Source organism: Lagenorhynchus albirostris, chromosome 7 (genome assembly GCF_949774975.1).
Source record: "Lagenorhynchus albirostris chromosome 7, mLagAlb1.1, whole genome shotgun sequence".
Classification (NCBI taxonomy): Eukaryota; Metazoa; Chordata; class Mammalia; order Artiodactyla; family Delphinidae; genus Lagenorhynchus; species Lagenorhynchus albirostris.
Genome location: NC_083101.1, coordinates 53,180,438 through 53,252,526, shown reverse-complemented (window position 1 = coordinate 53,252,526; position 72,089 = coordinate 53,180,438). Strand labels below are relative to the sequence as shown.

Sequence of the window (72,089 nt, the reverse complement as noted above, 5' to 3'; positions counted from 1 at the left end):
GAAATAATGCCATTTACAGCAACCTCTGGGTTTAAATTCAAAATCAACATAATCATAATCATGCAGATTATTTTGCATGGACTAAATAGTTATATTTGGGTCAATAGTTTAAACACTTCTTTGTGATATAGTGCAACACCAGTATCCACATATCCTAGCTTCACAGTTTACTGACTGCAGTCCTTCCAACTGGTATCCTTGTTTGTAAAATGGGCACGATGGATGCTACTATCTACCCCATAGGGTTGATGGGAGGATTAAATGAGTCAATACATATAAAATGCCTGGTATGTTGGTAAATGCTCCATAACTCTTAGCTCTCATGACACTATATACAAATTTAAAAATAGTAGATGGTAGTCTCTCTTCATAAGCAGGCTTTAAATCAGTGATTCTCAACCAGGAGTGATTTCCCCACCCTGTTCCCCAGGGGACATTTGGCAGTACCTAGAAATGTTTTGTTTGTCCTCACTGGTGGAGGTGGTGGTCGAGGGGATGCTACTGAATAGGGGCCAGGGATGCTGTTCAACATCCTACATCGCAGAGGAAAGCCCCCTGCGGTAAAGGATTATCTTGCCCCAAAACATCAATAGTGCTGAGGTTGAGGAGCCCTGCTTTAAACAAATGTACATGCTGTACTGTCATAGATGGAGGGGGAATTGGCCATCACACTTTTACAATTAGGGAGTAAGCTCTCTGATCATCAATTTACATGTCTGGAAAAGAGGTTAATAGCACCCAATTCACCTGGTTTTTGTGGACATTAAACGGAAGACTTTAATGCTTTTATAAACTGATGTACTATGCAAGTATAGGTTAGTTCTAAATTGTTTTCCTCAACCTTTAAAATTTTTTTCATTATTTCCCTACTATGGTGCCTCTGTAGATAGTTTTCTTCCCTGATTGCTGTCTCCCACCGTGAAATTTTAATACTACAAGTGTGCTGTGTGTCTATTGATCTAGTTAGATAGGTTCAAGGTTTGGAGGGCCACAAACCACTGTGATATCTAAGTTTGCCCCACATGAACCAATTTTCATCCTCTTGGGGCAATATCACCATCACTGAGAAGGCATGTTCTAAATAAAAGAGGAATGAATTATAAAAGTAAAAAATATTTTTTATGATGTTTTCATTACTTATTAAACTAAAAGTCATTTAATATCACTTGTTCTGCATTTGGGATCGTATGAGATAGCAATAGAAAACTCAAAAACAATTCTGCTGATTTAAAGTGCCTATAGGCTATATAAGGATCAAATGTCTATAGCACTTTAAATGGACAGCAATGCTCATGCAAATGAATGGCGATTTAGTGAAGTCTGAAAAGGCAAAAATAAAATGATAGAGGGCAAAAATACGAGAAACTGAAGAGAAGATGAAAGCTTTCTAGAGAGGCAGCTAATTTGAATTTAAGCTTCTCATTAAAAGGAAACATAAAAGAAAGGTTTGAGAGGCAATAGGAGGGAAGGGAAATTGGGCTGGATAAGGAAGCTGAAGGAAATAATAGTAACGTTTCTTTTTTTTTTTTTCTTGCGGTACGCGGGCCTCTCACTGTTGTGGCCTCTCCCGTTGCGGAGCACAGGCTCCGGACGCGCAGGCTCAGCGGCCATGGCTCACGGGCCCAGCCGCTCCGCGGCATGTGGGATATTCCCAGACCGGGGCACGAACCCGTGTCCCCTGCATCGGCAGGCGGACTCTCAACCACTGTGGCACCAGGGAAGCTCGTAACATTTATTTTTGTAGGTGAAAGTTACTAATTAACTAGGGAGCTTCCCCCCCACCCCCCGCCCCCCATTTGTTTGAAAAGGAAAGACTAAGCACAACTAAATCTGCAAAGAGAGGGGCATGTCACGTGAGGGAAAATTGGAAGCTTAGGGCCTATAGGTTAGCTGGTCATCAGGCCATAGGTCTGGAAGGAATCTTTATGTGGCCTGGCCCATTTTTATCTACTCCCTTAGTTCCTCACTCCTCAGCAAAAGGGTCCTGTCTGAGGTTTCAGCCTACATCGTACCACAGCATCTCTACAGACCCTCTCTTCTCCTCAGGTCAGCCTCCCAACCTCCCAGTAGTTCTTGTGGGTTCCTGCTTCCTTACTTCTGTTTGTAGCCGATACTTCTATTTGGATTGCCTTCTCAGTGCTTCATTTTCTACTTGCTTACTCTTCCTTTTAGTTCTTACATCTGCATGCTGACATTGTTAGGGAGGTAAGAGCCTCACTTTACAGGTAAAACTACAGGGTGTATGGCCCTCTGGGGTCACACAGCTAGTATAATGAGACTCCAGGTCTTCTGGCTCAGAATCTTATTGCTCTCTACTCTTGTGTCTGGGCCTATCTAGCAACTTGACTGACATGTTGTAGATCTTCAGTTAGCATTTTTTTTTCCTACTGGTGAACATATAGCCATATACCTTTTTCCCTTGAAGATGTATGAATGATGGTAAATAGAAATACCAGTTATCTGCATTATAAATTTTATATTTTATTCTGCTCGTTTGTTAGCATCTGACAGCAACTGGAAATAAAACTTTAACTGTTTGTTTTCTGTCTGCAAATGTTTTGTTCTTGTCCAAGATGAGAGCTGAACGTTGACTCCACAGAATGACTATCTTGCATGTTGGGTCTATATATAGTGCACTGAGTTTTTAGCTATTTGCTATAGGTTTGTGACCATATGTGGAGGCCAGGGTGTTCACAGGAAGTGTGGGGTGTTACACTCCTTGAAGGTGGAATTTGCTGCACTTATTTTTGTGTCCATGAGCCTAGCCTGGCCCGGGTACATGATTGGCGCTTAACACATGTTTACTAAAGTAAAGGAGCTATTGTTTCCCTCCTTCTCCATATGGGGTATCTGCCAAGTTCGTAACAATTCTCCCTTCTCTGGGAACTCAGAATTGGTGTTGGCTATTTCTTCCCTGAACTCCTGCACCCACCCACATCCCGTCATAGTCAACTGACCAGGGCTGATCACCTGACTACATCAGGGCCACATTCCCCTCCTTGAAATTTGGAATAGAGACACTGAGGGGCTGAGGGTCAGCCTCTGTGGATAAACCCAGAACATAAAAATACAGGAGCTGTAACAGAGCCGTATTATAGATTGAATGTTGGAGAAAGCTAGACTTCTAAGGTAAGAGGCTGAAACCAGCATACAGAGAGGAGCAGACAGGATACTGAGTGAAATTCCCAAGGGATTCTAGCCCATTCTGGAATGGGCAGTCTCTTAGTTGCACTTCTGCATTTGATCCGTGAGACACCGTCATGTTCTTTGAATAAATTCTCTTTTGTATTTGAGTTGGTTCAAGTTTGGTTCCCATTATTTGTAACTCAAGATCTTCTACCACTATATCAAAATTCAGTTTTCTCATTTCAATGAAGGAAATTATACTAAACGGAATAAATACATAAGGAGGAAAGACTAAACTTAGTTTAAAAATTATAACAGAAATCAATTGGGAATTATATGTATTAAAATTGATTTGGGGGATTGGTAGAATAATGCTGAAGGGCCGTATACACTGTTAATTTTTAAGTAGTAGGAATTTTTTCCTTCAAGATGAAGTAAGAATGTGAAGAAAGAAAAATAATAAGTCTAAAAACCATAGAGGGGTAGTCAATGATTAAGCGAAGGACCAAATAGTTAAACTGGGATACCTAAGAAACCTGTGAGTCATTCCTCGATACTTTCTGAACATTGGCCATCATATCTAACCCATCTCTAAATGTAGTAGGTATATGAGGTTATCAATAGCTAAAGTATAATTATTGTTAGTAGGATGCCTAGAATAGCTCACAAAGGCCTGTTGAACCCATAGTGTCTCTAAAGCAGTAATTGAAAATTTTAAAATTATTCTTTATTGGTTTATAACATTATATAACTTCCATGTTTACAATTTTGACTTCTGTATACACTACAGCATGCTCACCACCAAAAGTTTAGTTTCCATTTGTCACCATGCTATGGACACCCTTTACCCATTTTGCCCTTCCCCTAATTCCCTTCCCCTCTGGTAGCCACTACTGTGTTCTCTGTATCTATGTGTTTGTTTTTGTTTTGTTTGTTTATTTTATATTTCACATATGAGTGAAATCATACAGTACAGTATTTGCCTTTCTCCGTCTGACTTGTTTCACTTAGCATAATACCCTCAAGGTCCATTCATGTTGTTGCAAATGGCAAGATTTCATTTTTTTTATGACTGACTTGTTTTCCATTGTGTGTGTGTATCACATCTTTTTTTAAAATTAATTAATTAATTTATTTTTGGCTGTGTTGGTTCTTCGTTGCCACGCGCGGGCTTTCTCTAGTTGCAGTGAGCGGGGGCTACTCTTCGTTGCGGTGCACGGGCTTCTTATTGCGGTGGCTTCTCTTGTTGTGGAGCACGGGCTCTAGGCACGTGGGCTTCAGTAGTTGTGGCTCACAGGCTCTAGAGCACAGGCTCAGTAGTTGTGGCACACAGGCTTAATTGCTCTGCAGCATGTGGAATCTTCCCGGACCAGGGCTCAAACCCATGTCCTCTGCATTGGCAGGCAGGTTCTTAACCACTGCGCCACCAGGGAAGCCCCTATATCGCATCTTCTTTATCCTTTAATTTGTTGATAGGCTTTTAGTTGTTTCCATATCATTGCTATTGTAATAATTCTGCCGTGAACATGGGGGTGCATATCTTTTTGATTAGTATTTTCATATTCTTTGGATAAATACCCAGAAGTGAAATAGCTAGATTATATGGTAGATCCTGAATAGCCAAAGCAATCCTGAGAAAAAAGAACAAATCTTGAAGGTATCAAACACCCTGATTTCAGGGAATTATATTACAAAGCTATGGTAATCAAAATAGCATGGTATGGGCAGAAAAAACAGACACATAAGTCAGTGGAACAGAACTGAGAGCCCAGAAATAAAACCACACATAAATGGACAATTAATTTATTACAGAGGAGCAATGAACGGACAACGGAGAAAAGACAGTCTCTTTAATAAATGGTGTTGGGAAAACTAGACACCACATGCACAAGAATGAAACTAGACTACTACTTCACACATAAAAATCTACTTGAAATGAATTAAGGACTTGAATGTAAGACCTGAAACCATAAAATTCCTGGAAGAAAACCTAGGCAGTACGCACCTTGACATTGGTCTTAGCAATACCTTTCTGGATCTGTCTCCTCAAGCAAGGGGAAAAAAGTAAAAATAAACAAGTGGGACTACATCAAACTAAAAAGCTTCTGCACAGCAAAGGAAACCATCAACAAAATGAAAAGACAACCTACTGAATGGGAGAAGATAATTGCAAATCATATATCTGATAAGGGGTTAATATCCAAAATATATAAAGAACTCATACAACCCAACAACAAAAAACAAACAACCTGATTTAAAAAATGGGCAGAGCGGGGCTTCCCTGGTGGCGCAGTGGTTGAGAGTCCGCCTGCTGATGCAGGGGACATGGGTTCGTTCCCCGGTCCGGGAAGATCCCACATGCTGCGGAGCGGCTGGGCCCGTGAGCCATGGCCACTGAGCCTGCACGTCCAGAGCCTGTGCTCCACAACTGGAGAGGCCACAACAGTGAGAGGCCCGTGTACCGCAAAAAAAAAAAAAAAAAAAAAATGGGCAGAGGAACTGAATAGACATTTTTCCAAAGAAGACACACAGATAGCCAGCAGGCACATGAAAAAATGTTCAACATCACTAATTATTAGAGAAATGCAAATGAGAACCACGATGAGATATCACCTCATGCCTGTTAGAATGGATATTATCAAAAAGTCAAGAAATAACAAGTGTTGGAGAGAATGTGGAGAAAGGGAACAGCTCATACAATGTTGGTGGGAATGTAAATTGGTGCAGTCACTGTGGAAAACAGTATGGAGATTCCTCCAAATATTAAGAATAGAACTAAAACCATAATTTCAAGCCTTGAAATCTACTAAGACCCTGTGGGCCTTGAGAGGGACTTAGGGGATGTGGAGGGAAAGAGGACTCCAATTACTAGAAACTCCCAGAACTCCATAGGGGAAGGCTTCTCTGACAGGTGTGTCCTGAGGTCTGCCATTCTAGTAGTGAGCATGGGACTGGGCAGATGGCATTGGAGAGGAGCCTTGGGGACCATTCAGGGGAAGAATAACCTCGTAAGCCAGCTGATAGGACTGGCTAGCATAAGTCCCTTTTCCTTTATTCTGTGTATGTCCCTTTTGAAAGTGTGTGAATTTAAGTAGAAGATACAGCTGCTCCTCTAGAGGAAGACCTTTCATGCATCTAGACTATAGAAGTAACTGTACTTTGAGCTAGACTTTCTGTCTAAATATTGCACTCTAAGAGGAAGAAGAGGAAAGGTGTTTCCAAAGTTAGAAAGATTGGTATAGAAGCCCTCTGAACAGGGGAGCGAAGTCAACTTATGGAGGTGATGATAGACATTGCTGGAGAGAAGGGTGAAAGGCACTCAGAGAATGAAAAGAAAGAAAAAACACAGGCTACTTGCCTGAGAATGAGGGACATGAACTTTGTGCGAGTTCAATGACCAGATTTTCTGACAAATATTCCCAGAGCCCGTAGCTCAGTAGAAGGGCCAGTAACTTTTCTAGAAAATATGTTTTGTTTTAGAAAGAATAATACGGTTGCAAAGTTAAGGAAACCCTGAAGTCCTGAAGATATCAAATTATTTAAACAATTACTTGGCAGTGAGTTGTTTTTACGAAATTAGACAGTACACACACAGTGCTCTGAGAAAAGCATTTTTGTTAAAATTCCAACAAAGAGGATTGTCTGAAAGTAAACCCCAGTGTACTTTCCAAAGATTTTTACAAACACCACCCATGTAGTATGAAACACACGAATTCTGATGAGAACGTATTTTTCAGGAATTCATCACCCCCTTCCCTTTCACTGGGAAGGTGGCCTCTTATCCGTGGCTGTTGGATGTAACCAGTGAACCGAAACACTTGAAACCAATTTGCTGGTTTGAGAAGAGGTTATTGATTCTCACAGCATGTATCTCCTGGGAGAATGTTATTGTTTAACTCTACATGTGGATGATTCTAGCCTCACGCTACTTTAAGTCAGGCAGACTGGGTGAAGTATGTGGATTCTGCTTCTTTAGTGAAGTTTTCAGGGGCTTTGAAAAATGTTTCACAGGTCTGAGTGCTGCCTTGAGTTTAAAACACCATCGTATGTGTTCTCAGAAAATGTCTGGTTAGGTAAGAGAGATTTTTTGTAAGCATGTGCTTTATTTTTGAGGCGGGGAGTATGTGGGGAGAGAAATTGCCTGTGCACTTCTCCCAGTGCCAAGAAGACAATGGAAGTGATTGGTAAAACACCAAATTAAACAAATATATTTCAGGGTCTTGGTTAAACGATCACTGCTTGAGCTGTTGGTGATTTGTTCTCAGAATTGCAAAGCCCAATCAATGTTTTATTCATATCTTCTAGCATTATTGGTCACATGTCTTAAATTTCTGTTCTTGAAGTGAAAAGCTTCTTTCATCCCTGGTGGAAGGGAGGAACAGAGGGCGTATGGTATCAGCCGTACAACATACTCCCTGAATGATCTTGTGCATTTGTATTATTTTTCACTAGATAATAAAAGTTCAGTTGAATAGTTAATGTTCAACTCTGAGTGGGTGAAAAAACTCAGCATATCTGAGGTCGATATCTCCTCTGGGTGTTGTTTTAGAACAGATGTACGGTGGTGAAGCCACAAGCTGCTGAATGTTCCCTTTCAGATCCTGCACGTGTGTGTCTCACTCTACTGCAGCCACCATCCTATCCACTTTTTCCCTAGAGATATTATTATTGGCCCAGAGAAGGTTCATTCCAGCAGGAAGTCTGCCATTTTGAACCAGATCGAGCAGCCTTTGTAACAAGAAATGATTTATTGTTCCCAGCTGTCGTTCATAAGGTGCCCATTATGAGCAAGTCTGCTGATGAATCCACAGCCATAAGGGAGGATTTAATTTGTGACAAGGAAAATTTCTTTCTGCTGAAGGCGGAGGAGCATCTCTGATTTTTATCTGTGTGGGTTTATGGTGGGAGACCCTATGGGTATTTATTAACTTGAACTGAGGGGTCTTTCTCATATATAGTTATGTTTCAGAACTAAAACTCTCTAGGTCCTCATTTGGGGTGTGCAACTGGTGAATAAAAGCATCAAGTTCATCTTTTTCTCAAACATCTGCATTTTTGACTTAGATTTTTTTCAGCTGACAAGTTACTTCTCTTTGAGGCCCCATAGTTGATACAGAAGACTGTCATATGAACCAGAAAGGGTAACTGAAACCAAAGGAAGGACCATAGTGTCTAGCCAAAGACATGCCACAAGGGGTGACAGGGAGCAGATGTCTCAACGAACAGGGCACGAGACCAGCTGTGCGTGGCCAGGTAGGAGGATGAGAAATATTTAATTTTCTGTGGTGGCACAGAAAGCTCGAGAAGCACATCGCCCCAACTTAAGGATCTTGTGTTATAATAATTTTTCGAAGACTGTATAGCGGGCACACCAGCCATACAACTAAGATAGTTATGTTTCGAGTCATTTACACACCTTGGTGATTAGCAGCTTGGGGACCTGTCTGCTGAATTTCTTGAGAAAACCTCCAGAGAGTCAGAAGTTACTCTAAGACTGAGGCAACTTTCGAGGTGTGAGATGCGTCATTCTTAGGTTTTAGACTTCCCTTGGGATTCAATCTGCAGCCAGTCTAGAGCAGGTCACCTGGAACTGAAATTCTTCTGAGACACAAGAACAGGGAGGGGTAATTATTATCAGGGAGGATGCACCGTGCACTTTGCCCTCTGCTCAAGGGATGAACCAAGTTTGAAGGGTGGTGAGGACACTGGAAGAGTGATGTTTTTAATATATGAACAGATTTCCCCCTCTGGCAGCTCCTGTTGCCTTGACCTCTCCCCCTAACCTCATTCAGGCATCATTTATTGTATCAGGGGAAAAAGGAGTTTCACCAAAGCACAGGAAAAAAAAAAAAGCTTTTGATTTCCAAAAGTCAAGACTCTAAAGGCACTTGGCATAGAAATTATAAGATGAGTTGGACCAAGGCTTCTTACCTCTGAGAGAACATGCAGTTTTCCGGGTGTGCTGGTAAGGAGGAGGGAAGGGTAGGTGGAAAGGGAGAGGGGAGCAGAGAGAGCTCTCAGAAGCTGGTGGCCCCTCTCCCTTCTGAGAAAGAGGCTTTGGCCCTGCTTCTCGGGGGAAAGGTGGTAAATGCAGAAACCCCACATGACTTGGGGTGTCATGACTTCCCAAGTAGAACCCAAGGAGACTGCAAAACCTCAGGATAGAAATGGCTGAGTGGTATCTAAGGTACAGAGAGTCTGAGCTAGCTTCCTGGAGTTGAGTGCACACAGCACATGGCTGTGAGTCTTCTGTGTTCAAAAGTGCCACCTGAGTTATGACAAAGGACCCACAACCTTCGATTGGCATCTAAACTAGGGACAGGGACTTCCCTGGTGGCGCAGTGGTTAAGAATCCGCCTGCCAATGCAGGGGACACGGGTTTGAGCCCTGGTCTGGGAAGATCCCACATGCCGCGGAGCAACTAAGCCCGTGCGCCACAACTACTGAGCCTGTGTGCCACAACTACTGAAGCCCGTGTGCCACAACTACTGAAGCCTGCGTGCCTAGAGCCCATGCTCCACAACAAGAGAAGCCACCGCAATGAGAAGCCCGCGCGCCGCAACGTAGAGTAGCCCCCGCTCGACGCAACTAGAGAAAGCCTGCGCGCAGCAACGAAGACCCAAAGCAGCCAAAATTAAAATAAATAAGTAAACTGGGGGCAGTCTTGGGGGGACTGAGCCCTTAGCTTATGGGATCTGACTCTACCTCCAGCAGGTAGTATCAAAATTGAATTGCATTGTAGGACACTCAGGTGGTATCAGAGGATTGGTTGGTGTGGGGAAAAAACCCACGTGTTTGGGTTAGAAGAGTTTTGAGTAAAAACAGTTCAGACCTTTTGACGTCTTCCCTGTTTTCCAAGGCACAATTCACATTTCACCTGTTCCCAGGCATCTTCCCAGGCCTGTCAGTTATTAGTGTATCTGTCCTCGTGTTTCTGTAGCTCTTCACCCATTCATTACAGCCCTTTATCAAAGTCAGCCTCGTACTGCAGGTTAAGTTAGGGTGAGCTTCTGGGTTTGAACCCCAGAAGTGTTCTGTTGTGTGTGCTTACAGCACCTGCCATGAATTTAGCACCCTAGGCTGGCAGGTGTTTTGGCGCCTGGTACACAATAAAGCCTCAATACACAGTTGTCAAATTAAGTTGAATTTAAAATTCTAAAATACATAGTGAAACATGAGACAGATCCTTGAAAGAATGCTTCATTGGCTATAGCTTTGATTCCCTCACTCCCTTTCTTTTCCCCAACACTTGGTTTCAAATTTTTTCCAACATACGAAACTTTTTTTTTTAACATCTTTATTGGAGTATAATTGCTTTACAATGGTGTGTTAGTTTCTGCTGTATAACAAAGTGAATCAGCTATACGTATACATATATCCCCATATCCCCTCCCTCTTGCGTCTCCCTCCCACCCTCCCTATCCCATCCCTCTAGGTGGTCACAAAGCACGGAGCTGATCTCCCTGTGCTATGCGGCTGCTTCCCACTAGCTATCTATTTTACATTTGGTAGTGCATATATGTCAGTGCTACTCTTTCTCTTAGAATCTTTCAGAGAACACCCATATAACTACCACCTAGGTTCTGTAATGTATGTTCTGTTATATGTATGTATCTATATATTTATGTAGTATTACTTGTTTATCTGTCCATCTAGCCATCAATCCAAATTAGGTTTTCCTCACTGCTTTTCACATACAACCGATGTTTGACAGACCTTCAACTCTGGAATCAGATCTGGGATTCATTCCTGGATTCGGCCCTTACTCATTGCATAGCTTTGGGAGTGTTGCTTAACCTGCATCTGCTTCCCGCTCTGTAGAACAGGAGGCCCCTGAAACCTATTTCACAGGTTGTGGTGAGGAGATAATGTAGATAAAGGGCCAGGCACAGAGTGTGTGTTCACTACATAGTAGCCAGAGACAAAGTACAATGTAAATACTTACTTCAGCCACCGGCACTGGATTTGCATGGTTTGTGCTTCTAGAGTTCTTGCTTGCAGCCTCTGCTGTAGGCCCAAAAGGAAAAGAAATTCGTAAGAGACAGTGAATCTCAGACTCTTCCTTGGTTATGAGCATGAGGTCCCTGGCTCCAAGAGGTAAGCAAGAGGAATCTGGGCTTTGGTGTGGAAACTGCATTCTGAACTCCCCGGCACAATGAAAAGGCCAGCAGTCGAATCACCAGTTATCTACTTACACCACAGAAGGTGGGGGATCTTCATGCTTGCCTGAAATGCAGAAGAACCTTTTCTAAAAATGGAGAGGATGACAAAAAAAAAAAAAAAATGGAGAGGATGAGTAGAGAACATCGGGACTCTCCTGCAGCCCTGAACACCACTTCCCGAGTGCATGTTTCCTGAGTGTAGGCCCTCGCTAGTACAGCCTTCCACTCTCAGGTGAGAGAATAGCCTCAGATCAGGGAATCAGAATTATGCCCAGATCATTTTGTTCCTGAAATGGCCCTGGAAAGCTGTAGCAAGAGTGTGGAGGATGAGATTTCCTTCCCCATGGCCTCAGACCAGTCAACATTGGGGATTGTTGCAAGACTGGAAAAAGGAAATCTCATTCTTTGTTTCCAGCATGTGCCCCCACCGTGCCCATCCCCATGCCCAATCATTACGATCGCCTTCACACCCCTTAGTTTAAACATGTTGAAAACAGGATGGTATGAATACTGTGGTTTGAATGAATAAAATTGTGACCTGTCCATATGAATTGTTTTTTTTGCTGCACACGTAGAGTTGGGGCTCTTGGTTTCAAATTTGTGTTGGTGTTTGCCAGTAGAATTATCCCTGCATGAACGGGAAAATGCCTAATGTCCTACTAATGGTTTACAACGTAGGTGGCGTACCACGTTACTCCGTTAAAAAATACAAGTGCCTGCTTCCTCCCGATTCCACTCCCAACCCTGGGAGTCTGAGTCAGTAGGACTTGGGATAGCCCACTGGAATCTACATTTTAAAAATCTCTACAAATTATTTTACTTCACAGCCAGAGCTAAGAACTACCTCTTTACCATAAAGCTGTATAGCGCTTCTTATTAAAAACAGTGAGAGATGAAGCATGTCTTCTTTTGAGATTCAGAATCTTGCTTGACGTTTTCATTTTTGCTTTGTGTTCTACCAGTTGATGGGCATATAATGGAAAAGTAGCTAAAACGGAAAGATTGGAAATACTTCCAAAGTAGACAAAGTTGGGCATAAAATAGAAAGGACAACCCAGGAGAGCACTTGAGGAGACTCTCAGCTAAAGAAAGAGGAGCTAGGAGAGGTTCTCACAGCCAATAAGGAAAGCAGGCAGGGGATTAGCAGGCGAAGGGCATAACCTAGGACCACAAAGCAGATAGGGAGATGGAGGTACTGTCTGTTATCAATTCTCAAACATCCGTATTTCACATTTTAGCATCCCAGGCATCTGTTTGCTGGGTGCCAATTGGGATGGAGCTGTCATTGTCAATGTAGAGCTAATTTTATTGTTATTCTTGGTGACATAACTGGACGACTTCACTTCCTCAATGTTTCAGTCAGCAAACAATTTAAGGACTGTTTGAAGAAAGAATCAAATCCTGGTTGTTGTCTGAAAACTTACTCTTGTCCTTTGCTGGTTAGATCAAAAAAGCAACAACATCAAAACCTTTAGATCAAGTGTTAGTTGCTTGGGGGAAAATTCTGGAGATAATAGTGGAATGCTTTTAAAGGGAATACTGCATTTTTAATGGTCTCGATGACACAGATACTAATATCACGTGAAAAACCGAAACAAATGTGACAGTTTTGAGTTGGCCCAGGAAGGGTTAGAATCTAAATGTGAAGTTCGGAGTATAGTTCATTGGCAGCATTTTTTTCTCTCTTAAATGCCCCACAGTAGTTATGCATCTTATAATCAGTGGTGTCTTAGATTCAGTGTAATATGGTATTTGTGTTGGTCTTTACAACTGAGAATATTGAAGAAAGTTCTCCTCTAAATTATCTCCTGCAGAAAGTATATATAAACCTATAGAGGAGGACCAGGGAATCACAGACCCGTGTGTGTCTATTTCCATAAAGGATGTTCTCTTTGAAAAAAAGAGAGAAGAACCACCATATATTTAAACAATAGTCATATTTTCAAAGAAAAGAAGCTGGATTTCATTAACAAGGAATTATTCCTATTTTATTGGAATTTTTTTGGAGAACTAAGTAAGCACATGAACAGGAATTGATGGATGTACCCAGGTAGGCTTCCGAAATGTTTTTTTTATAGCTGGAGGTCAGTTGTTCATTACCCCCTCTTGGGTGGGAGTACCCCTGAGAAGCAGTCATTTTCTCATAGCAGAATCCCTCAAGACCCATAATCACAAGTCCCGCACCTCTTCCATATGCTGCCCTTTGAATATCCCAAGATAGCTTTCATATAAACCTCTCTCGGCTCTTCCTCAGGCGAAACATTTCTCTTCAAAGATGTACCGTAATCTCTTTTTTTAATTAATTCATTTATGTTTATTTATTTGGCTGTACCGGCTCTTAGTTGCAGCTCGCGGGATCGTTGTTACCACGTGTGGGATCTTTAGTTGCGGCATGCACAATCTAATTCCCTGACCAGGGATTGAACCCAGGCCCCCTGCATTGGGAGCGTGGAGTCTTAGCCACCAGACCACCAGGGAAGTCCCCATAATCTCTTTTTTTGAGACCTGCCGATCCTGCAGTTTCTCCTCTGAATCCCCTCCAATCTGTCTATATCCCTTATAACTAGGTAACATTGGTCCCAGTTTATCCAGGAGTCTTAGTTTTTGCCTATTTTCCAGACTTAATTATCACCTGCAAACCCTTTTATTCTAAAAACTGTCCTGATTAGAATATTATCATATGTGGTCAACCTACTTACAACCGGCAACCGACTGCACTATCTAAGGGTGGGCTGAGAAGTAAAAACAAGATCAGGGCTTTCACTGTCCTCCATCTCGGTAGTTGACACGTGCAGTCAAGCAGATGCGTTAGTGACTTGAGTCACACATCCCACCATTGCCTCATGTGAAGCTGGTGGCTGATGGCATCCCGCAGAGCCATGCCCTCCCCGTACAGCACTGGTTCTGGTGGTTCTGTGGCATTTGTTCCTACACAATTTCATGGTGTTTGAATTCAGCCCACTGTCCAGTCTGTCAAGAACTTTGTCATCCAAAATGCTGTTTTATTCCTTCCAACGTGCAGCTATTGGAAGATGTAATCACGCTTTTCTGTGTCATTATCTAGGTTCTTGATGAAAAATATCGCATAGGATAATATTGTGGTACATCACCTCTTTCCAGTCTGACCTCCCTTCACATCCTAGTGTCATTTAACATCACAAACTCACTTAATTGTAGTGTCACGCAGGCCATGTATTTCTTCCATTTGCATGATAATATTTTGGGAAGCCTTAGCGAATGTGAATATCTATTTTATATTAGACTCAGATGTCTAATATAAAATGTCTTTCCTAATCTATGCATCTAGGTCTTGGACCAGAAAATGGGATAACAAAAACAGAGTTAAATCTAATGTGACTTCTCAGTGAGTGCACGTCTTTTTAGCTCCCATGGGACCTTGGAAATGTTGACTGACACATAGACGAGGTCAGTGCTCCATGAATATTTGTTGATCCAGGCACCATTTTTCATTGAAAAATAAGCAGAAGATCCTGTTCATGGCTCTTGCTGTGAAAAAAAGCCTATTTCTTTACACCTGTCAAGGACATCTGCTTTGGGAAGTCCCACACACAGCTTAAGTCCACACCAGAGTATGAATTGACTATTTGCTAATCATGTAAATATTATTGCTGAAATGAAAACATGATTGAGGCTGGAAGTGTGACCCGAATGCAGAAAGTGCCAGCTCTTTAATGCAAGCAATTAATTAAGCATCATCTTTAAGTCTGGTGATAGGTCCCAGGGTGTCAATCAAATCAAATATCACCAGCTGCTGAGAGAACAGGCTTTCAGGAAGCGTTTCCTATACCAAGGAGGAGAGGGAGGTGGCACTGAAATGGATTTTCTGAGGCTCCAATAGCTAAGGACACCTATGGAGGGATGGTGGTAAACTGCTTTGTGGATACATCTGTAACACAGGATCACACAGGCACTGTGTTGAGTCAGCTGAAATGGTGGAAACGGCCCAGATTTGGAAGCCAGATAGGGCTGGGGTCAACTCTTGGTGCTGCTTCTTTTCTTAACCTTGGAAAATCATATGATCTATCTCAGCCTTAGTTTCTTTAGCTTTAAAATGGAGATGACAACACCTGTCCTGTAGGACTTTTGTGTGGGTAAGAAAGATGGCAGTGCCCGGCTTGCAGGGAGGATTCTGTATGGTGCTTGTTAATGACTAAATGATTTCTGGTCCCCACTCTGCTGCTGATGTCTCCACTTTGACCTTGGACATACCCTCAGCTTTTTAGAGCTTGCTCTTCTCCAGCTCTGAAGAGGTAGAAGTGGACTAGACAGTGTTCCAAGGATAAAAGCCCATCATTCTGTGACAGGGATGGAAATTAGGGCAATTTTGTGACAAGTACAGTGAGCCGTGGGGAAAGTGCACTGATACATGGGAGGGTGGTCTGGTCACCAAGGGTGACGTCCCACAGGGCCTTCATTTTCCCAACTCCGATCACCTCCTTCCCCCCAGAGCAGGCTGGAGGCCACTTGAAATGAGCTGTCATCTCATCTCGGGTCCTTACCACCCCACCTGCCTGGCTGGAGCTCACGGTAGAACATGTTTTTGCAGGGCAGAGAGACACTCAGCTCCACGACAAGGACACCTTGAAGGAAAAAGTGATTTTATAAAGTGGGGAAGGCCTGTCTTGAGCTACTGGGGTATTTAAAGTAACATTTCTTTTTCCTTTTTTTTTTTTCTTACTGCAAATAAGAAAACCAGTACATGGTTGATGCTGAAAACTATGAACATACAGTAGTTTAAAACAACTACCATTAACATTCTATGTACATCCTTCTAGTCATTTATATACAAGACACAAATGACCTCACAGTATCACCCTGTCTTTTTTTTTTTTAATTAATTTATTTTTGGTTGCGTTGGGTCTTCGTTGCCGCACGCAGGCTTTCTCTAGTTGTGGCGAGCGGGGGCTACTCTTCATTGCGGTGCGCAGGCTTCTCATTGCTGTGGCTTCTCTTGTTGCGGAGCACAGGCTCCAGGTGCACAGGCCTCAGTAGTTGTGGCTCATGGGCTCAGTCGTTGTGGCTCGTGGGCTCAGTAGTTGTGGCTCGTGGGCTCAGTAGTTGTGGCTTATGGGCTCTAGAGCGCAGGCTCAGTAGCTGTGGCGCACGGGCCCAGCTACTCCACGGCATGTGGGATCTTCCCGGACCAGGGCTCGAACCCATATCCCCTGCATTGGCAGGTGGATTCCCAACCACTGCTGCCACCAGGGAAGCCCACCCTGTCTTATAGTATACTTTCCTGGGTATACTTCCCCCCTCCTTATCACTGCTGTTTTAAGTTTTGCTGATTTCTGTTAATATAATAGTGCCTTGGTTGTTTAGCAGAGGTCTCCAAAATGGGATGCTTGCCCCTTGGGCACATGCAAGATAATCTATCGGGAAGCAGGAAGAAAATTTTAGAATTCCTGTTTATACTTTCACCTCTCCTTTTAAAAATTGTGTGTGTGTGTGTGTGTGTGTGTGTGTGTGTGTATTTCATAACGTGTAAAAATGTGTCTGCAGGTAGACAATCCAGAGCTGGGACGGTGGCTCAAGGGTGCCGCCAGGGACTGAAGCTCTTTCCAACTTTCTGCCCTTCTACCTTACATACAGGCCTTCACTCTCAGGCTGGCAGCCTCATGTTTGCAAGATGGCTGCTGCACATCTAACCTTTATATCCACATTCCAGACAGGAATAACGGGAAAAAGTAAAGGGGAAGGGATTTTCTCCTAGTGAAGCTTTGCTTTTTATTCAGAAAGGCATGTTTTCCTTCTCATTGGTCAAATGAGAAGAGTCGAGAAATTGAAATTTTTAGCTTTTTGGCCTCTTTGACAAAGGAAGTCAAGGGCATAGGAAATGGTGAATTGTGCGGGGGTAAACCGTCCATAGGGTCTGCCACAGTCCTCTCGCCAGAAAAATGCATCCACAGGTACACACACATCCAACTTTGCCAGGCAGTTCCAGGGGGTTTCTCTAAGCGGGGGTTGGAGGGGAGCCACTCCATAGGGCCAAACTAAGAGAGAGCCGCTCAAATGGATTCTCCGCTCAGCCCAAAGCCAGGGAGCACGAGAGAAGCAATAGGGGGAGAAGACAGAAGTCAAAAGAGAAAGTGAAAATATATGAGTGGGAGGGGAAGGAAGAGAGAACAGAGTGGCCATGAAGGTTGTAAGTAGCAGATATGATACTAACAGTAAACAAAAGAAATACAGTGGCGAAGAGAGGGGGAAAAAGGATAAAGCAACACCACAGTGGGGAAAAGAGGAAGTCTTTTAGGTTTAAGGGAAGATGCTACTCTAAAGGATCAGAAGTCGCTCGCCAGCGGGGTCTGCGGGTGGCAAAGGTGGTGATGGAGGGTGCCAGTTAGTGAAAAGTTGGACCAAGTGCTGTTAACTTCTGTGGAGTCACAGGACATTCGTTAGAAATTCAAGGGTGCTCTCCGGAAGGGTTTGGTGACTTGGAGATTTGAAGTCTGATAGGGAACAGTCCAGCAAGATAAGGTCAGTTCTGGAGAATTCTGAAACATGGTGTTAAATCAGGTTTTGTAAATCATTTCTGGTGGAGTTTATGATGGCAGCTTGCAGTCAGTTCCCTGATCGTAATCTTTGAGATTATACACGTTGCCAATAGTATACACACAAGCAGCAAAATAATTAGCAGTGTCCCCTAAACCATCCTACAGGACCTATGGCAAACTTTCTCCAGCTGGAAAAAGTATAGATCCCTCCAGCATCTTTGGGCCATTATAAATTGCAGAAGCAAAAGGTTTTTAAGAACACAGGTGTTGGAGCCGTGTGTATTTTCTCTCGGGGGTCTTAATGAATCAGAGGAGGATATCACGTTGGAAAATAAGTTTAAAAAAAAAAAAAAGGGAAATCATGTAGCTGAAAAAGAATTCACTGACTTTTCCAGGGGAAGAAAGACCTGATTTCTGAACACAGTCTGTATCCTGAACAGTTTCCTAGAAATGACGGAACTGATTAATTTTTATAAAGCACTCCAAGTGTCACACAGCAAGTTTTGATGCTTCCAAGTGCCCAAAGAGGTAAGCAATTTAAAGGAGTTTAAGATTTTTACCTGTATCTAACTTGGAGACCCACCTAGTGAAACTGCAAATTTTGGGTTCAGGGTAAAGAGTGGTTTTAAAGACTGAGCTTCTGGAGTCAGACCGCGCAGTTTGGGATCCCAGCTTCATCATTTGTCAGTTGTGTGATTTGGAAGAAAGTTACTTCACTTCTCTGCCTTCACTTCCTCATCCGTAAAGTGGGGATAACCACTTCATAGGATGGTTTAGCGGATTAAATGAGATAATCTACATGAAGCTCAACACAGGGCATGGCATATCCCGGACACTCCAGAAACACATGGATGGATAAACAACATTTTTTTTCTGATTAGTTCCATGATTTTTCCTTTTAATTTTTACATCAGTACCATGAGTTTACCTGAAGATAAGAAACCATTTTTATTGTCAGCTCATTGCGAAAAATAGCGTTAATTCCTATTAAGGTGTTCACCATCTTTTTTGCAGGCATCAAAATGATGTAATATTTAAAAGTGATCACACTTCTGGGTTTGAATCCCCACTTCTTGGCTCCAAGACTTTGAAAAGTTGCTTAACCTCTTTGGGCCTCAGTGGCCTTAGTTGTAAAAAGGGGATTCTGTGTAGTTTGAGTTAATAGATACAAAGTGCTCACGTCAGTGCCAAGTACATAAAAGTGCTCAAGGCTGCTATTAACCAAGCATTTTCCAGAAAAGAAAATGGAGTTGAGAGGTGAAACCCCCAAATGGTTTTCTTCAACTTGTAAGTAACATACTGAACTTCCTGCCTCATAATATTCAAGATGAAATTTTGAAAGATGCCTACATCAGGAATTTTTTCATAGCCAAACACTAAAAGCAAAGTGAAGGTCTATACAGACAGAGATGGCAAACATATGGCCTACCCCACCTGACACCCAGGGCCATGACAGACATTACTAATCCATTATGGCACTTTTACCTACTGAGTTCATGTTCGCCTTTGCATTGTTCTCAACGGGACACTCTGCACCACCATTGTCAATTTGATTGGTGTTATGTGAAATCAAACTTATTTTCCATCCTTGTTCTGGTATTATGTCTTCAGAACTGTTATTTTCCCCAGAGGATGAAGAATTGATGTTTGCAAGCAAACTCCTTCCACTGAAATTCCATTCAAATTCTTAAATGATGAGAGAGAATCCTCCTTCAAACCCTTGAGTAAGCAGAGTGAGTTATATAAAAGAGAGCTGGCAGTACGCATGATCTGTTGTTTGTGCTGCTTTGGAAGATGCTGCTAAGACAGATGACACTGATACCTGCAATTAAAAAAAAAGATTTGCTGGGGTCTGAGGAAATCATTTGGAATATGGCTACTTTTGCTCTTGACTTGGTAAATAATTTTCCGGAAAGAGCCAGGTATAGCACACAGCTGGGCATCTTTCATCTTATCTTAAGAGGAAGACGCAAATGACTAAATGTAAAGATGTTTCCTATATGTTGATTGGTGTATTTGTCTGCTAGGGCTGCCGTAACAAAATACCACAGACTGGGTGGCTTAGATAACAGAACTTTATTTTCTTTCAGTTCTAGAAGCTAGAAGTCTGAGATCAAGGTGTTGTCATGTTTGGTTTCTCCCGAGGCCTCTCTCCTCAGTGTGCAAATGGCTGCCTTCTTACTATGTCATCACATGACCTTTTTCTGTGTGTGCCCCACCTGCTTGGTGTCTCTCTCTCGACTTATAGGGTCACAGCCACCTTGGAGTAGGACCCCCATACACTTGTGACCTCATTTAATTTTAATTACCTTCTTAAAGACCACAGCTCCAAATATAGTCACATGCGAGGTTAGGGCTTCAGCATATGCATTTAGTGGGGGGCATGATTCAATCCATAACAATTGGTGTGTACCCAAATAACTCTAGATTCTATAGCATCTTATAGCCCCAGCATTGTTACTTATACTCATCATCATGTGACTCTAGTTCTGCCAGAAAAGATAGTCATGCTAGTTACACGCTATGGAGACAAAGAAGTGTGTGCTCACTTTAGAAAAATTTCTGTCGCAAATCAACAAAACGGATACATCAATGGAAAATGGGCAAAGGTAGAGTCAAAATGCACAGAAAGAAAAAATACAAAAAGGTAAGAATATGAAGAAATGCTCAAACTCATTAGTTGACAGAAAAATACAAGATAACTTGAGATATCACTTTGCATGTACTAGACTGGCAAGGTTAGGATAATGCCAAGTGTTGGCAGGGGTGTGTGACCACGGGAACCCTTATGCACTGCTGATGGGAAGGACAACTGGTGTAGAAGTTCTGCAGAGGATTCTGGTGGTAATAGCAAGTTAGCTCTAGGTATACTTCCTGACCCAGCAAATCCACCCCGGGTACATATCCAGAAGGAATTCTCACAGAGTTTATTAAGGTCCTGTATGAGTAAGGTGACAAGGCATTTTAGCTTGTCTGGGGCAGTTATAGTGTACATATGCTGTCTCGGTGGAATTATGAATAGCACCCTTTTGTTCCTCACAAGTGCTCACCCTGTGTGTAAGGGTTGTCTTCACAGTGTTTCTGGGGTGGTAGGGGATTGGAGGCACTTTGGGGAGTAGAGAGGCAGAATGTGTTAGGTTCATGCTATTCAGCAGAAAGAAGTAAGAGACTAGATGTACCCATAGTAAAATATATGGATCTTTAAAACATAGTGCTGGATGAAAAAAGAAGAGAGATCGAGGTTTACAACAACAATATTTACACACTGTTACGATCCATGCATATAAAACTATATGTTTTATAAGACACATATTAACAAAAGGGCTTGCGTTGAGCACATTGAAATGGTTGCCTTGGGCTAGGTGAGGAATAGCAGTGGGATATAGGGGAAAAAAAGATGTGAGGGGTCTTAAGCCAAAGATGATAATGAACCATTGAGAAGATGATTAACTTAGCCGTAGTATCTGAAGTTGAAAAGGGAGTGTTCTGTCAAAATAGATTAAATTGAAGAATTTTTTAAAGTGTTTAAAATATTATACATTTCTTGAGAAATTGGCACTTATTTGTTTGCTGGTTTATTCTCTGAAGCTCTGAAGGGCATTTAAGTCTGTTTATATAAGTATCTTAAGTAGGACCAAAAAAATAAAAAAAGTAATTGAATGAGGGAAGCAGAATAGAGAGTATATAGAACTAGAAAAGATAAGGCAAAGTCAGGTGTGAGGTTAATATCTAAAATTCACACCCAAAGTCCTATAGATTTCCTAGAAATGGGTCTCAGATTAGGCGCGACACCAAGGAGATGCCCTCATATGCCTGATCTACATTATCTGTAGTAACAGCCACCACAAAACCACTCCAAGTACTAAGAAGCAGCCCAACTATTTCCCATTCTGAGATCAGAGAGAAATTTCTCCCTTGGGCTCTCCTAAGGAGGGCACCGTGTAATGGAATAGCAGCCTAGAAAACTAATTTCGACTGAAAGACTCATCCCAAAGCCGTGTCGAATACCTGAATGCTAATTTACTCTCACAGGGTTCGAGCTCCGTGAATTTCTGCAAAATAACTTGGTTTCAGTTCCGGTAGAGTTGAGGAAATGTCCCTGTGTATGCAGGAAACCTGTGGTCCACAGATGTTTGGGCTCTTCCACTGCATTATGAACCATAGGGCCAGAAATTCCCAGTCATTACAGCAATAGCTAATGAAAGCAAAAAGAAAAGGATTCTCCTTCCAGATTCCGGAGTGCTGTTGCCTTGGTACCCCTGAGGAGGGGGTGGGAGATGAAGAATGTTTTCCTCTATCTTTTCCTGCATCAACTTTAGCAGCAATTAAATTTTTATCGACTGAAAACCTAAAATAGTGATTATTGTGGAGACTACAGAAAGTAAATCTAGTATGTGAAAACAGGTGTCACCAGAAGAGTGAAACCAACAAAGAACAATGCAGAATGGAAGGGTTTAGTGGCAGGCATCTGCAGAAAGAGTCCAGTCTGAGAGAGAATCTCCAAGTAGACATTTGGGGCGTGTGGGGGTGGCAGGAGAGGGAGAGGGACAATCTGGCGTTTCGGTACATTTTGGGTTTGAAGCAAGTATAGTTGATCAAGTTCTTTTGAAGCTTGGTTGAAATAACCCCGGAGCACTGTCCAACTAGATTTGATTTTGTATTTATCAAGTGACCTCTGCTTATTAATTCAGATTCTAAGAACCTGAGAAAGGGAGGTATGGAAGATTGGTGCTAAAATAGCTGTAATGATTTCCTTTCCTATATCATGTATGTGACTTTGTGACTCACCCCATTAATAGGTAGAGACTATTTCTTCACCCCTTGAACCTAGGCTGGCTTTATGACTTGTTTTGGCTGTAAAATTGGATGGAAGTGATGGTGTGCCAGTTCTAAGCTTAGGTCTCATGAGCTCTTGAATACTCCTCCGTATCTCTGAACCTTGCACAGCCATCACGGGAACACGCCCAGGCCAACTTGCCCAGTGATGAGAAACAAGGCCCATTCACTCATATTGCAATGGCTGATTGCCACGTAACACTAGACATGTGTGTGAGGCCATCTTAGATCAACCGCCTATGGCCCAACCACCAGCTCACCACAAGTGCCTGTGTGAGACCAGGAGAGATCAGCTGAGCCTGGCCCAGAACGGCGCTGCTGGATTTAGATGTGTGAGAAAAAACAAATGCTTGTTGTTTTACGTCTCTAAGTTTTGACATGGTTGTTACACAGCGGTAGCTGGCTGGTACAAGAGGGTTCCCTGATATTAGTATTATAACTAATGAAAAATTTTGTCCACTATTTTAAATTTAAAAAATAGAAACAAAAATATTATAAGTGAAAAGAAACCTCACACCTTTGGCATTCTGTTTTGTGTTTTAGGATCTTATAAGTCAGTGAGCAGGAAAGTCCCTGAGAACCTGAGTAGCTTTGAATATGTGGACAACATTGAATTTCTGGACTTGCAAAATGGAAGATCAGACCCTAGACGAGTGGCTTTCAAAACACTCCCACCTGAGATTCTCAGCATGAGTGTGGGGAGACAGCCCTATTTCTCTCTTGGGAATAAAATCTCTAAAAGTTAACAGTTACCATTTCCGCATCTCAGCCTAGTTGACATGACAGAGGGTTGTTTTCTCTTAGAGTATCTTTAATTACTCCTAATTAATTTGCTTTGCACCCACTACTGTAAATTCTGTAAGTTCCTTTCTTAGAGCAGTGTTTCCTACTCTTGGTTTATATTTCACCACCTCTCCTTGGGGAAACGAGAGGGGAATGTTCACAAAAATACCTGTCACAGGGAAGCTGGAAAATCCCCACTTTTAATTGGGTTCTACAGTGGTTTCTGTGACCACCTCTGACCCCCTGACATTTTCCCTTCTGTGAGTTTCATCATCAGTTTTACTGTGAAGAATTTGGTTGGGCTTAATGTTTGCAACAAGAGGGAGATGCATCGCTAGACCTGGCCCCTCTCTCCCATGAGTCACTGGCGTCTGTTACGCCATGGCCAGCTCTCATTAGTGCCACTACTGCTGGGCTGGCAGATCTTTTGAAAGCAGGAATGGAGGGCTCTGGGATTCACTAATGACTACTGGGGAGATGCAAGAGGAGGGTTACTGTCTTAGGGAGGTCATTGTGAAAATGCACCAGTCCGTATCTTACAAGAAATGAAAGGTGATTTCTTTCCTTTCAGAACTGCTAAAGGAATTCTTAGGCTATCCATACAAGAAAATAAGCAGAATTTAGGATTGAGTTTATAAAATATCTAGGAACGTTGGCAGTATTTTTGGGAAATTAAATTTTCCACGCTCTTTCCCCTTTTCAGAAATTAAAGAGTTAGAGCTTTATGGTACAATGATTTTGAGATGGGACTAGACAGCTTGGATTTGAGGCACACTTGGCTTCCTGTCTCTGCCATGTGAACCATATGTGGCAAGTTACTTAGGCTTTCTGAGTCCTCAGTTCTCATCTATAAAGTGAGAACGGCATAAATATGTCATGAGGATTAAATAATTTAAACGTGTGTAATTCCTAGCGTGCCTGGAGCATAAAGACTTGATAAATGCAGTTCTTTTCTTTTTCCCTCTTTTCACCTTTTCTGGCTTTTAGTTCTGTTGTCGCTTGCTTGCTTGCCTGTATATGGGTCCAGAAATTTAAAAGTACAAAGGTGTCATCATAAAAAGGTCCATTGTTGCTTCAAAAAAATGTTCTTCCTGGTCATTTTCCTGTTTGCCTTGTTAAAAAAAAACAAAAACACATCACTTTCTTCGCCCCCCCTTTTTTTAATCATATGTGCTATTTGCTACTTATTATTGTTTCCATGAAGTTAGTAAATTCTCACCCCCTCCCCTAATAGTTAAAAAATAGACCAGTATTAACTTCCTGTGGATTCAACATGAATCACTTCCTTCTAAAAAAGATTGTCAAATAGGCTTACTTCTTTATTCTAGGTAGCCAGTTGCCAAGAGAAGCAAAACTCTAGATTATAACCCATCTTGCATGTTTATACATCTATTGGGAGATATTTCCTAATAATAACTATGCCAGTCCTTCATAATGTTTGGAATAAAATGGTCAAAGAGTACACCATGAAAACAGTCAAGAAAGCATTTAAAATGGAGAAAAGGGAACTCATTTTGACTGGTCATTTGTTACATGCTCATCCCTATGCTGGGGTATTCCAAACTGTTGCTTTTACCAAAACCCTGCCAGTAAGTTTTTTATTTTATTTTATTTTATTTTTTATTGAGGTATAGTTGATTTACAGTATTATATTAGTTTCAGGTATACAACATAGTGATTCAAAATTTTTATAGATTATACTCTATTTATAGTTATTATAAGATGTTGCCTATATTCCCTGTTCTATATATCCTTGTAGCTTATTTAATTTATACATAGTTTGTACCTCTTAATCCCGTACCCCTGTATTGCCCCTCCCCCACTCTCTGCAGTGGTAACCACTAGTTCTCTATATCTGTGAGTCTGTTTCTTTTTTGTTATATTCACTAGTTCGTTTTATTTTTTAGATTCCACATATAAGTGATAACACACAATGTTTGTCTTTCTCTGTCTGACTTTTTTCACTAAGCATAATACCATCTCGGTCCATCCCTGTTGTTGCAAATGACAAAATTTATCCTTTTTTATGGCTGAGTAGTATTCCATTGTTTTTATATATACTGCATCTTCTTTATCCATTCATCTGTTGATGGATACTTAGATAGCTTCCATATCTTGGCTATTGTAAATAATGGTGCTATGAACATTGGGGTGCATGTATCTTTTCAAATTAGTGTTTTCATTTTCTTCAGATATATATCCAGGAGTGGAATTGCTGTATCATATGGCAACTCTGTTTTTAGTTTTTTGTGGAACCTTCATGTTGTTTTCCACAGTGGCTGCACCAATTTACATTCCCACCAACAGTTCACTAGGGTTCCCTTTTCTCCACATCCTCACCAGTATTTGTTATTTGTGGTTTTCTGTATGTCTTCTTTGGAAAAATGTCTATTCAGGTCTTCTGCCCATTTTGTAATCAGGTTGTTTTTTGATATGGAGTTGTATGAGCTGTTTATATATTTTGGATACTAACCCCTCATTGGTCATATCATTTGCAAATATTTTCTCCCATTCAGTAATCTGTCTTTTTGTTTTGTTGATGGTTTCCTTTGCTGTGCAAAAGCTTTTTAATTAGGTCCCATTTGTTTATTTTTGCTTTTGTTTTGTTTGCCTTAGGAGACAGATAAAAAAAAATACTGCTAATTATGTCAAAGAGTGTTCTGCCTATGTTTTCTTCTAGGAGTTTTATGGTTTCGGGTCTTATGTTTAGGGCTTTAATCCATTTTGAGTTTATTTTTATTCATGATGTGAGAAAATGTTCTAATTTCCTTTACACATAGCTGTCCAGTTTTCCCAGCACCATTTATTGAAGAGACCATCTTTTCTCCATTGTATATTCTTGCATCTTTTGTCGTGGATTAATTGACCATAAGTGCGTGGGCTTGTTTGTTTGTTTCTGGGCTCTCTATTCTGTTCCTTTGATATATGTGTCTGTTTTTATGCCAGTACCATACTGTTTTGATTACTATAACTTTGTAGTATAGTCTGAAGTCGGGGATGGGATTTCTCCAGCTCTGTTCTTTCTCAAGATTGTTCCGGATATTAGGGGTCTTTTATGTTTCCATGCAAATTTTAAAATTATTTGTTCTAGTTCTATGGCAGCTTAGGGAAAATGGGAAAGGGTTGAAATAAGTGAAGCACAGGGGATTATTTAAGAGAGTGAAACTATTCTGTATGATAACTGTAATGGTGGGCACATGATATTATGCATTTGGCAGAAACCCATAGAACTTTGTAGAATAGTGAACCTTAATGTATGCAAATTTAAAAATCATCTAGTATGTTGGGTATGCCAGGATGAAATGCAGAATTGTGATAAAACAATATAACTGCTACAAATGTGTTAAACAACCTCACTGAAGGCTGTGGAGAAAAAAAGGTGCTGACCTAAGTAATCTCAGAAATGAGTGGAGTCTGTAAGACTAAAGACAAAATGAACTGTATGTAAGCACTCTACTCTAGTTGATAATGCTATGTCCCAGGGGAGTACAGATTAATGATTTTAATGCCACTATACATGCATACTGAAACTCAACGATTAAGTAAATGCATGCACAATGGTGGGAGCCAAGTTTGGTTGGAGATTACAGATAAGTAAAAGGAGGAGGCTGGAATCATCCATGTGATAACAGATTAGAGTTGGAGACATCAATATGGACTCATGTTAGCTTAATATAGACACAGATGGTTATATATAGAAATACTTATAGATATGTGTATATACATGGGTTAGTGTACATACATTTGTACTTCCTTGTTCTGTCACCTGAGAGGACCTAGAGGCAATGACACCCCAGTAGCAATGAGCATACCTAGCCCCCAGATCTTGGTTTCTAATATTATTCTCCAACAAAAGGAACCAGAACTTGGATAAATGGCTGATTTTAGGACCAGGGTAGAAAATAAACAAGATGAGGCTGGAGCATCTTATAGCGCCGAAAAGAAAGTGCTCAGAAAAACAACAACACAGTGATGGGGATGTGTCAGAGGGACACAGCTACCTGAAAGAGTTCCCAATGGCCAAGGCTGGAAATGGTAAGCAGCAAAATAAATGAAGTAGTGTAGGGTTGAAACCCAAAGTAGAAACTAAATGAGTCCATACTGATATGAATCAATTATTGGATAAATACATGAAGGAAAATAGACAAATTTTCTGTACCAAAGAATTCTAAACATTTTATTTAGATCCTATACCCTCAGGGAGGTGGAATAGAATTCCCCATGTCTTAAGTTGGAGTTGAACATAGTGACTTATTTCAAAAGAGTACAGTATGAGAAAGGGGAGCAAAGAGCAACTTTATACCAGAGAAACCTGACAACACTCTCTCAGCCGAATGAGGATCACCGTCCGTAGTGATGTCGTATTGAGAACGGCTCTACCTCTGTGGTCTTCTTCCCCAAGCATGTAACCCCAGTCCAGTCATGAGGGAAACAGCTGACAAATCCCAATCGAGGGACGTTCTACAAAATATCTGACCAGTACTCCTCAAAACCATCAAGGGCATCAAAAACAAGGGGAGTCAGTGAAACTGTGACAACCAAGAAGAGCCTAAGGAGACACGACAACTAAATGTAAATCCTAGATGGGATCCTGGAATACAAAAAGGAAATTAGGAAAAAACTGAGGGAATATGAAGAAAGTGTGGACTTTAGTTAATAATAATAATGTGTCAATATTGGCTCCTTAATTGTAACAAATATACCATACTAACGCAGGATGTTAATAACTAGAGAAACTGATGTGTGGAATATGGGAAATGGCTATACTATGTTAGCAATTTTCCATAAATCTGAAGCTGTTCTAAAATAAAACATTTACATAAAAGAATCTGCAATGCCGAGTGCTACCCTGAGAGTCTGATTTAACTTGCCTGGTCTGTAGCCTGACCCTTGGGACTTTAAAAAACTGCCCAGGTGATTCTAATATGTCGCCAGCAAGTCACGGCTCTAAGGGAAGTGAGGGCTCTTACAACCAGCTGCACTTCTTTTTTCCTTTCTACTTATAATAAATGCTCTGACCTTGTCCCTAGTAAAATAGCAGTGTGACGTAATGATTTCGGTTGTTTGAATAAAGCAGTTCTTTAAATGTACAGCCAGCAGTACGGAACTTAGTGATATTTCCCATTCAATAAAAGAATCTTGTCCAAGAAGCTCAAAATGCCATCAGCTGTTTAGGTAAACAGGGTAGGCTAGACCATGCTGAACGTATCATTGGTTTAAATCTGTACCTAGTGGCAATGCCTTTCATTTCTCTCTGCAGTGCTGTGCCACATGCCATGTGTACATGGAGGTAAAAGATCTGCTAAGTTTTAGGTGCAAAGGTTTGGCTTTAGTTAGACAGGAGGCTTATTTTCTGGTGTTTGATTGTGACAAATGAGGTAAAAGCATCGCGTGCTGGCAAACACAGCTTAAATGTTCAGGGACTTACAACTGACCTGAGCCATCAATGTTTCTCGTGCAGGGAACCTGGCAGCAGGGGTTCCTGGGGATCATATCTGGCACTGGCGATGATTGGCTCCACCAGTCAGTGAGGAAGGGGTCCTACTGACCCCAGCCCCCCGACCAGCTTCAGTGAAGAGACGGAGACTGAGGTGATGGAGCCCTGGTTCCTCATGCACAGACAATTATGGTACTTAATTTGGAACTGGTGAGAGTATGTGTTGGGACTTACTCTGTTTACTAAAGACCCTAACAGGCCAGGAAATTGCTTCATGTACATTAAGGGATGCAAAAAAAGATGTATTTTTCCCATCATTTCTCTTCCTCAGAAATAGTCATTAATAGGAATTCCTACTTTTTTTAAACCTATAACACTAGTAACAAACCAGAAAACATTTGTTGATTGAGTCTTACACTATTCTAGGCACTGGGGGAGATATGTAAAAAGTTAAAAAATAATGTTGGCTTTTTATTCATGCATCCAAGCGGTGCTTAACTGAGTGTGTGTCACATACAGGCATCTGCTAGGTACTAGAGATTTTAAAGAGTAAACAAAAGACTAAGATGGGTCTGCTTTCTTAAGAAACCCATAGTCCAGGAACTTACTGTCTAGATCAGTGGCTCTCAACCAGGCGTGATTTTGTGTCCCCCAGTGAATATTTGACAATGTCTGCAGAAATATTTTGTTGGCACTACTGGGAGAGTTGGGGGGATGCTACTGGCATCTAATGGGTAGGCCAGGGATGCTGCTAAACATCTTCCAATGCACAGGACAGTCCCCATAACTGAATTATAGGGCCCAAAATGTCACTGTGCCGAGGTTGAGAAACCCTGCAAACCCACTGGGCCCTTCACTGGAAAGAGAACACACCCTCCAGGTGTGAATTAACAAAGCCCTAAAGCCACCTCCTGCCCTCCCTTTACGAGGTTAGGTTGGAACAGGGGAGGGTCCCTAGCTGAGGGGAGAGTAAATGTCACTGCCCTGCCATTCAGAGGGGTTATGGTGGCCCTGCTCAGAGGAAGGTCAGCTCTTCTGCCATCAGGTCCCAGCAGTTCCAACAGTAACAGCCCAGGCCAAAAGGCACGTCAGGTTAAATCAGCCTGCGTCAGAGAGATGACCTGAGCTTGCTTTTTATTGAGAGCAGCCAAGTTTCTATAGTCAACCCTGGAAATGCACAAATCCTTTTGAATAATATTGCTAAAGGCCGAGGACACTCTTACAATTTACATGTAACATTTGTACCTAAGTTGAAACTACTGTTGAATTTTTGTGTCATCTTACTTATGCGTATGTATTAACTCTAAGTTTAAATATGAAAAGTGGCCTTAGAACCATGCCGTTCCATATAGTCACTAGCCACATGCGGCTATTTAAATTTACATTAGATGAAATTAAATAATATTTAAAATTCACTCCTCAGTCACACTATTCACATCTAAAGTGTTCACGAGCCACATGTGCCTATTGGCTGTTGACTCGGACAGTGTAGATGTAGTACATTTCTGGCATCACAGAAAGTTCTATCGATAGCGCCGTCTTACAAGCCATTTCCAAGGATCCTCACCAGTATTAGTTATTGCTTTTTTTTTTTTTTAAAGGCTTGTTTTCTAGCAGCTGAGGCATCAGGGCAAATGCTTTGCAATATCTCATTATCACTGTCTGTTAGAAAGACACAGACGTGTTCTGCTCGGGGGGACCATCTCTTGTTAGACATGGCGTTTTGTGAAGGTTTATGTAATGGATGTTGAGTAATGTATCAGATGATTGAAAATGATTTTCCAGAAGGTATAACAATGTAAAATTCAAGTAGATAACCTGTATCAGGCATTTCTGATCTAAGTCAAGTGTGTATTGTTAAATATTAATTCCATTAAGGTGTGTCAGCAGGGAATTAAGATATGTGACCCAAGTATATTTCTTTCTAGTAATTGAGTGTAATAGGGAACTAGTGTTTAGTGGATCTCAACTGGGGATGGGGCAGGATGAAGGGAGGAGGGGGAGGGTCGAAATGACCTAGGGAGCTCTTTCTTGCAAAATTCACAGGGTGCCACCACGTAAGGTTCCTCAGGATGGTGAGGTGGGTGGTGGGTAAGGAGGGTCTTGCACATGTATATTTTGAAAAAGTTCCCCACGTAATTCCAGTCTAACCAATCCAGTGTATCGTTTAGAGATATGAAAAGGAAAATTTTGTGTCTCTTCCACTGTGTGATGGGGTGATAGTGGGGGTAGGTCGGTGTGACTTAAAAAAGACACCTGGTCCCCACCTCCAGATGTGATTCCGTACACTTCGGTGGGCCCAGATATCCACTCAGTTCTCTTTCACTGTCTTTCTTTCCAGCGACCTCTGGCCATGCCCGTCTTCCCTTCCCCGTAGGTCATTTAGAATGATCAACTGGGTTTAGAACAACTGTCTTAGGCATTTCTTTCCACGATCAGGTGTGTCTAGCAAGCTTTTGCAAGTGATCACAATCTGTTCTTGGACGCCTTTTCTGATCAGTGCCTGAAACGATGCTGTTCATCAAAGGAGGTGTCCCGTGCACAGAGGATGCGCTGGCCAGAGAGGACACTCAGCTGAGGAAATTCAGGAGCCCCTTTCCCCAGAAAGATGGGTCATGGGTGTGTGAACAGCCTAAAAATATTCTCCAAAGGGACCTGATCAAGCCTTTGGATAACTGTTTAGGTTGAGGCTTCAGAGTTTGGTCATAGAGCTTGGCTCATTTTGTTATTAGGAGGCTGTTGCTATGGAGAAGCCTCACGACAGTCCAGTCCCATTGACAGCTAGGTCTGCTGATGGATGGAAAACTTCACTGCTCTTCCCCTAACCCTCATTTTTTTTTTTTTTGATAGATAAGAAGTGATTTATTAGAATAGGACGCTTGTGAGGCTTACAAGCAGGCGGGCGAGAGGGTGCTGCCCTGAGAACTTGATGGGCTACATAAAGTAGAATTTCATACTGTATTTTCAAGGCATATCAGCCTTGAATGGATTTGTTTGTTTTTCAGTTTTGTGGGGTTTTGGGGTTTTTTTTTTCCTGTTAATGGATTTAGAATATCTCTACTATGTTCTGTATTTTCTTCATCCCTGGTTTCAGATTTTCTCCTGGTAGAGATCCAGTTTTCCCTGACATGTAAAATGCTGGTTACCTTGGGATTTTAAAAGTATAAGGTGGGATTCGTCTCATTGGGAAACTATCCAAAACATAATAAAGTCCTTTTGGTGGCATGTTGTACAATATATTATATAAGCAAAAATAGCGTACCTCCTCTAGCAAATGTCCAGCCCTAGCTTCCTACTTCTGTTTAGGACTACAGAATCTGTTTGTAGTGAAGGTGACAAGAAGGGATACAACTCTGAGGAGACTGGGGCAGGTTGTATATCAGTAGTTTAGGTTCCTTCTCTAAAAAATCTGTGTGACTGTTTCTCCCTTGAGTCTCTCTTTGCTTTGGGTATCAGAGGTGTTGAAATGCCCTAGGATTCTGCAAGCCAGTTAGGGTTTGTCTTCTCTAGGTGATCTGACTAGAGGGGAAGGAGAAGCTTAAAGCCATGTATAGTTTTGGCTTAAAAAAATTTAGCAGTCTTTCAAAAGGAAAGAAGGAAAGGAGAAGGAACTTTAGAGTGACCCACTGGAGACTGTATCATTCATTAACAAATACAGAGTGTCTGTTACATGCCAGACACTGTGGTACAACGTGCTGGTGTGGCATGATAAAAAGATATGTTTGGTCTTTGTCCTGGCTTCTGGCACCTAAAATCCTTGAAATTTCCAGTGATAGGAGTGTCTCTTTTGTATTCTAATGAGGTGACTATAGATGGGGTACTTAGAACGCTTCAGGATGGGGGCTGGTCCCCAGAGGAACCAACCATGTGACTAGAGGAGTAGAACTTCAGTCCCACCTCTAACCTCTGGGAAAGAGAGAGGGACTGGAGATCGAGTTCAAGCAGTAATGGCCAAAGATTTAGTAAATTTAGAAGCTTCCAGGTTGGTGAACACGGTGATGTGCTGGGAGGGTGTGCCCTTGAAAAGAGTGTGGAAGCTCTGTGCCCTACTTACTCCTGTACCTTGCCCTATGCATCTCTTCCATTTGGCTGTTCCTGAGCTGTACTCTTGTTAATAAAACTGTAAGAGAAAGTAGAGAGCTTCCCTGAGCTGTGAGTTGTTCTAGCAAATTACTGAACCTGAGTAGGGGTTGTGGGTACCTCCAGATGTATAGTCGGCTGGGCAGAAGTGAAGGTCGTCTGGGGACCCCATTTGCAGCTGGTGTCTGAAGTGGGACTGAGCCCTTACCTTCTGGGGTCTGTGCTAACTCTGGGTAGTTAATGTCACATTGAATTAAATTATTGGGCACCCAGTCGGTGTCAGAGAATTGGAAAGTTAGTGTTGGAATGACACAGCTGGGGATAAAATGGTGAACTCAAGCAGACATTATCTGCTCTTACAAAATTTACAAATATTTCTATGAGTTTGTTGGGTTACGTAGCACTCTGCTGGATGTCACCCAGTTGCCCCTCCAGATCTACTCACCCTGGTCTTTACAGGCTGACTTATGGACCACATCAGTGGGCACCCTGTTCTGTCTCTGGTTGAATTTGATCCGTGGAGAGCCCTGGCAGAACACTGAAGGGAGGGGGGTGAGTGAGCTCAGAGTACTTATCCTCCTTACTCCGTCCTTGTGGGGACACCTTGGCAAGGTCCCTAGGTGGAACACCACTACTCTTTTCAAGGCAGTCTTCTCTTTATGGCTTTCTTTTTCCAGGTTCTGCCAACCCCTCCTCCTCGTCTCCTTGTACCTAGGGTTGGTAACAGTGGCTGAGCTCCCAACCCCGGATTATTGCCCACAATTCCTTGTGGTTTTATTTCAACCTGCGTACACCTTTGTAAAAAGTTCCTTGGTAAATAAGCCTTTGAATGATCTAATTAGAGTATTCCATCTTATGGGGACCCTGACTAATGTAAGCACTGTCCATTTAAATGTGGGATTGATGCTTGCCAAGTATGTTGATTTTTGTTTTGATATAGTTGATGCTACTATATTAATGTAATATAGCCAGCTGCTTCTTAAGAAGGTCACCCTATCATTGCTTCTTAGTGATGGTAAAATCATATCATAGGGCTTCCCTGGTGGCGCAGTGGTTGAGAGTCCGCCTGCCGATGCAGGGGACACGGGTTCGTGCCCCGGTCCGGGAAGATCCCACATGCCGTGCAGCGGCTGGGCCCGTGGGCCATGGCCGCTGAGCCTGCGCGTCCGGAGCCTGTGCTCCGCAACGGGAGAGGCCACAGCAGTGAGAGGCCCACGTACCGCAAAAAAAAAAGAAAGAAAAGAAAAAAAAATTTTTTTAAATCATATCATAGACTAGAATGCTTATCTTCATATTTCCTTTGGCAGGAGAGTATACATTCAATGAGTTAAAGAGAAGGGGAACTAGCACATCAGTTCTGTTTTGTAGCATTTAGAATTGCAATTTCAGTTGCCAAAATGGTCTTCTTACCAATTATGATTCTGGCATTAATACTATTTTCCAGGCTTTGAAGGTTCATTAATAGCCTGGGATTTATACCAAGATGATAATACTGATGTGAGGTCAATAAAGGTTGCACAAAGTCATTGTTATTAACTGGTTTATTGGTGAGATGGAACAGGATAGTAGCACCCAGTTCAATAGTTGTGCCTGAAACATATTTTCTTTCATGATAAACACTAGAAAGAAAGAGAGAGGAAGAGGGGAAGAGAACACCCAGAAATGAGTTGTGAAGAGAGCACAGAATGTGTGCTTTTATTGTTTACAGAGGTTCTGCCATGGGGAACAGTGTCATGAAACTTACATTTGTTATTGCTCTTTCCATCTGACTGCCCCCCCCCAGCACCTCCTTGGAATCTGTTATAAGCCAGTTTTTTCAAATGATGAATTTCCTGTAGAAAGGGATGAACTTATCCGTTTGTAGCCTTTCATCAGAGTAACTTTGACCCTCCTTTCTTCCTTCTTTTGCTTCCCAAAGTCATTACTGAAATATAAATTTGGATGGCCAGACAGGATTATCAAAGATGGTGTCAGGTTGTCTGTAATCCATTGTTCTGTAGACAAGAGGGAAAGCTTTTCTCAGAAGATGGTACATGTTTATATCTCAGAAGAACTAGTGAGAGGCTGTATTCATCCTTAACCACTAACCACTAGAGATAAAAGCAATTTCAAAGGTCATCTGCCCCCTAATGCTATAGGTGAGGAAACTGAGACCCAGAGATATTAGAAGACTTAGCCAAGAACACAGCTGTATTAGTTTGCCAGGGCTCTGTAACAAAGTACCGCAGACTGAGTGGCTAAAACAACAGAAATTTATTGTCTCCCAGTTCTGGAGGCTAGAAGTCCAAAACCAAGGTGTTGGCAGGGTTGGATCCTTCTGAGGCCTGTGAGGGAAGGACCTGTTCCAGGCCTTATCTCTCCTTGGCTTATCAGTGGCCATCTTCTCCCTGTGTCTGTTCTCATCATATTCCCACTTAGGTGTGTCTGTGTCCAAGTTTCCTCTTCTTAGAAGTCCACTAGTCATACTGGATTAGGGCTTACCCTCATGACCTCCTTTTAACTTGATTACCTCCGTAAAGACCCTGTCTCCAAGAGAAAGTTGCATTTTAAGGTGCTGGGGGTTAGGACTCCAATATATGAACTGGGTGGAGGGACACAATTCAACTCAGAACAATAGCTGTCTAAAGACTGACTAGAATTTTGGTCTTCTGATGCCCTTGTTGGGTTTTTTCCCCTACTACACCATGTGCCTTTTAATGTTCTTGTTCCCTTGGACACACAGAAGACCATTTTCTTTTTCACAGAGGTAGGATACAGGGATGTGATTAGAACCTCATATTTCACTGCCGAGGGGATTGGGGAACTAAGATCCCACCAGCTGCGCAGTGCAGCCAAAAAATGACCATAGTCTTTAAAAATCACAGCAGATTACATAGTCACCGTCTTTAATTTATTAATAAGTATTTTAAAATAATGGGTTTTGGTTGCTATCCCTCTGGTTTCATTTTCTAGATGGTGTGAACAGGTGTCGTTTCTGTGGTCTAGAGTGCTCATTTTGAAGGAGGGAAACCTGATGATCAGAGAAATAACGTGATCAGCCCAAGAACACACGTGCACTCTCCGCTAGACTAATGTGCTTTTCACCCAGGACAGCAGCTGCGATGTAGAACTTGGGAACAGTGACTAGGTGGCATTTCTTACGATCTGCTGACATCCACTAGGGGTACTCATAACATGGCACGGGGCCTACTTAACCAACTCATACACTGTGTCTCTTGGTACTTAAAAGAGGTAGTAGTTTCTAGGATTTCCCCTCTGTGCCCCTTCCCCTAGCAATTCCCAAAGCTTATCTCTTGCATCACCAGCCTTTCAACATACACCAAGGGAGAAATTTCAGTGGTTAAAGAAATTCGAAAGATGCCACACACCGCATCCCTCTTGTAGCTACTCATCATGCATTCTGGACACTGCACAGGCTTTGCAGTGTCTTTCAAGAAGCACTGAACTTCCTTTAATCAGGTGTGTCCAAAGTCATCTGATTAGGGAACCATTTGTCCATGTAAACCTGTAATTTGCAAGCAACACATTTTGAGAAATCCTGTCTAAAACTTGCATAAGTTGAAGAGATATATACATTGGGAAAGAATTTAGAATAAATGTATAGGAAATAGAGCAAGAGACCTGCAGAGATCTCTCTCTAGATACTTGTGTGACAATTCTTAGAATCTCCACCAAATATTCCTTATGGCTGATTAGCAGGGGCGGAATACTAAGCTGGACTGGCCAGACTTTTCACTCTTTAGGATCTTTCTTTTTTTTTTTTTTGCGGTACACGGGCCTCTCACTGCTGTGGCCTCTCCCGTTGCGGAGCACAGGCTCCGGACGCTCAGGCTCAGCGGCCATGGCTCACGGGCCCAGCCGCTCCGCGGCATGTGGGATCTTCCCGGATCGGGGCACGAACCCGTGTCCCCCGCATCGGCAGGCAGACTCTCAACCACTGCGCCACCAGGGAAGCCCCATTAGGATCTTTCTTAATTGTGAGGGTGTAGGTGACTGTTTTTTGTGTATATGTATGTGAGCAAAAGGGGGAGAGAGGGAGAGCGTGTGTGTATGTCCCGGAGAATCAGATGGCTTAAAAAAGAAAAAAAGTACTGGGCTCACAATCAGAAGGCCCGATATGTTTCGGCCTTTGTCATGGATGTGAGATGTGACATCTCCTCCACTAGTGAGTATGGGTGTTATTGCACAAACCCCATCCCTCTGTCACAAGGCAGGCCTTTAGTACCCAGCGGGCCTCCCTGTACACTGGGGATCTCAGCAAATACTGTCTGAAGGTGAAGAGGGGGAGGTTGTCAGGCTGATGACGTAACGTCTCAGCGTTTGGGTCACCGCAGGGGGAGCAGAGTGTTTGGTCCAAAGGGCTGTCATTCCTGAGGGAGATAGGAATGGGTTGTCTAACACCCTACAGCAACCATGCAGCGCAGCCTGATGGGCCGTGCAGGATGCTGGTAGTTAGATGCTCCTGTAACGAAGACCCTCTGGTTTTGAATAACAGACACTATCTTCGGGCCAGCTTAAGAAAAAAAAGAAAATATATTGGGTAGCTATTTCAGCATCTGATGGAATTTAAACACTTGGAACAGCCAAAGCTTCAGAAACTGCAGAAGCGTGATGGCTCAAGGCATCTGCTTTTCACTCTCAGTTTATGTGAGCCTCAGCTCTAATTTTGGGTGAAATGTCCGCTCCAGGCCATTTAGTTATGATATATCGGCTTGCTCGGCAGAGTGAGGCAACCCTTGATCTCATGGAAAATGGGTCTTTTTCTCCCGTCCCAGGGGATGCAGTGTGACACTATAAACCCGTCACCGTGATCTCATTGCCCTGTGTCAGGAACTGGTCTAGGGGTGGCCTTGTGACCCAGTACTAAGGTAGGAGATGTAAATAGAAGGGGGCTGGATATAGATTCTGGAAAAGCTTTTATTTTCCCAATAAGAAGGAACAACAAATTCACAAGGCACGGCTCTTTCTCTCTTTGCTTTTCCCTTCTTTGGAGTTCAGACGTGATGCCTGGTGGTGCCGCAGTCATCTTGTGACTGTGATGTGACAAGCGCCAGATGAAAGTTGTGTGCTAGGAGCAGGGATTTTAAAGGAGGGAGAGGCAAGATGTCTTTACAGCAGGGCTGCCACACTGACACCGGGCCCAACGCCTCCTGATTTGTTCTCGAGAAAAATGATAACCCCTTCGTTGAAATTACAGTGCACTACAATAGGTTGTTGTTATTGTTGTTACTTTGCAACCAAAATCATTCCTAAAATATAGATGTCGGGAGCCAATCCCTATGGGTCAGAGAGTGATTCTCAGATCTTTAATGGGGGAGAGGACAGAGGATGGCTCATGAAATGGGGAGAGGTGTCTATGAAGGCTCCCCTGGAGCCGTGAATTCTTACCACTGCTACACAGCACGGAGAGGGGAGCCCTCTTTGGGCTGGTCCACACCTGTCCTAGATGGAATTAACTCATTAACTAATGCATTCATTTTGCTAATTTTTTATTGATCCCTTATTATCTGCTAGATATTTTTCTAGGTGTTGAGAGCAGGTTGGAGAAGACACAGGAGACGTTGGTTCTCATTAACGTTTTACAGGGGAAATAGACAATAAACCAGAGAAATAAATGAACAGAATCATTCCAGATAATGAGAAGTGCTATATGAAATATAAAATGGAGTGTTGTGATAGAGGGTTTGGGAGGGTGTGTGCATAGAAGGCTTAAGGAAGCGATACTGGAAATAAAACTTGAATTGCAGAAAGGAGCCAGCTGTGTGAGACCCGGGGGCCAGGCTTTTCAGAAGGGAACAGCCAGTGCAGAGGCCCTTAGGCAGGGATGAGCACGGCCTGCTAGAGGCACAGACTGAATTATTAATGGGCGTCCAGTGCATGGTGATTCGGGAGGCCACCCGTGCTCATCTCATTGTGACCGCACTGGCCACTCAGCTTGCGGGCGTTATGATGGATCTCCAGGTTGCTGACAGGGCTCCATGCTGCATAGGTGACTGTTCCTGTCACCTGCTTCGGGCTGGGATGGGATGGCTGGGGGAGGGTCCATGTAACAGACTGTGATCAGAGTGACCGATCATGCCCTTTCCCTTTGAGAATGGACCCATCGTTCTCAGGCACAGCACGTAGGCTCCCCAGGGGGCTGGCTTCCCCCGGAATGGGTCAACCCTATTCTGGAGGGGCCGGCAGAGCACACAGCTGCTTCAGGACCACACTCCAGTCACTCCCTCAAGTTACATTTGCCACATTTGACGTGTCTGCCTGTGGAAAGACATGGCTCTGGCTCCCAGCCTGCTATGCCTGGTCATACCCAACATCGTTTTCAAGTGATACTTATCAGTGAAGCAGTCACATGAGATCATAGGGCTAGAAGCGCCCTCAAAGGTCGTCGTGTCCTGCATTCCTCATGTGTCTGGCATTACCCAGAACAAAAGTGCTGGAATGCCACCACCCCCATTTCTAGCAGGTTCCCTGCTAAACCAGATACCCACCTGGTTCCGGTGCAGAATCCAGTTCTCTTTAACACGTAAACTTGGGGGCAATGAATTATATCTTGGAGCTGTTAGATTTTCCCATGGGTCCTGTGTGATTGGTGGGACCCTAGGCATGTGTTCACCTTAAGAGGGTAAGGTGGTCCGCAAGTAGCCAAACTATCATTTAAAAACTCTGGTTCACTTCTCCTAGTTCTGGGATGAAACAAATCACACAGTATCAAAGTTGGAAGAGACTTCAGTGATTAGTATCCCTCCTCTTATAGATGGGGAAAGAAAAGGGAAAATGACTTAACCAAGGTTAATATTAATTCTACAATAGAAGGCTTTTGGGCATTCACATGAGTCTTTCATACATGTTTACAGCATTTTGTTGTTTCCCTTTGACTTGTGGAATAAAGGGAAAACAAGTTCCTGGGTCAACAGCGTGAATGTGTACAATCACAGTTCTCTGTGCCTCTGTTTGATTCGACTCTCACTACCTATGTAGCAGGAATTCTTTTTCTCATTTCACACATGAGGAAGGTGAGGAAAATGAATCCATGAAGTTAGTTAAGTGGCAATACTGAACTCAAGCTTAAGACTTCTGACTTTTATCTGATATCATTTCCAAGTCCATCTCCATTTTCATTCTCTGGGGGTTGAGGGGCATAACAGAAATTAGCCATAACTTAGGTAGGGTAGAATACACAGGAGCCCTGAAGCTAATGTTCTAGGTTGCTACGAGCCCTAAGGAAAGGATTCTGATTTTTATCAAACCACTGTCACCTTCACTGGTGTGTGAATACTTCCCTCCTAGACCCCCTGTATCTGAAGTAGAGGCCCCACGGCTCCTAACATAACCTGGTGCTGTCATTTCAATAGCTGCCTTCAGTTATTTTTAAATAGCACCTCCTGGATAAAGTGTGGCATGTATTACAAGCCCAGGCTGTTAGAACCAACTGCCTAGGTTCAAATCCTGGCTCTACCACTTCTTCTGGGTGACCTGAGGGATATTACTTAACCTTCTGGTATCTGTCTCACTTTTCTTATCTGTAAAATGGGCTAGCAATAGTGCCTTCCCGAGAAGAGTAGGTGTTCAGTAAATGTTAGTTGTTGCTATATTGGCTCTCGAGACAGCAGGAGGAATTCTGTCACAGATGTGAGTTTTCTCCAGCAGTATGAAAAGAATACTTTCATACCTCATGATAACAGGTAGGCATTCCAGGGTGAGAAGTATCTAAAAACATAATCATATACAGTTTACTCCTTGACTCCAGAGAAGGTTTGTTCCGGGCTCTCTACTACAAGAGTTATCTTCTTCTCCAACAGCAGGAAGCTTTGGTTCATGCACCTGAAAAGCTGACCCGGAAGTTATGCTTAGAGAAGAAAAAGAGGGAAGAGCCTCTTAGGTAACTTGAAGAGCATCAAGGATCCAATGATAAAAACCACTGCCCTGAAGTGATGTGTGCTACTTTCAGCTGAGGATTCAACTGCTGACATGACACCCTCGAGATCTCTCTTTTTCTCCTCTGCCATCACATCCCAAAATTCTCCAGAGTGGATGCTTCATCAGCGTGGGTTTGGAGCTAAGATGATGATGATACTGAGAAGAGCCTGGGGCAGACTCGCTATGAAAAATAAACTTTTATTGTTTTAAGCCACTGAAGAAAACAGAAAACACTGCCCTGAACTTTCCAAGGTGTAATAAATCTCTCTGCATAAGACTCTGCAGTCATTGCCAAGGTATCATTTGTCTTCTTGTTTTTGTCTTAAAATAGACTAGAAAAAATGGTAACAAACCCCTTCCCATTAGATTGTGTATTTGCACTTAAAGGCTATGAAATGCCATTATTTCAAGCTCTTCCCATCATCTAAAATAACCCCCCTGTGTGTTTTATGGTTCCTGAGCAGTATTGATTGTGACTGATGACTTTGTCTATTTCCTCACATGCAAATGATTCTCCCTCTCCTTTCTGTTTCTCTCTCTCTCTTTTTTTGCGTATACTTTTTGCATGTTTAGACCATCTCTCTACCAGCCTTTCAGTGGCTCAGCACTTTGTTGCAATGCATGAGCGAAGCTGGAAAACAGAACCAAGTGACAAACTGTGAAGCAACAGCTCAGCCTCACAGAGCAAGTGCGCTTTGTGCTCTTTCTGGCCAGGGCAGATGTGGCCTTGATGGGCCGTGAGGAACAGTATCTCTCAGGTAAAAATAAGTTACTAAGATTAACACCAAAATGATGTAAATCCTGCATCTGCAGGCAGATCCTGAACTGAGAGCCACGTGGAAAGAGGACTGGAATGGAAATCAGACTCGGGGTCGTGCTTGGGTTTCTTCCAGATGACCCCACCCGTCAGCCATCTGGTCTCAGGTAAGTATCTGTGACTTACAAAAAAATTTTTTTTTAATCCACAACAACAAATAGGGAGAATATAATAACAGAACTGTGTGTGCCACCATTGAGTTCTAGGCAATCCTGACATTTGGACGAGTTCGCTTCAGACCTAGCTGAGTTTTTTGTGGATTCCTCCTTAACCCCATTTCCCTTCCTCCTACCCCAGAGCTTAACACTGTCCTGAATTTGCGTGCTTTCATACTTCTTCCGTATGCATGTTTTCAACAATAGGTACTCTTGTTTTGCATGTTTTAAAACATTAAATAACTTTAAATACAACGTGCATATCATTCTGCACCTTTTTTTTTTAAATTTAGCATTAGATTTCAGCAGCAAAGCTCTGATCCGTTCATTTTAACTACTATATATTGTAATGATTTGTGAACAGACGTCAGTTTGTCTGTCTATCTATCCATCTATATCTATCTCCATTCTCCTGTTGATGAATAATTAGATTGTTTCTAATTTTGCACTATGATAAGCAATGCTTCGATGAGTGTTCTTGTTTATGTCCTGTACTGACATACAAAAGCTTCTCAAAAATAGCATTTTTTCAAAATGTTTTGTCTACGCCCACAGTTAAACATACACTTTACATGGAAACCCAGCACATACATGTGCTACATTTCTGTGTGTCTGTGTGTATACACAGTGTATGTGTAATAAAATTTCTCAGAATAATTACTCACCCTTGTTGTCTATTCAGCTATAATCCAGTTTGGGCTGGTCTATTTCACACACCAAAAAATATGCTGTTTGCAATTTACTAAATGATTCCATGACCCAGTGGTTCATCTCCACTGTTCTGGGGTCCACACTTGGACATGGAATTGCTGGGTCTTAACGTTATAGCCGTTTTCAAATTGAGGAATTTATGCCTTTGTGAGTTCATTTGATGCATTTAAATGGATATTTGCATTTAGCCAGCATTGTAGGGGTTTCTAAGATGCGGCTTTTTGAGTTATTTAGTGGCTGGAAATGGAAGTCCCGTTTTAGCTTTCCGGGCTTCAATTTGTTCATCTGTCACAAGAAGCGGAAACAAAACAAAAATAGTGGACTCTTCAGTGTTTTGCAGACTGCTTTATTTTCAGCCCCAAGGTCCTGGGGAGGGTTTCAGGGTCTGCCGTAACATGTGTAAGCTGTGGGGAGAGAGGGGCTAGGGTAGCGAAAGGAAGAGAATGAGTAGGTGGAATTCTGGGCCTTTCGCAACAGTCCCTACCCAAGGAGCTCATTTTGATATTTATCCATTGTATTTCCATTGTGTGCAGCTTGAAAATATTCTTAAACTATAGGTTTAGATATTCTCCAAGGCTCTTTCCAGATCTAAACTGGAATGAAAATAACTTTTGAGTCTCTGGACCATTTAAAATTGCAGCCAGAATTAGAGAACATGATGGCTTAGGGCATGGGGCGTTGGCAAGTAGTGTGGGTTAACCCAAGTTCTTTGCGGATTTCTGCCACTGTAGAATCTGACTTGTAAAGGATGCTTTCAGAGTCCTGTGGGGCAGTGAGTTTGGGGCACTCTTGGGCTGGGGCTGCCACCTTGGGGACAGCCATTTCTACCCTGTCCCATGGGCTTCATCCACATGAGGCTGCTTTAAAGAATTTTGGGGTTTTTTTCAGTATAGTTGATTTAAAGTGTTGTGTTAGTTTCAGGTGTATAGCAAAATGATTCAGTTTTATATATATATAAAATATAAACATTGTATGTTATATATATATATTCTTTTTCAGATTCTTTTCCATTATAGGTATTGCAAGATATTGAATATAGTTCCCTGTGCTATACAGTGTATCTTTGTTGTTTATCTGTTTTATATATAGTAGTGTGTATCTGTTATTCCCAAACTCCTGATTTATTCCTTCAGCTCATGCGCGCCCCCTTCCCCCTTTGGTAACCAGAAGTTTGTTTTCTATGTCTGTCAGTCTGTTTGTGGTTTGTAAATGTTTGTCTAATTTTTTTCCACATATAAGTGATATCATATGATATTTGTCTTTCTCTGTAAAAAAAAGTTGCTTTGTTTTCACTGGCTTGTTTATTTGGTGAATAAGGGCCTAATATAAATTTCTCTGAGCTCCATTTCTGCCCTGCAAACCGTTCTACAGGCTCGTGGTAAAGCTTATTTACTCAGCAGGGCACACATACAGTTAAATCATTATATTCACAGAGAGGAAATTTTAATGTCATTTTAATGACAATATTCAGCTCCTTGTGGGTTGATTTTTGCCTTCCCAAATAGGGGATGAGCCTAAAAAACTGGTGGTAACTTGGTAGTAAAGTGACTTCCGGGTGGCATATGTTAATTCATAGAGAATCCTGGTTCCTGCTCCTAATCCCCATGCTTTCTCTCTCGCTCTCCCTGCCTTCCAACGCCCAGAAGACTGCCTCCCCTAGTCCCTCCCTTTGATTTGTCCCACTTGCATTTCATCTTCCTTAATCACTGTTTTCATCACATCACTCCATTGCTCAGAAACCCTCCAGGGATTTTTATTTCCCACCACATCAAATCTAAACGCGGTGGCCTGTTTTCAAGGCTTCTCCTAATCTATTCTTTCCTCGCGTCTCCAGCTTTACTTCCTTTGCCAGATGTGGTTCTGGTTCCTGTGGTTTAGAGATAATGGAATTTTTGTACACACTCACACACAAAAATTGAAATCTGCGTCATTTTTCTTAAGCACAGTTCAGCCTAGTTCCCTTACACAAAGCGCACATCAGCAGTGATGGCTCACTTCCCCCTCCCCCAGGCCACGTGAGCGAGACGGAGGGGGTCCTCTGGGGGCAGCGTGTGGAGGAAAACAGTTTATGCCCCCACTCTCTCTCCATATTCTGGGAGAAGATTAGGCACTGAGAAAGGTGACTTTTCACTGGAGTGGCTTGTGAAAAGCGCTGCCATTTTGACGAGACAGGCAGGATGCAAGTAGCTTAGAAGGCAAGTATGAAAGATATGAAATTTCAAGCCAGAAGGAGTTGGTTCAGAAACTTGGAAAGAGGTACCCCCTATATAAGGCAAAACTCAGCAGATCAAGAAGCCCCAGAAAAGATGCTGGTGAGGTTGGTAAAGGAGATTCAAGGGTAGGTCTACCTATCGAAGTAGGCCTATAATATCTGTGAATATAGTTTATTTTTGACTTTTTATTTATTACGCAATGTGTGTGTGCGTCTGATTGTCATTTACTTGGTTTTTCAATAACTATTTCGGTAAGTCCTGGCTCTTCCACTTAGTAGCTGTATGATTTGAGGCACGTTTCTTTATCCATAAAGCGGAGGTTATAATGCTGCCTAGTATATGGGGTTGTTGTGAGGACCCAACAAGATAATACATTTAGAGAGCATAGAACGAGGTCCAAGACAAAAATATTAGCCATTATTCCTATCACCGTTATTACTGTAAGTACACATAAGCTGCTCTACATTTGAGCAGCTGCTAGAATTCCACCTTCTCTCAAAATACCTTCAGGTCAGTTTCGTTGAGCAAACATTTGCTGAGTGCTCAATATATCTCAGGCACTGATGCAACACTGACGAAACTACAAGCAAGAAATTGACCTCGCCCTTGAGTAGCTTGCCTTCCAGTAGGGAAGACAAACCCATAAGCAGATTATTTCAGTTTAAGGCTTGGCTGTCCAGTGCAGTCACTACTAGCCATGAGTGGCTATTAATTAAGCTTTTGAAATGTGGCTGGTCCGAATTGAGATGTGCTCTACATGTCAAATACACAGTGGATTTTGGAGACTTGCAATGGTAAAAGAATGTAAAATACCTAATTAATAGTTTTTAATATGATATTGATTACCTGTTGAAATGATAACATTCTGGATATGCTGGGCTAAATAAAACACATAATTAAAGTTAATTTCAGCTGTTTCTTTTTAATTTTTAAAAACTGTGCTACTAAAAAAATTATGTGGCTCCCGTTAAAGATTTCTGTTGGATAGCACTTAGTCTAAGATGATACAATGGAAGTTCAAACGGGGTGTAGGAGGGAGGCACGTCATGCAGCCTGGGGTTGAAGGAAGGCTTCCTGAAGGAGCAGATGCATCCTGAGCTGAATCTTAAAGGATGAGCAGAGGTTATCCAGGCAACGACAAATCTAAAGGGCATTCCAGATGGAGGTAACAGGAAGGCGTGGAAAGGATGGTGTTTATGAGGCACTGGAAGCAGTTGGTTATTCCACAGCATAAAGTATGGTGAGTTGGGGACTGGAAGAAAAAGCTACCACAGAAGTGAGGTCTAATTTTCCCATCATTTAACATCTAGCTGTCATTAAATGCTCTGGTTCTTGTCTTATACTTGAGGTCTGGTTATGTTTCCACTATTGTTTGAAGTTTTAGACTATCAGCCGTGGAGAGTTGGAAAGTTATGTCTGTACAAGAATAGGGTTTTCCCAGAGGAAGGGACTAATGAATGCACACATGACACTTGGAAGGCAGGATGCCATTGTCCCCTCTGCAGTGAGTCCTAAAGGTGGAAAGGCAGCCTAAAATTGCTGCCTAGAGTGTAGGACTAGTGAATGAGAATCAATATAGGAAGGCAGAGCTTTTGATTTGCTCTCATTCATTGGGTTCAAGGAGAGTGTACATGGCTGCACTCACACTCATTGACCTGTCAATGGATGTCAGTAGGACTCCTCCCCCTATAAATGTCCACCAATAAGAAATACAATCATTCGTCAGATTATATTAATTTGGAAGTGCATTATACCATTCTATCACAAATCACCCTCAGGTCTTCTGCCATTACTAACTAATTATTACATGGTTATTTAGTAGACCATGAAAGAGCACGTGAAAGAGGAGTAGCAAAAGAAGACTCTGAAAACCGAAGCAGATGGAGAAACTGGAGAGTTAGAGAGTATCTTCCAGGTCTGCTTCTCACTCATTAATACACATAAGAATTACATGGGATCTTGTGAAAATACAGGTTCTGATTCATTAGGTCTAGGGATGGAAGCAACAAACTGCACTTTTTATCAAGCTCCCAGGTGATGTTAATGCCACCGGCCCACAGACCTCACTTTGAGCTGCAAGGTCTTAGAGTCTGTTTAGTCCAGTCCTTTACCCAGGGCTGCAGTCTCCATTGCAACAGCCCTGAAAAGTAATTGGAAGCCTCTGCAGGAAGACCTCTGGTGTGCCTCACCTCCTGTTCCTTTGTGGGGTGAGTCTGATTGTTGGAAGAGTTTTGCCTTGTCCCTAGATGCTATCTGGGAAATTTCTGTGCATTGGTCCTTGATCTATTTTTGGAACCACTACAGTAATGAATCTAATCTCTCTTTCTCATGATAGCCACTTGGAAATTTGAAGAGCATTTGTATCTTCCCCTTAACTCTACTCTTCAATGGGTTAAATCTCCTCATCTCCTTTAGCTATTAATCATAGAATCCTCTGGACTCTCCCAGGAAACAGTGTACCTCTCCTAAAGTGTACCTCTCACAATGTTCCAAGCTTTGTCCAAACATCAAGATGTAAAATGGGTTTATTAGCTCCCTAGCTGTTGATTCTCTACTTCTGCCGGCGAGTCCTCAGTCTTGGTTGGTTGGCAGCCATGTGAGACTTTAGATTCAGAATGAACTTGGTTGATGAGAAAAAGCCCTGTTTTTTCTTGCTGTAGACTCATCTAGCACTTCCGGGGTTTATTTTTATTTTTATTTTTAAAAAAAGAAGCTGTGATGACTTCTTTTCTGGTTATGAAATAAGTATTTGGAAACGTGGAAAATGTGAACAAGCAAAATGACCATTATGAACATGTTGATGTACGTAAGCCTAATTGTTTTTATGCACAGGGATGCGTATGTATTGTCAGTGGCACTTTGCAATGGCACTGAACCATCCTCTGTGAACATGTTTCATACAACATTTTTATCAGCGACATATTTAATCGTATCAAAACTTCGTAGATTATTCAACTAGTTCCCTGCTGTTGGACAGTTAGGTTTTGATTTTTTTTTGTCATTGTGATCAATGCTTTAATAAACATCCATGAACCTAAATTTTTTTATTTTCATTTTTTTATTGAACTACAGTTGATTTACAGTATTGCGTTAGTTTCATGTGTACAGCATAGTGATTCCGTTTTTATATATATATATTCTTCTTCAGATTCTTTTCCATTATAGGTTATTATAAGATATTGAATATAGTTCCTTATGCTATACAGTAAATCCTTGTTGCTTATCTATTTTACGTATAGTATTGTGTATCTGTTCATCTCAAGCTCCTAATATATCCCTCCTCTCTGCCCTTTCTCATTTGGTAATCATGTTTGTTTTCCATGTCTGTGAGTCAAGAACCTAAATATATATACATTTTTTATTAAGGTAAGTTCCTAGGAGTGAAATTACTGAGCTAAAAGATATGACATTTGAAGTTGTTTCGTTTGTTTGTATATGTCATATTGTCTTCTAGAAACATTGTACTATGGATGTGTTACTAGCAACAATAAGAACACCGATTTTTCTACACACTTGCACTCATAATCATAAAAAAGTCTGATGGTTTGAAGAACAAAACCAAATGATATTCCGTTGTTTTATTTGCATTTTAATAGCTAGTGAGAGTGAACATTTTTTTGCTTGTCTATTGCCATTTTAACTTTATCTTTTGGAGACTTAACTATTCATATCTGTTGCTCATTTTTCTGTTAGGGCATTTTTATTTTTCTTAATGGCTTGATGGCTTAGAGTAGTTATTTTAGTGCAAAGAATATTTATCGCAAACAATTTTCTCCGTTGTATTTGCTTTTTAGTTTTGTATTTCATTATAACTGGATGAGTTCTGGATTATGTCTTCTGTCAGATTATTCTTGATTTATAGAAAAGTTATATTTTTGTGTGTGTGTGTGTATGTGTTATTTAACTGGTAAGCTTGCTAAACGTTCATATTCATTTGAAATGTGTTATAAGTTAATTTTGAATTTCATATCTTTTTCTTGTCTTATTGTATTAGCTAGAAATTCAAGAACAGTGCTACATAATAGTGGTGGTAATGGGCATCCTTGCTTTGTTCCTGACTTTAGGAATACCTTAAAGTTTAATTATTAAACATGATACTGGCTTTTGGTGTGAGATATGTGTCAAAACAAGTATGTATTTGCTAAGTAAATATCCATTTATAGATATTTTTACAATTTTAAAATTTAACAGTAATTCCTGAATTTTATCAAATATTTTTTAGCATCTGTTTATATGAATGTGGTCTCTCTCTCAGGAGCTCTCTGTCTCTCTTGAAACAATTGCAAATTTGGAGAAAAGTTGTGAGTACAGTACAAATGACTATTTTTCCAGAATCATTTGAGAGTTTGCTGCTGACATAATACCCATCAACTCTAAATACTTTTGTGTATATTTTCTACAAACAAGAAATATTCTCTTGCATTACCAAGATACAACCACCAAAACTAAACACCGAAACATTACTATCATCTAATCTGTAGATCCCATTCAAGTTCTGTCAAATGTCCCAGCCACTTGGCAATGACACCCAGTTCAGAATCACATGCTGTCCATACAAAAAAATTATACACAAACGTTTATAGCAGCATTATTCATGATAGTCCAAAAATGGAAGCAACTCACATGTTTATCAGTTGATAAATAGGTAAACGAAATGTGGTATCTCCATGCAATGGAATATTATTCAGCCAGAAAAGAAGGATTGAAGTGCTGATACATGATACAAGGTTCACAGATGAACCTTGAAAATATTATGCTAAGCAAAAGAAACCAGTTAGAGAAGATCACATATGATATGATTCCATTTATATGAAAGGCCCAGAATAGTCAAATCCATAGACTGAAAGTAGATTAGTATTACCTAGGGATTGGGGGGTGTTGGGAGAGGGAATGGGGGTGACTACTAATGGGTGCAAGGTTTCTTTTGGGGTGATAAAAATGTTCTTAAATGGTGGTGATGGTGGCACATCTCTGTGAATGTAGTAAAAAAACCATTGAAATGTATACTTTGAAAGGGTGAAATTTATGTGGTGTGAATTTTATCTTCATAAGGCTGTTATTAAAGAAAGGACTTGTATGTTGCATTTACTTCTCATGTCCCTTTGGTCTCCTTCAATGTGGAACAATTGTTCAGTCTTTTCTGGGCTTTATTGACCTTGACACTTTTGAAAATTATGGGCCAGTTCTTTTGTAGATTGTTCCTCAATTTTAGGTTGTGTTCTTCACATTGTATCTTATCAAGTGGTACATGATTTCGATTTGTCCCATTACTGATGATGTTCAATTTGATCAGTTGATTAAGGTGTTATCTGTCAGGTTTCTCTCCTGTGGAGTTATTCCTTTCCCTTTTAAATAATTTTATTTTGTGGAAAGATACCTTGAAAGGGTATAAAAATCCCATTCTTTATCAAAGGTGTATTCATTTATTATGTTAGTGTGAACCCATGCTTTCATATTTAATTTGTCATGTTATGATCCATTACTCAAATTAATTTTTTGATGGCAAATTATCCCAGATTTGACCCACGGGAGCCCGTCAAACTGGTATCTGTGTCCTTTTAGTGTATCCCCTTCATTCCGTGAATGATCCCTTACTCTCTGGTATAAGAAGATGCTCTAGTTCATTTTGTACTTTGCCTTCCCCAGCCCTAGAATCAGCCATTTTCCCAAGAAGCCCCAGTTCTTCTTAGGAGAAAATGTTATTTAGAAACTAAGAGTTGATCTCTAAGGTATGCTCGCTGCTTTTGGGGTTTCACTGCTCCAAACGCCTCTCAGTGGACTGAGCTAGAGGATATATGTAGGTTTCTGTGTACCTACACACACACTTATATGTATGTGATTTTCTGTATTATCTGTGTTTATCCATCCACCCATATGTCAAAAACCATGACTTTATAGAGATACTTTTACCCCATTCCAACTCCATAAGTTTGAGTGTTCTGCGTTTCCACATTTGTAGCTCCCTCCTCTGAGAGTAAGAAATCTGACTTCTGTTATCAGTAAGGGTGTTACCTATGTGATGAAACCCTGTGTAAAACCAGTCTTCCATCTACCACCACTGTTCTCTCCTCTGTGTTTGCCCTTCTCACCACACTCAAGTTCTAACACACACCCATTTCTTCCTGGCCCTAGCTACTGGCTTTTGGATTGAATTGGTCAGGAAGGGAAGGGGGACAAGGTGAGAAGGAGGAGAAAGCTGTTTTTCTCTTTTGACTTATAATTTAGTGAATTATACTAATAGGTTTTTCTAATATTGACTCATCCTTGGACTTTTGCAATGTGCCCTGCTTTGATTTCTCTACTCTTTCATTTAAGATTTCTTGATAAGTTTTTTTTAACATTTTAATTTTATTGGAATGTAGTTGATTTGCCATGTTGTGTTAGTTTCAGGTGTACAGCAAAGTGATTCAATTATACATATACATATATTCATTCTTTTTTAGATTCTTTTCTTATATAGGTTATCACAGAATATTGAGTAGCGTTCCCTGTGCTACACAGTAGGTCCTTGTCGGTTATCTATCTTATATATAGTAGTGTGTGTCTGTTCATCCTAAACTCCTGATTTATCCCTCCCACATTTCGCTTTTGGTAACTGTAAGTTTTCAATATCTGTAAGTCTGTTGCTGTTTTGTAAATAAGTTCATTGGTATCTTTTTTTAAAAATTAGATTCCACATATGAGTGAGATCATATGATATTCATCATTCTGTGTCTGACTTTCTGCAACATGGATTGACCTAGAGATTATCATACTAAGTGAAGTAAGTCAAGGTTTCTTGATAAGTTAATTTATTTTGCTCATCTGAAAAAGCCTTGACATGCTAGAAATTTTCTTAGACATTCCCTTAATTTCATTCTCTTTGACTTCTACAGGGGGAATACATGGCTTTCTCCTCACTTCTTTGCATTTTTCCAGTGCCTTTGAAAGTACCACCAGAATGATGGCTGCATTTTCAGTGGTGGAAATTATTGCTATGTCTCAGAAGCAAGGAATCACAGGATGTCTACTTTCCAGTGGTGATATATGACTCTCATAAATGAAAGCCACACCATCATTTATAACACCCTAATGAGTTTTTTTCATAGAGACAGAACAGAGATTCCTAATGTTTCTTGGAACTTCCCAAAAAACAGGGCAAGAAAAAAAAATTCAACTAAATGCCTGTTTGTTAGCCCAGCATTGGAAGGGAGCAGCCTTAAAGAATAATTGGTGAGTAAACCCACACCAATACCACTATCCTTCATCTCCTTCAGATCAGCCTGACGCAAAAGAATTTGTTGGAGCCCACAATCTTCTTTTAAGCCAAGAAGATTAATTGAAAAGATAAATATGCTTTGCGAAGCACTTGTATTTTGAGGAGAGATGGGATTGGGGAAGTACCACGTAGACGTCTATCATTCTACAAATCATAATTATTGTCAGTGACCTGAAACCTGGAGCATGTTATGAGGGTTAAATAATGTCCATAGTTTTGCTCTCCGGGAATGGTTTCGTTCCCCACCTGATCGTTACCACGCTGCCTTGAGTCTTTTAGGCCTAAAGTACATAAGTTGCTTATATTTATCTGGGTAGTTGGTTAATTTTGGAGATAACCACCTTGCAGGTATGATTTTCTTCTGCTGACAGAGAACAAAGCCTGGATTCTTATCCTTTTTATGTTTCATTATTCATGCTTTCTTCCTCATCTCCTACCAACCCTCCTACCAGTTCTGTTTAAAGAAGATATTATGTATTATATATGTATGTAGATTCCTCCAGAAAGATCTAGCTATGCCCAGGTTTGCTTGTGTGAATACACATATACCCACAGTATAAGTGTACTTCAGTATGTTTTTTTTTCCCTTGACCAGGTCGCTCCTAAGAAACCATTAATATAACAAAAGCTGTCAAAAGATATGAAGGAAGAAAGGATGGTACTTTCTGATTATGAGGTATGAATTTATTTTTGCATGAACACTTGACCACTGGGGAACTGTGCCTTCCTGTGAAATGCATGCTCCAGCCATGCCATTGGCTCTGGTGACCCACAGAGAGGGTAATCCAATTATCCAGGTAAAGAAATGTCTGAAAACAAAGAATAAATAGCAGTTATATTTTGGAATTAAGCTCATTCATAAAACTGGTAGGTCACATTCATTTCAGAAGTACATCAATTAGAATACTGTGTGAGGCTGTGATTAAAACATTCATTCATTTGTTCATTCAACAAATATTTATTGAGAGCCTTCCATGCGCTAGACACTGTCCTAGGTGCTGGGGGTGTATTAATAAGCAAAGACAAACATGGTCCTGGCTGGTAAATTTAACAACTGGTTTTCCAGAAACAAAAGCCCTGTCTCTTGAGTATTTGCCAGTTTCAAGGTCTCCATGTTCTGCATTACCTGGCACAGAGTCAGAACTCAAACATGGCAACCATCGTCATCATCTTTCTGTCTCTATCATAATTCTCATCAATATTATGTATGATGATTGTGCTTTAACAACATACTAAAAAGAAACTCATGATCTATGGCGGTAAATGTCCAAGACATGTGTTTAGGAGTGTGTGAGTGTGTGCATATAAAGGTAAAGAAAAGCAGAGAAGGGTCTGAAAGGATGCACACTGGATTTGGTATGGTTACCTCAAAAAGATGGGGGATTGAGTGGAAGTTAACTATCCAAGTGGGACTTTTTTTCTTTTCTTTTACTAAAAATCTGTAGTTTGAATTTTCATGAGTATGGATTAATTTTATAATTTTTAAAGAAAATTTGCACTGTCCAAGTTAAACAAGCATAGCTCTCTCACATGATGGCAGTCCAACAGTGACCAAATGCCTAGTAGATAAAGGGCGGTTATTATGGGAGAGTCAGGCACCATAATATATGAATCATTGTAGATGGAGTCATCGTTAAATGACGGTTAGGTGGTTTTCCTGGTGAAAAGTGACTTCAGCTGTTGACAGAAGATGAAATAGAATCAAGACACTTGACAAGTATTCCAGTTGCTGTAGAACAAACCACTCCAAAACAGCAACTTAAAATAATGACAGTGTTTATTTTGCTCACAGATTTGCAGTTGGGGTGGGGTGGGGTGGGTGGGGACATTTTGTCCCTTCTCTGCTTGGCATCAGGTGGGGTGACTGGCGGGCGGAAGGTGGAATCATCTGAAGGGCACTCACTCGCGTGTCTGGTGGTTGATGCTGACTGTTGGCTGGGACCAACATGGGGCCGTGGCTGGAACACATACGTGTGGCCCTTCATACGGCTGCTCATCTTCCCCACAGTGTGGTGGCTGGGTTCCAGAGGTGAGTGTCCCAAGAGAGAGCCGGGTGGAAGCTGTGTCAGCTTTTATGACCTAACCTTGAAAGTCACACAGCATCACTTTCTTCACATTCTCTTACTCAAGGTAGTCGCAAAGCATTGCCCAGGTGCCGAGAGAGGAAAACTGGACTCTATCTCTTGATGGGTAAGTAGCAAGTTCTACAAGAACATGTGGGACTGGAAATACTAACGTGGCCATTTTTGGAAAATACAACGTGCCCCAATAAGTCCTCTCCTTCCTAATGTGGTCTGTACTACATATGTACAGAGCAAATATGGACACTTGCCCAGATCCTCTTGGCTGCCCTGCTACATGTGAGTATGTTGCAGTTTCACCTTTACTCCAAAAACCGTATTCATGCATTGTGAAAGCTGTAAATTCTTATGTGAGAAACAAAAAGAATTTTAGTATTATAAGATTCTGTTTCCCACGCTTAGCACAACCATGGTTTTAAAACAATTTCCCTGTGTACTGTCAAATTTGCCTTAACCTAAAAGGGAGATTGACACATTACAGGGATGGTGAAAGTCTACCTTTATGGGTTGGACTCAGGAAGCTGGGGGGTTTGTATTATCTTTATCTCTGAGCTTACTTGTCAAATACAACAAAAGATAGAACACAGAAGAGAGAGTCATGGAAATGAATGGTTTGCAATGGAATTTCAAATATTCTTCTTAAATGCACATTGGTGTTATTACCTACCAGCCACGCTATTCAAGACTATGTTAAGTCTGTTTATTTTTAAAATTTTATTTTATTTATTTTTGGCTGCGTTGGGTCTTCGTTGCTGCGCACGGGCTTTCTCTAGCTGCGGCGAGCGGGGGCCACTCCGTTGCAGTGCGCGGGCTTCTCATTGCGGTGGCTTCTCTTGTTGCGGAGCCCGGGCTCTAGGCTCGTGGGCTTCAGTAGTTGTGGCACACGGGCTTAGTTGCTCCGCAGCACGTGGGGTCTTCCTGGACCAGGTCTCTAACCCGTGTCTGGCAGGCAGATTCTTAACCACTGCACCACCAAGGAAGTCCCAAGGCTATGTTAAGTTTAATATGTTGAGAGTCAGATGCCATTCTCATTTTTTGTTAAGGTTTGAGTCAACTTACTCATTTGTATCCCTAGTGTCCTTGGTTCCCACTGGGGCATGCATGCATAGAAAACATATTTACATAGAGTGGCACTTAGAGAATTGTCAGAAAACATCCAATTAATGGAGTCTACTAAGTTCAAATCTACTTTATGGTATGAATTATTCTCCCCAAATCAGCTGTAAATTAGATCTGCAGGGATTCTAATTTTTAAAAACTCTATTACTCTTAATTTTTATTTCTTTGAACGTAACCAAGTTCTTTCCTCATTGAAGATGTGGTCATCATGTAACCAAAGTCTTAAAAACTAAGGTCTTTTGGTGATTGACATGTGAAACAAACAAAAAAGAAAAAAACCAGACTTTCACATTGCCTTTTAAAGTGTGAAAAACAGCTTGTATCCATGGTTGGGTAAATCAGTCAAATTGAATTTTAACAAAGTTTTGCCTCCTAATATTTTCTTGTTTAGACTCAAGACAACCATAAGACATTTCGTTTTAGCTCAGTCAACATTTTATTCTTCAGAAATTTGTTAAAGACTTGAAACTTTTTCCAGTCTGTTCTCTCCCACCACTACAGCGCCAAAGTAACAAAAGGAGCAAGGTCAGTGCCTGTATCTTCCCTGAAACTGACAGCATAAATGGAATTCAAATATTGTGAGCCCAGATTCTTATGTTCATTGATGTATCCTTGTAAAGAACATTTACTGATATGTCCAGCTCAGACAATTATGCGAACCATTAGCCAAGACACTAAACATGGTTGTTCTTCAGCTCACCTGGGGGAGCTTTTATAAAATACTGATTCTTTGGTCCACTCCCCGAAGATGTTGGCTCACAGGCCAAGTATGAGGCCGAGGAATCTATACTCTACAAAAGTCCCTCTTATGATTCTGGGCGTCAGCCCATGGTGAGAATGACTGAATGAGAATTTGCTAACTTTTAAAGTAACTTTTGTGAAGTAAGATGTTTTGCCTTGATAGGGTTTTTATAGCTCAAAACAAAGTGATATTATGTTTGAATTTCTATCCTTGTTACATTTTACAATAGGAATTCAGGCTTTATCTGAACTTTCATATATTGACTTTACAGTAGAAGCTATAGCTTTATTAAAAAAAAGGGGGGGAGATTTAGTTCATAACTCTCATCATTATTTCCGTCTCTAGCTTTGTATTTGGGCTGAAATATATTTTATATGTAAATAATGTTATATATAATAATAATGATTACTATCATTATCTGGTAAAATTTTTCTTTTACATCCTTTAGGCTCCTCTAGCTGGAACTCATGAAGTAAATGAAGAACTACAAACAATTTTTTATGGTTAGAGGATATGAATGGGGCATGCCTCATAAAAGTGGAAATTTTTGTATAGAGCCACAAAGGATACCTAAGATTTCTACAGATAGAGGAAACAGAATAAACAAAGGCACAGACGCTTGAACTTGCCTGGCACATTCAAGGATGTAGGTAAGCGTAGCCAGGGTACGAGATAATGGGAGATATCCATGGCTTAAAATATTCAATCTTCAGCAGTGGGGGCAAAGAATTCTGTCTCGGTTCTATTTCCAGTTGTCTGGAGTGGCTTTTCGAAAAAGTATGTTAAGATGGATTCTGAGGATGCATCTGGCTCTGAGGTTGATTAGGGATCAGCTATGGCCAGAAGACCGGGCAACAGAAAATCAGTGTATTTTCTGTTCCTAGTCTACGTGCTGTACCTTTTGGGCATGTATTCTTGATCTTAGTGTTTTCTTCCACACTTTCTCTTAATTTGGTATATACATTCAATGTCTTTGTCCTGCTTTTAATTCTCCCTGCGGTATCTTAGATTATATATTGATCTTTGAGGGGTTCATGAAATACTGATCCTTTGAGAAAGGTGTTTTTCCTTTGGCTGCCCTTCTAACCCGATGGGTGGGCACTGTGAGTGGACTTTGCTGGAACATATTGAAGTGGTGAGAACCAGATGACTACAACCCAGTGTTTGCTTCTGAATTTCTGAACCAGCGATCGAGTCAAAGGGTGACTGATGAACTGTTAAGCTGATTTGCTGCATTTATGGATTTCCATTTAAAAGCCGATGGGGCACAGACATATGTTTCTCCAGAAGAAAAAGAGCTAACATAGAAATTAGGTCCTACTTCAGTTTTACCAAGAAAAGTTTACACTGATTGTCAAAGCACCTGTATTATTATACATGTAAATATTGATTGATCTAATCAATTTACCAGTTTTCAGAAACAAATCTGAATACTTAACATGCTGCAAGGAAATTTTAAAATGCCTATTCACTTCTTCAAAACTAACTTCTGTGAAAGCTCTTTTTGTTGTTCCCACTTTTTTCGGTTATATCTAGCAGTCTCATTTGGACAAAATATACAGGCTCTTCATTAATACTACTTGAAGACTTTATATTTAATTAGCATGTGCTTTCCCTCCTAAGGCTTTCTCGGGGCCGCATTTTAACACTCTAAAATCGGGCTATGTGCATTGTAATCCCCGTGATCATTTCGTGTTGCATTTTCCGTGTCTTTTCCTTCTCTGGCCTCCCCATACCAAAAAGCTGTTAATAAATCTATGCTGCTTCTTGGCTATTTTAGAATCAAGGAGGTGTGGAAAGTGCATGCGTGGAGGATGGATGACTTTCTTTGATTTTGCCAAAAGGAGAGAATGAGAACTTGATAAATAAGGCAGAAGAGGAATTGCTTTGACTGGAGATTTCGAAACCATCTCTCCTCTTCCCCTGCATTTTGAATGGGGCTCCGTGAACATCTGGAAGCTGGAAGTGGGTCATGACTTTTTCTGCAGTGTCTTAAAGGAGCAAAAAATGATGTATCAGCTGCTTACAATCACTTTATTTCCAGTATTTTAAAATTGGTTTAGTAAGCTAATGACGTCAATCATTGCTGGTGCTAGACGGAACATTTTTACCTAGAGATTAAAAACCTTAGAAAGTTAGGTCTTTTCTAAAAATTTTTATATTGGAGTACAGTTGATTAACAATGTTGTTAGTTTCATAGTTTCAGGTGTACAGCACAGTGATTCAGTTGTACATGTATCCATCCTTTTTCTAATTTTTTCCCCTTTTAGGTTATTACAGAAGATTGAGCAGAGTCCCCTGTGCTGTACAGCAGGTCTTTGTTGGTTTTCTACGTTATATACAGCAGTGTGTATACGCTCTGTCCCTCTGTCTCCTGCATACCCGCTGCCACTGTCCAGACTTCCCACATCCTTCTCCAGGACACTTCAGGTAATGCCTGTGTTCATTCACTATCCTGCAGAGAATGTTCTTCCTCCAATATTCTCCATCCAGGTGAGCTCACCAGTTTTCAGAAAAACAGGTATGATCTTTATTTAAATATAGTTGATTTATAATGATGTGTTAGTTTCAGTTACACAGAAAAGTGATTCAGATATATATATAGATATATTCTTTTTTAGATTCTTTTCCATTATAGGTTATTATAAGATAATGAGTATAGTTCCCTGTGCTATGCAGTAGGTCCGTGTTTGTTATGTATTTTATATATAGTAGTGTGTATATTTTAATCCCAAACTCCAATTTATCCCTCCCCCCCACTTTTCCTCTTTGGTAACCATAAATTTGTTTTCTAAGTCTGTGAATCTGTTTCTGTTTCATAAATAAGTTCATTTGTACCATTTTTTTAGATTCCACATATAAGCGATATCATATATTTGTCTTTCTCTGTCTGACTTACTTCACGTAGTATGATAATCTCCAGGGCCATCCATGTTGCTGCAAATGGCATTATTTCATTCTTTTCTATGGATGAGTAGTATTCCATTGTGTGTATGTACCACATCTTCCATTCATCTGTTGATGGACACTGAGGCTGCTTCCAGGTCTTGGCTATTGTAAATAGTGCTTCAGTGAACATTTGGGGTGCGTGTGTCTTTTCTGTTTTGAATTTTATTTATTTTATACAGCAGGTTCTTATTAATCTCCCAGTTCATCCCACCACCACCACCCACCGCCCCTGCTTTGTCCCCTTAGTGTCCATACGTTTGTTCTCCACATCTGTGTCTCCGTTTCTACCTTGCAAACTGGTTCATCTGTACCATTTTTCTAGATTCCACATATATGCGTTAACATAGACCATTTGTTTTTCTCTTTCTGACTTACTTCACTCTGTATGACAGTCTCTAGGTCCATCCACGTCTCTACCAATGACCCAATTTCGTTCCTTTGTATGGCTGAGTAATATTCCATTGTATATATGTACCACAACTTCTTTATCCATTCATCTGTCAATGGACATTTAGGTTGTTTCCATCTCCTGGCTATTGTAAATAGAGCTGCAATGAACATTTTGGTACATGACTCTTTTTGAATTATGGTTTTCTCAGGGTATATGCCCAGTAGTGGGATTGCTGGGGTCATATGGCAGTTCTATTTGTAGTTTTTTAAGGAACCTGCATACTGTTCTCCATAGTGGCTGTATCAATTTACATTCCCACCCACAGTGCAAGAGGGTTCCCTTTTCTCCACACCCTCTCCAGCATTTATTGTTTGGAGATATTTTGATGATGGCCATTCGGACCGGTGTGAGGTGATACCTCCTTGTAACTTTGATTTGCATTCCTCTAATGATTAGTGATGTTGAGAATCTAGCCATCTGTATTTCTTCTCTGGAGAAATGTCTATTTAGGTCTTCAGCCCATTTTTTGATTGGGTTGTTTGTTTTTTTGATATTGAGCTGCATGAGCTGTTTGTAAATTTTGGAGATTAATTCCTTGTCAGTTGCTCTGTGAATATTTTCTCCCACGCTGTAGGTTGTCTTCTCGTTTTGGTTATGGTTTCCTTTACTGTGCAAAAGCCTTTGAGTTTAATTAGGTTCCATTTGTTTATTTTTGTTTTTATTTCCATTACTCTAGGAGACAGATCCAAAACGACATTGCTGTGATTTATGTCAGAGTGTTCTGCCTCTGTTTTCCTCTAAGAGTTTTAGAGTATCAGGTCTTACATTTAGGTCTTTCATCCATTTTGAGGTTATTTTTGCGTATGGTGTTACAGAATGTTCTAATTTCTTTCAGGGAATTTTAAAGGTTGTCCCATCCTGCCATATCCTGTAAAAACCTTCTTCCAGCTTTAGGTCCAGAGTTCTGCTTATTTCCTCAGCCTCATGAATATGGGAAGTTCTTAGCCACTTCCTGCCCCATGACTTCTGACCTTAGAGCAGCAACCTTTAAGCCAAGTTAAATTTTCTAGTTGCCACAGACAGATAAGTTGCTTAATGCTCAGCAAGGCATAGGAGATATTTGGGGGTCAGACAGGCTGCAGTTCAAGCCTCAGTTCTGCCATGTCTTAGCTGTGTGACTGGTCAGGTTACTCAACCTCTCTGAGCCTTATTCATTTATTCACATCATTCCAAAAGTCATCAGTAGAAAGGAGGCTTGCACATCTAGAAAGCGCCAGCTGTGGCCTGGATGCTGAGTGTACGTTGCTAAACAAACGGACATATGGTTCCTGCTCTCTAAGAGCTTAGCTCGGCAGGATACTTGAGAATGAGTTGCCAGTGACACCCCAGAGTGTACGTTCTCCGGTAGGTTAGCCCAGGCTTGGAGACGCAGGCAAAACTTCTGGAGAAATTACACCAAAGCTGAAGTGCGAAGAATCACTCGGGGTAGTCAGGTGGTGAGGAATAATCACGAGTGCCTTAACTTTCTTCCCTGTAAAATAGAGACACACCTACCTAGAGACCATGAATCTACCACACCAGAACTGTGCCTCGCAGGTCTCAGTCCTGGGCCAGAAAACATGTAGTGAATAGGTACCATCCTAGGCAGTGGGGATGGGAAAATGAGTAGGTTGCTGTCTCTGTGCTCCTGGGTCTTAGAGGCTTGAGGTCTACCTCTAGCTGCGTAGGGCTGCCTCTATTAGCGCTCTTGTCCCACTGTATATTGTACTTGCCTGTTGTCATGTCTGAGTCTTGAGACCATGAGCTTAGTGAGGCCAGGAATGCTTCTCTCTTATCCACTGTCATATCTTCAACGCTGAGCAGTTCCTAGTGGACCTTTGCTCTTCTTATCCGCCGTGGCTGATGTGGTAGGTTCCCTGTCACATCATCTCTCCCTCACCTTTTCAGCTTACACCTGCCCAACTTTCAGCTGCTCTCCCCACTGCTTTTATTTGCCTGAAGGTTTGCTCTGGCCGATGAGGGCCACTCAGCTCACTAGTAGGGGAGGGAAGCCGGGAGTGCAGGAGAATTAGGGCCCACCCCAGCTGCTCTCAGCAGCTTGGGGTAGAGCTGGTGTATAAATAACTCAGCTCCTAGGCCCTGGAATGACTCTGAGACATGTCTTCTACACTGGCTCCAAGTCCCCCGTAGGGGATTTAGATCTAGTTACCTCATAGCAATAACTCGATTGATAAGTTACCCTCCCTTCCTTTCCCCACTTCCTTACCAGTGATTCCTGGGATTTTCACAACTCCCAAAGAAACCACTTACACTTGAATCCTTGTCTCAAGGTCTACTCAGGCATCCAAATCTCTATCGTACGTTTAGGGAATTCTGCCTATAAAGAGCCCATCTCCCATCTCCCATGACAGGAATGGAAAATGTCAGATACACTTGTGGCCAGGGTTGGGCACATGACCTGGGCATTGAGCATTAGATGTACCCATCTCCACACTCTCTAAATTGGAAGCTCATGTCATGAAGTAGTAGGAGATGCCCAGATTTGATTCTGTTGACAGATGGTAGCAGGGACAACAGTTTGAATGGCACCTTGCAGCATCCAGTGTTGCTGGTACACATGGCACGACCCAAGACGTCGAGCATGGCTTCCCCCACACAGTGTCGCCTGGAGATTTTCGAGCTCTGTTCTTTCCCTTGTAGTCTCGGAGCCGGGTTCTGGGGTCCTCTCGGAGATTCTTTGATCTCTCCAATAGCTTTCGTGGTAAAATCCTTTCCTGCCAACACGTCAAGGGTGGTTTCTGTAGCTTGTAACTAAGAATGGTGTCTGTGTCGGTCAGGATAGAGCCAGGAAAACAGTCCTCTAAATCTTGCACGCAGATGGGGTTTAATAATTTAATACAGATAATAGGTTAAAAGGGTGATGGAAAAGCTGGCAAGCCAAACAGGGAGAAAGGAAGCAACTCACAGGTCGGTAATAGCTGGAAGCTGCTGCCACCACTAGGGCTGGAGGGGCCGTGGAGGAAGGGAACCCATCAGGCTGACAGGAGCTAGAACCATGTAGGGGCTGTGCAGAGGGTTGACCAGTGAGATCCAGGAGCTGACGCTCACAGGAAGGATGGGCAAGAGGGAGAGAAAGAAATATCTGGTCTTCTTTCTTTTTCCCTCCCTCCAATTTTACACCGTACCTCCCATAAGCTGGAGGTAATCACCGGAAGCTAGAGGGCAAGGGAGCCTATAGTACACAGCAGAACAGGTCCAGAGCCAGGAATAAACCTGAAAGCCGACAGGCAATTGCCATGCCCATGTGCTAGGAGTTCAGATGCTCTTTGGCTGAATGAGTGAAGAGAATAACCAAGGAGAGGGCTGGCACCAGAATCTTGCGCTGTACCAACTCTTAAAAGAATAGGGAAATGAGAGGATTTCCCTTAAGAAGAAGCAATCGGAGAGAAAGGAGGAAAATGAGGCAAGAGTAAGGCCCTGGATGTCTTGGCTCTGAAGCAATCAACTCTGCCAGGCTCCTAACTGGACACCCACCAACTAGACCTGTGAATTATTCATCGAGTCTAGACAGGAGACTCAGAGCGCTTATCCAGGAGCTTTGAGTATCACAGCTTCTAATCCAGGCTATTCCCTGGGTAACGTGGGTTATTAAGTGAGGATAACAGTGCTTGCCAACTTTCATTGGGCAAGGTAAGAAACAACGAATAATGAAGAGTTTTAAATACTTGGCATCTTGATAACCAAGAGATGAGCGCATTCACTCACAGTTTGAATTGATGGTATCGTCCTCGATGAATTCCATGAATAAATGGAATGTAATCTCTTTGTTAGTGGCAGTGCATAAGAGGAAGCAAAGGTCTGTGTTTGCATTTGTGAGAAGGCAAAGCTTCTAGGCCATGATAAATATTTGTTCCCTTCCTCAGTCTCCCTTCTTTTTATCATAGCTGTAACCTAGAGGGAAAAAAGTGAGAAAGTGAAGTACTGTCTAGAAAAAATGGCTGGGGTGAATCCCTTTTATAGGAAAATGCTTAAAACACCAAAAATCCATGGGCATTGTAAATCCAAGGCCATTTACTCAGGATTTCAGATGTTCTAAAAAAAAAATTCATCTGCACTTATTTTGTTTCTTCAGTGTGAGGAATGAGGAGGTGAGGAATCCTCACTTCCCATGGGTGCCGTGAAATGTCTACTGGTTTCTATTTTCTGTGGGGTTTCATTCTCAGGTGGTGTCTTGGTGTTTCTGTGACCCAAGCAAGGAGTCCCGTGACTATAGCACACTTTTGAGACGGTTGGAAATAAGATCACCTCGAGGCCCACTGCAAAAGGAGCCGGGCCTCTGCCATGGGTCAGCAGCAGCCAGGAGGGTTGCCAAGATACGGTACAAAACACAAGACCCTACATCTCCCTCTGGGTTTCTGCAGCAGCTTTCTTGAACTCAGCTGTTGAAATTTCACTTCCTTCACTGAAATCCAAACACAACTGTCCCCCCAGATAGGAAAGTGCTTATTAAGTGACTTCCTCCATGCAGCCCTTACAGAGTGTGTGGGGGCTTCCCTGGTGGCGCAGTGGTTGAGAGTCCACCTGCCAATGCAGGGGACACGGGTTCGTGCCCCGGTCCGGGAAGATCCCACATGCCGCGGAGCGGCTGGGCCCGTGAGCCGTGGCCGCTGAGCCTGCGCGTCCGGAACCTGTGTGCTCCGCAACGGGAGAGGCCCGCGTACCGCAAAAAAAAAAAAAAAAAAAGACAAGACAGTGTGGGAGCTGAGTACCACAAGGATACCTGAGTATCAGGGATGAAGGCAAAGCCCAGGGATGGGTCACTGGGGTGGAAGCGTGCCAGCCAGCACTGATACCTGGGGGCGGTCGTCAGGGTACTCACCGCTTGGCTTGGCTTTGAAACATCAGCTGGAGCCCGGGCAATATCAGGTCTCACTTAAGCTTCACCCTCTACGCCGTCTCTCTCATTCTTCTACTTGTCATGGACACAATCCTTTTCATCTGTTTAATTTCAGAGCACAACAGGGATATTGATTGCTTTATTTATGTGTTGGTCAGGTGCCTTCAAATATCAATTTTGTCATGACTTGCTGTTTTAGAAACTATGATTTCAAACCAAAATGTCATTTTTTTTTTAAATGAATGGTGGTAGTGTCGAGCCAAGCTTATCCTATGTCCTAGGCGGTGCCTATGTCCTAGGCGGTGCCTATGTCCTAGGCGGTGGAGGTCAAAAAGGGAAGCTCTCCCCTATGAATTTTTAGGATTGGGTTGCCCTTCAGGCCCTATTCCAGACCAGAAAAGAACCTTCCCAGAATAGGCGGGACCCATGTTCGGGGTTTGTATGATGGAATGCTAAGGAGGGCAACTCTTCCCTTCCTAGCATTGTTCCCAGCAGTGCCAACCCCATGGTGGACCCCCTCACCCTCAGATCCCTCGTGGAAGCCGGTGCTCTGGAAACCCAGAAGCAGAGCAGCCCCTGGTCCCCCTGCATCTGTCTCACTCACTCAGTCACTTATTACCCGAAGGGCCATCATTACCCATGTCCTGTTCTTTCGGGACTATTTTAAACATATTTCTTCATTCATGTTAATATTCCTCATTCTACATAGAATGCCTACCTCTGAGGTAGGTCATATCCCTTTACCCTTCCTCCATCCTTCTAATTTTTTACACTACAGTTTTTACTATTTGTGTTATCTGACAATGGAATATTCACTGTTGAGCCGAGTCTATTATCATTACGTTTCCTTTCTTATTCAATTGTTTTTTTTTTCCTAGAGCTGATAAATTACTTATGTTTTAGAAAGGTACTTACTTTTCTCTGTACACGTTGTTAATGTTTTTTCAGTCCCTCCGAGAGCCTGTAATATTCAAAACACTATTTTAACACATTAAGTAATGTATTTAATTTTTTAAGAAGCTCTGTGCGGTAGGTACATCACGATCCACATTTTATAGACGGGAAACATGAAGCACCGGGAGGCTGCCTGTGCTTCGTGGGGATGTAAGATCATTGTGGCAGAGGCAGCATTTGAGCCCGGCCCGTCTGGCTTTTGTATCCACGTTCCCAAACTGAAGCAGCACAGCCTTTGAGAAAACTTTCTACACAAGCAAGTTTACCCGATAAGCAATTGGTTTTTTCTTTTACACTAGAACTCTTTCTCCTGCATGTCCCTGTGCTCTCATTTTCCTCTGGATTTTGCTTGTTTACTATACCTGTCCCTGCTGTCATAGTAGGATGGATTTTCAGTATCGTCAAGGGAATTTCCCATATCTCCTTTCTGTACTGATTCCTCATTTTCTGGATATCACTTCTTTTGGGTGTACCTTGTTGCTTTAGGGGGAAGCCAATCCTTTAGAAGACTTCTTGAGAAAAGGTGAATGGGAGACAAATAATTGTTGGATCTTAAATGTTAGCAAGTGTTTGTGTTCTAGTTTGATAGCCCTGGGTACAGTGTTCACTGCCCTCTTATCCTCGATTGTTTACATGTGACCTGTCTTTTACTATCTTCCTGGTATTCTGAAATTTTACAGCAGTGGTTGGTATTTTTCATTTATTGTGCTGGGTGTTCGGGAGGACTTTTCTGCAGGTCCAGAAAATGTTCTTGTACTATTTCTCTTGACATTTTTCTCTTGTGGATCCTTACGGTAGGCTGTTGGGCCTCTGGGATTGGCCTTCTGGTTTCTTCTTTTTTTCTGTCCCATTTTTTAAAGGTTTTGAGGTATGTTCCTATTTGCCATATATATACAATACGCATATAAATGTATATTTATCCATGTAATTTTAGCTCTCATATTTACATTTCTAAGAATGCTTTCTTATCCTAATAATAATGTCTGCTTATTCCTTTTTCTTAATAGCATCCTGACCTTGTTTTAACGATAGCTTTTCTTCTCTTTCTGAGGTCATTAAATATGTTTTTTTTAATTTTCTTCTTTTTAGTGCGTTCTCTCTTTTCTTTTGAGTTTTCTTTCCTCCTTGCTTCTGTTTTGATGTCTCTATCTTTTATGGTAGAGGCTTTCTTCAACTGTCAAGCCATCACTGGTTTTCTGTTCATATTGTAAAAGTTAGAATGCTGGAAGCTCTGTGTGCTTACACTTGGCTTGTCAACTGTAAAGTGCACTGTAGAGTAACTGGGTGATGAGTTGGCTTTTTAATTGGGAGATTCCTATGTGTCAGGACCTACAGAGTGTTCTCTAAGCACATGACGTATTTATTTGTGTACATGTGTATTGAAGTCTTGAGAAGATGGAGATAATTTCTATTACGGCAGCACAAACAAACAACAAAAAATTCACTGTGAGATATGTGGGTGGGTTCCTAATGTGGGTGGGTTCCTAAAGCTCTTCCTGCTATTTCTGCACCTTGGACTCTATTTCCCCACCGTATTGCTTATCATGGTCTCCTCTCCCCACTATTAAATTCGTACCCATTTTAAGGTAGAGCTATTAGGTTCATGCTGACGTATGTCCTCAGAATAATCAGCTTCACGAATTCTTACGAATTCTGAAGACAGTTCTAGCCCAAAGAAGAATCTTTTTTTTTTTTTTTTTTTGCGGTACGCGGGCCTCTCACTCTTGGGGCCTCTCCCGTTGCGGAGCACAGGCTCCAGACGTGCAGGCTCAGGGGCCATGGCTCATGGGCCCAGCCGCTCCGTGGCATGTGGGATCTTCCCGGATGGGGGCATGAACCCGCGTCCCCTGCATTGGCAGGCGGACTCTCAACCACTGCGCCACCAGGGAAGCCCAGAAGAATCATTCTTAAGTTTGTGCCACATACCCAACTATTAGAGGTGAAAACTCTAGTAGTTACATGATAGCTATCAAGAAACTTTACTGCCGGACTGGTGCCAATTTACATATACTCCTTATTTCTGTAATTACTGCATGTAGATCCATTCTACGCATCATGATAATTACATTTATCTTGAGGTACCTCCTTCTCCTTGTTTCAGTGACTCTGCTGAAACCACATGTTTCTTTATCCTCTTGATGCCTGAGATTTTCTCCATTTGGGGACAGTCACACTAGACTGTCCCGCTATGGGACTTTCAATTTAACGCTCTAGACCTCTCGTCTAACATATTGTTGAGAGTTCCTCCCCAAGCCCTCAAGGTTATAGAAACTAGTTGTAGACAGAGCTGGATCCTTAAATGTGATTTCCTTTATGTGGACTCACATACTTGATCTTTCTGGTATTATTGTAACTTGACCTCCTAGCAGCATTTAATACACTGGATTGGTTTCTGCTTCTTAAAGTTTCCCTGGATACCACATTCTCCCAATATTGCTGCTGCCTCCTGTCACGTTGGCCACTCTTTTCTCTCCTCCTGTGTTAGGTCCACCTCCTCAACCTGACCTCTAATGGAAGAGCGCTTCCGGATCCTGTACTCACCTCTTCTCTTCTGTCTACCAGGTCTCTTTAGGTGATTCCATCTAGTCCATATTTTTATGCTAATGACTCCCAGACATTTAACTGTGTTGTATCCCCAGGACTCCTGACTCTAGTTGCCTCCTTGACATCTTCATACAAATGTTCAATAGGCCTCTAGTGCTTAGCATGACCAATACAGAACTCTTGAGTCACTCCTGTCTGGATAACATCCTAACTCCCCCTTACATACCTCTTTCTTCCCATTTTGGAAAATGGCACCAAAATCCAGCTACTTGCTCAAGCTCCTAATCTGACAGTTACCCTTGATTCATTTCTTTCACTTTACCCACAAAAACTATTTATCTACAAACGCTACGGGTTCTACTCCCATACATACGTTGAATCTGTCCAATTCTCTGCATTTTCTTGACTCTTACCTTAGACAAAGACATCATAGTATTTCTTCTAGGCTACTGCAGTAGCTTCTTACCTGGGATCCCTGCTTCCAAGCTTGCACATAGCAAACTTTTAGAAGCATAAATCAGATCACGCCGCTGCTTAAAATCCTCCAAGTCTTTATGATCTACAGAACCATACATGTTCTAGCTCTGGTCTACCAACCCTTCCTTTGGTTCCTCACAACACCAGGCTCATTCCTTCCCTAGAGTTTTTGACCCAGCTCTTCCTCTGCCTAGAATGAGCTTCTCTCCCATTCTCACAGCGCACATTCAATATTCTCTTCTTATCTAAAAAGTCACCGCCTCAGAGAATCCTTCCCAGGGTACCCACCTAGCGTACTTATGCAGTCATTTTCTCTACCATCAGCCTATTTTAATTCTATGGATAACACTTATTACTCTCTGATATTTTTCTTGTTTGTTTATTGTCTAACAAACAAACACCCACCCCTCCTTGAGAGAAGTGACCTCATCCATCTTTACTCAACTAGTATCATCAGTGCCTGGAACTAAAAAAAAAAAAAAATCACTCAGTGCCTATTTGTAGAATGAATGGATTAACAGATGGCCTTAGAGGCCATCTAGTCCAACTTCCTCACTTTCAGAGGTGAGAAAACCAGAGAGAAAAGCGACTTGCCAAAGATGATGTAGTTCTCAGGCTCTTTGGCTTACTGTTTTAAATTTGTTCACTGTTATGGTGACCTCAACTACATCCCAAAGCAACTATCTTTAATTATACTCTTGGCTCTGCCAATTTCATTTGTTCATCATCTCACCTTAGGGTCATATCTTATTAGCGTTATCCTACCCAAGGGTGTTTGGGATAGGAGCCAACTCTACATTCTATTGTGTCAGTTGCCATTAACACAGGTCATATTTCTCCTGGGGCAGTAATAAGCTTTTTTTTATAAACTTAGAGAACTGACTTTTTGGCTGTTCTCACCTGCTGACCCACTAAAAACCCACCTTTTTACCAAACTAGATACTTGATAGTGTTTATGTGTAGGGTAGAATTATAAATCTATTTTGTCATCATGGTAGTGGCCCAGTTTACAGGGTAATCATGGTTTGGCAGAAAGACCTTCGCCTTGGGAAGCCTGGTTTTTCGTCCATTCTATTACTCAGAAGCTGTCTGAGCTTAAGCAAGCCCTTAATACTCTAAGCTTCAATTTCGTAGCCTGTCCAGCTTTGCCATGAGCAGGGAGAAAACAACAACAACAAAACCAAAAATACCAATAACCACTCTCTCTCACTTCCTCTCAACCACTCTCTCTCACTTTCTCTCACTCTCTCCCCCTTTTTTTTTTTCTTCTAGGTTTTGCCCGCACAGCATGCAGGATCTTTTTGGGATCTTAGCTCCCCGACCAAGGATGGAACCCGCACTCCCTGTAATGGAAGCACAGAGTCTTAACCACTGGATTGCCAGGGAAGTCCCTCTCGTCCCTTCTTTATTTGGAATAACAATATGAAAATTCACTTCACAGGGACTAAGTGAACTTATTAATAAACCAGTTAGTTGGATTAAATCAACTCATGAATGAGAAGACATTTTGCTAAGTGTAAAATGCATTACAGATACAAGGGATTAAATGTAAGGGATTGCTTACATTAATCAGTTTCTAATGTATTAAACATACAGCCGTCAGTAATTGTGATTTTGGTTAAGTCCCTGTTACATGTCAAACTTGCAAAACAAGTGTCTTCTTATCCCGTATACTTTTGAATAATGATTTTAATTATTCTTTTTAATAAAAGTACTGTGTTCACTGTAACTAATCCAAATGATATAAAATGAAAATGGAAAAGTCTACTTTTTCACCTCAAACTCCACAAGTATAAGCCCCAGAAATAAGCAGTTAGCATTAGTTATTTTTAGTTACTACTGTTACTACTCATAATAGCTAACATAATGATAGTTTAGTACTTCACTGTGAGTCTGATGTTGTTAGAAGCACTTCATATATGAACTTATTTTGGTGCTTACAATAACCCTATGGCTTAAATATTACTGTTATCCTCATACGTGAGCAAACTGAGGCACAGAGCTGGGAAGCTATCTGCCTGGTGTCACACAGGCATTTGGGCTCAGGCAGACTGGCTCCCAAGTTCACGCTCTCAGTCACTATAAGCAGTGTATCTCGGACACCTTTCCATTTGCGTATACAGAGATCTACTGCGTAATTTTAGTACCTACAGAACACTCCATTGTGTGATGGCGCTTATCAGCTCCCAATTGATGAGAATTTTTATTCTCTTCCACATTTTTCATTATGAGAAATAAACTGCTAAAAATTAAAAATTGACCTGCCATGGACAACCTCATACTTCTGTGTGAGTGAGTGTGCCTTGGCATATACTTCTAGAAGTGAGCAGCTGAAACAAAGGACGTGTACACTAAACTTTTTGAGCACCCCCACCACGTTGCCTTCTGTAATGATTACTGATTTTCACCTGGAGTCTACCAACCACCAGCATCACTGAACGAACTGGTTATTTTTATGTGCTACTGTTTTTTTCTCTACATCTCATTGCTCTGCTGTTTGACAAGGAATTTTACCATATGGTAAACACAGCATTTGGGGAAAGCTCCTCCTAGGCCTGTGGGGTGATGTCTCTGCTCCTGGGCATAAGGTGAGCAGGAATCCAGGGACCTTCCTGCTTGTGCTGCCTGATACCTGAGGCTCTGGAGCAATTACTGTGTGACTGTTCACCTTGGCTCAGCCTGAGAGCTACTGTGACAGATTTAGGGGCTCTGAAACATTTATCCAAGCAGAGCCTCTAAACCAATATACATTTTCACTCACATGCACCCTAGGGAGAGAAGGAGAACTCTAGGGCGTGAAACTCCACAGAAATGTAGTCTACCCCGCACTTCACCCTTGGAAACTTCTTGAGAAATGAAATTCATTTCTTCCAATCCCAGGTCTGTCTTTTTTTAACCAGTTTTTCTCAGTCGGTCGGTACGGAAAAGTACATTAATAAAAGGAAATTAACAAGGTCCTTCAATCAACTACTATTTCATTATTTGCTTTGTAAGAGAAAATATTGAATAGTCTATGGTTCTTGCCTCCAAGAAACTTGCAGTCTGCTCCCACCTTTGTAGGTATGGAGGGTGGAGAAATGGCTTGAATTTGTAAAGGAAGGAATTTAGAGCGATAAGGAAGAACCTAGAAGGAAAACTAGTAATAGTATTATCCCTAGTTTCCTGATGATAAAAATAAAGCTTAGAGAGATTATGTGACTTAGCAGAGCTTACTCAAGTAGAAAGTAGTAAAGTTAAGCAGTTCAAACTCTGGTTCCGGTTTCAAAGATCACATATTCTCTACTGCACTTGCTGGTGGTCTCCAAACCTGACTAATGCAGGGTTCTAGTTTCAACTACTTAACATATTGACGTCCTTCTGTGTACTACATGCACACAGAAATGCTGGATAAAATATAACAAAACTATGATATACATTGCCAAGGAAGAAAGGGAGGGAGAGAGAAAGGAAATTCTTACAGGCCAAAAATAAAGAAGAATCTCAGAACCGATATGGTAAGTGCATGAGCTGATGCCAGAACAAAACAGAGGGTATCAGACATGGCTATGTGACCTAACGGCTAGGGGCTGTGGTTTTCAACACATGTCTAGAACAAAAGACTTGCCTTTGGGCCTGTGAAAGGGGAGGAGTTGGAACTGAAATTCATGCATAAAGCTAGGACCGAGGAAGAGCTGCTCCCGCCATATAAAGGGACTGTGAAACATCGTTCACTTACTACAAACGCGCAGGTGGCGAAATTCTCACTGATTAGATATCTGGATGGGAAGAAGTTCCACACAATAAATGGCAATTTAAAACTCTATGTTATGCACAGGTGTCGAATCCAAATTTTAGACTATTTTCATAGAATAGGAATCCCAAATGGAGATACTGATGGAGATACTGGAAATACTTCAGACCACTGAAACTCCTGGAATCCTCAGAAAAA

The 72,089-nt window shown here is 41.6% G+C and overlaps 1 long non-coding RNA gene across 1 annotated transcript; it reads left to right on the top strand.

The window, feature by feature from the left end:
• The first annotated feature begins 40,744 nt into the window (after positions 1–40,744).
• Positions 40,745–71,063, top strand: LOC132523616 (uncharacterized). Its single transcript, XR_009541588.1, has 14 exons — positions 40,745–41,149; positions 41,667–41,777; positions 51,420–51,512; positions 51,625–51,768; positions 51,886–51,961; positions 52,603–52,804; positions 53,863–54,040; positions 54,142–54,197; positions 55,599–55,732; positions 56,398–56,599; positions 57,730–57,914; positions 58,220–58,263; positions 58,297–58,379; positions 69,434–71,063. It is a non-coding gene; the product is annotated as an uncharacterized LOC132523616 (long non-coding RNA).
• Positions 71,064–72,089: the final 1,026 nt, after the last annotated feature.